Consider the following 72,089-nt stretch of genomic DNA (forward strand, 5'->3'; position numbering starts at 1 on the left):
AATCATCTCCATCTTCTTCCCATACAATACAAAAACTTGTAGAACACTAATTTCATGAGTCCAATTTCATCTTAAATTTTATTGTTATTTATGTTTCTATACTTATACTCTTCTTTAAAAAAATCATCATTGGGGACACCTGGGTGGCTCAGCAGTTGAGCGTCCACCTTTGGTTCAAGTCATAATCCCAGGGTCCAGGGATCAAGTCCCACATTGGGCTCCCTGCTTGGAGCCTGCTTCTCCCTCTGCCTGTGTCTCTGCCCCCGCCCTCCTCTCTCTGTGTATGTCTCTAATAAATAAATAAAAATCTTTATATATATATATATATATATATATATATATATATATATACACACACATATATTTGGGGGAACCTGGCTGGCTCAGTCAGTAGAACATGAAGCTCTTGATCCCAAGGTTTTTTAAGTTTGAGCCCCACACTGTGTCTAGAGATTACTTAAAATCTTTAAAAGAATTTTTTGCTATGTCTTCCTTTATCTTCCGTTCCTATATCTAAGTCCTTTTGGGTTTTCTTTTTTTCCTTAAGTACCTCTTTTAGAAGATCCTGTTACAATAGTCCATTAATATTCTACTCTCAGTTTTGACTTGTCTGAAAATAGCCTATTTTGCCTTTTCAGCAAAATTTTGACAATAATTTTCAGTAAGCATTTTGAAGCTATTATTTCACTATTGCTGTTGAGAGGTGAGCCATCAGTATCACTCTTTCCTTTATAGATCATTTTTTCTTTTGTCTGTGACTGCTTTCAAAATATTTAGTTTGGTTTAAGTGTTCCCCACTTTAACAACAATGAATGTAGATGTGGATTTTTAAAAAAATTCATCCTTCTTGATATTTGTTGAGATTCCTGAGTGTTTTTTTTTTTAAGGATTTTGTTTATTCATTCATGAGAGACAGAGAGAGAGAGAGAGAGAGAGGCAGAGACACAGGCAGAGGGAAAAGTATGCTCCCTGCAGGGAGCCCGACATGGGACTTGATCCTGGTTCTCCAGGACCATGCCCTGGGCTAAAGGCAGCGCTAAACCACTGAGCCACCCAGGCTGCCCAGATTCCTGAGTTTTTGGATTGATGTTTCCCTTGAGCTTTAAAAACTTAGCCATTTATCTCTAATATTGGCTCCCATTATTTTATTATTATTTATTATTTATTATTAAATTCTATTATTTAATCTTACCATTAAATTTTTACTTTCATTTCTGTAAGTTGTTTTTCTAGCCTACTTTTATATATTGTCTTTTAGCTTTATTCTTATTTCTTTTTTTTTAAAGATTTATTTGAGAGAGAGAGAGAGAGAGAGAGAGAGAAAGAGAGAGAACATAGTGGAGGGGCAGAGGGACAGAGGGAGAGAATCTTCAAGCCGACTCACTGCTGAGCATGGAGCCCGACTCAGGGTTTGATCTCATGACCCATGAGATCATGACCTGAGCTGAAACCAAGAATTGGATGCTTAACCAACTGAGGTCCCCCTCTTATTTCTTTACACATTTAAAGATAGTCACTTTATGTTTCTTCCACAATATTTCCAGAATTTGAAATCCAATAGGGTTAAATTCTGCTTGTTTCTGATAACTTTAGGAGTTTGTTTTGTTACATATAATTTGGGTCATGTGCTTCTAGCTTGGTGATGATCGTAAGCTGCAGAGGCATTCTTCTGGAGGAGTTTTGCATTTGTTTTTTGCAGGGATTCTGGAGCATTTAGAATCAGTTTAAATTAATTTCCATTATGGGTTTCCTGGACTGCACAGGTAGTCCAAATTTAAAACTCCAAACTCACATAATGGCTGACCTAGGAGAAATTTTCTTTTTTCCTCTGTAAAGACAAATTAATTTTTGTCTCTCTTTTCAAAATGGTATAAATTTGTGTTGTCTACTCTGCAGCATCCTTGATAACAATCCTCACCTTGCACAAGCCTCTGTACATTTCTGTCTAACATGTAGCTATTAAATCCATGACCCTATGTTTCCGGTGCTGGCAAACTCTTTAGCACTAGGAGAGATCTTCAGTTTGATTTTCATTTTTAGTCCCTGGAAATTAAGATATAATCTTATTTTATTGATATGAGATTAATATTTGTGCTGATAGAAGTAAGTATATTCCTCATTTGACTATTGTTGAAGTTCCTTTCCTATTTCATTTTGACTTGCTTTTCATATTTATGATCCATTTTCACTTTTTTTGTAATACTATTCATCTTTGAATGGAGCCAGAGTTTTGCTGAAAAATAATGTCAAGAAGGGTGTTTCTGGAGTTGGGAATACAAATGCATCTGCACCCTGGAAAGTAAATGAAAATTGAGATGTTTCTCCTCTTTACTGCTATATCAACAATAGACAGTAGTGGTTCTGGTACAAAATAAGGACTCAATAAATACTTTTAAAAAGTCTTTTTTTAATTCTAGTTAGTTAATACACATTGTTATATTAGTTTCAGGTGTACAATATGGTGATTCAACACTTCCATACATCACCCTGCGCTCATCACAAGTGCACTCCTTAATGCTCATTATCTATTTAGCCCATCCCTCCACTCACTTCCCCTTTGGTAACCTTTGTTCTCTATAATTAACAGTCTGTTTCTTTGTTTGAATTTCTTTCTCTTTTTTTCCTTTTACTCCTTTTTCTTTTTTAAAGTTCACATATGACTGAAATCATATGGTATTTGTGTCTCTCTGAATGACTTATTTCACTTAGCATCATACGCTCTAACTCCATTCACATCACTGCACATGGCAAGATTTCATTCTTTTTTATGGCTAAGTAACATTCATGTGTGTATGTATATATACATGTGTATACACACATGAATATTATACACACTACATACAATATTACACACACTACATCATCTATATCCATTCATCAATTGATGGATGCTTGGGCTGCTTCTGTAATTTGGCTATTGTAAATAATGCTGCTATAAACATAGGGGTGCATGTTTCTTTTTAAGTTATTAATTCAATTATTAATTTCTATTCTGTTCTATTGATCTATGCATCCATTTTTGTGCCAGTACCATAAAGCTTTTATTATTACTGCTTTGTAATGTAACTTAAAGTCTAGAACTGTGATGCTCCAGCTTTGCTTTTCTTTTTCAAGGTTGCTTTGGCTATCCAGGGTTTTTTGTGGTTCCATATAATTTAGAATTGTTTGTTCTAGCTCTGTGAGAAATGGTGTTGATATTTTGATAGGGATTGCATTAAATGTGTGCATTGTTCTGGGTAGAATAGACTTTTTAACAATATTTGTTCTTCTAATCCATGACGAAATCTTTCAATTTCTTCATGTTGTCTTGAATTTTTTTCACCAGTGTTTTACAGTTTTCAGAGTACAGGTCTTTCACCTCTTTGGTGAGATTTATTACTAGTTATTTATTATTTCTGGTTCAACTGTAAATGGGATTATTTTCTTTTGCTGCCTTATTACGGGTATGTAGACATGCAACAAATTTCTGTACATTGATTTTGTATCCTGTGACTTCACTGAATTTGTTTACCAGTTCTAGCAGTTTTTTGGTAGTTTCTTTGGGGTTTTCTCTATATAATATCATGTCATATGCAAATAGTTAAAGTTTCGCTTCTTCCTTACTGATATGGATGTCTTTCCTTTCCTTTTGTTGTCTGATTGCTGTGGGTATAAGTACTTTTTGAATGACTAGTTAGATAACTGTACCATTCAAGTTTATCTTAGACATTTAATCATTGTGTCTTTTTTTTTCTTTTTATCTGAGTATATTTTTTTTTCCTTCAAGTTTGGCATTCAAGCATCAAGCCTTCTGCACAGTAAAATCCTGGTATTGTTTCTTCTTTGCCCTATCATTTACATAGGCTAAATGACTAGAGCAGAGATAATTAATGTTATGGACATTCTAAGTCATTTGTACTAGCTGTCTAGAAGGGGCAGCCCTATTTCTTCTAGGTTTGTCCACAATCCAGAGCTCTTATCTCTTTATTTAAGGGATCATCAGTTGGGCCTTTCAGGACTATAACACTGATTTTTAAAGAAATTTTTATCCTGTTTGATAACTAAAGAAGCTTGCTTGGGCATTCAGCTCCTTCTTGTTTTCATTGGTATAAATTTCTCAGTATCTGGAAGGTTTGCTTTATAATTTGGGTTTGAGGTTGTGACTATTTTCTCATTTTATTAAACATGGAGTGCTTTCCCTTCAATTTTTCACTAATTATTCAATCTGCCTATGTATGTCCTTCTCTTTTTGGCATTGTTAGCAACATATTCTCACTTCTAGAAAATATTGCACCGTTTTCAGCATCTAGCTCAGACTTTTTTCCACAACCACATCTCATTCTGCTATCTCTCTGGGTTATTAACTTTAATATGGGGACAAGAAAGTCATCTGTTGCTTTTCTCTCCATAATTTGTGGATCACCATATAATATTTTGGTGATTGGGCTCTGGGACCAGTTATACAAAAATGAATCCATGATTATAGTAATGTCAAATGGGCAGCCTAACTGCCTAGAAATCTAAGTTGAATTCCTTTCTGTTATTGATTTATAAGCAATAGGGTTTCCAAGTTGTAACAGATTTAAACAATACGTAATTTCCTTTGTGACCAATGAATGTATTGTAACATAGAAGATCTGGTTGGATAAGCCGTGTGTATCAACAGAAGCTAGTTAATTAAGCCAATGGTATCAAATATGATCTTTGTTTTATTAGAACATTCTTTCTACCTAAGTGAACCAGTCAAAATGGGCTCAAGTTCCTATGCCATAATACTGTGCTCTAATACTCAATCTAGTTCTGTTTCCATCTATTTCAATAAGTATATTTCCAAACACAAAATATATATGATAAGCTTTAATTTCTTTTTAAAAAGCAGTGTAAGTGTGATTGTTTTCCACCATGTATATTTTTTCTTCCATATACTTGTTAGACTATAGATAAGATAATCAACAAAATAGAAAAAAAAATATAAGCATAAATATTTTGCTCCCAGTCTCTTTTCTAAAATTGTGACAAGCTTTCATTTTAGCCTCTTTTGGATAAAATTTTAATACTATCTTCAAGACAAAAACCTAGAAGATTTTATTTATTTTTAATCAATATTTTAATCAAATCTATAGTGGTGAAACAAGAGGAACAAATCTTGCCAAAATTTAACATGACTACAAGTGTAGAAAGTAGCTGGTGTAGTGTTGCAATGATCCAGAGTTTCTGAAATCTTTGATGGCATTATCTATTGTGGGAAGTGGAATTTTCTTCCCTTTCCAGTAGTTATCTGGACATTATGTCACTTTTGTATACTGAATGTATAATCAGTTCTGCTATAGCATTTATTTTGCAAAATGAAAATTTGTCTCAAAGCAATGGATATATTAGGAAATGATTTGAGCATAACACAGATTTTATATTTCTTTATGTGTAGGAAACAGTAGGTAACCACAAAGAGCTTCACCTAAGCTCAACAACCAGATGAGTAGAATATACAAAACATACACATGCACAGATATCAGTTTTTAAACTCTCCCAGCTTCTTCAGTTCACTGCATGTGTTAGGAGCCACACCAATACATCTGGTATTACAACTTTTCATCCCATCTCAACTCACCTTCCTTCCACCACTTCACAGTAACTCACAAGCTGTAGCCTTTGTAATGCCCATTTCCAGAAACCAACTTCGGGTCTTTGTCAGAGGAAAGTGTCATAGTTAGCTTGGTATTCATGCACTTCTTAACCGTTTAGCACGTGTAAACTGTGCTACCAGTTTTATAAAATTTTATTTCTTAATATGTCATTGAGAAAAATTTTGAGTGCTGTGACCCTCATCCATTTTTCACTTAATCCCTATAGGTATTTTATACATTAAAGTTCCTTGTTTTGAGGTAGTTGTAGGTTCACATTCAGTTGTAAGAAATAATATTGAATAGCCCAAGTATCCTTTGGTCAGATATTTCTCCCAGTAACACCTTGCAAAACTATAGTACAATAGCACAAGCAAGATATTATTATTGAGATAGTCAAGATATAGAATTATTCCATCACCACAGGGATCCTCTCTATTGCCATTTGTTTTTTAGCTATTCCCATTTCCTTTCTGGTCCCTCTTTCCTATCTTTAACACCTGGCAACTACTAATCTGTTCTTCACTTCCATAGTTTTGACACTTCGAGGATGTTATATAAATGGAATCAATAGTGTGTGACCTTCTAGGGATTGGCATTTTTCATGCAGATAATTTCCTGGAGAGCCATCAGAGTTACTGCATGTATCAATAGTTTGCTGTCTGTCTGTTTGTTTGTTTTATTGCTGAGAAGAATTCTATGGTATGGCTATACCATGGTTCGACTATTAAGGGTTGAAGAGCACCTGGGTGGTTCCCAGTTTGGGACTATTACAAATAAAACTGCCAAGACATTCATGTAAAAATTTTTGTGTGAACATAAGTCTTGATTTCTCTGGGATAAATGCCCAGGAGTGCAAATTCTGGACTTTTTGGAAGTTGTATGCTTAGTTTAAGAAATTGTCAAACTGTTTTGCAGAGCAGCTGTACTATTTTACGTTACCAACAGCACCATGCTTATTTGCCATCTTTTCATGTGCTCGTTTACCATCTGTATACCCACTTCAGTAAAATGTCTCTTCATGCTTTTTGCTTATTTTCTAACTGGATTGGCTTGTTTTTTCACTCTGCACATTTTAGAGAGTTCTTTGTATATTCTAGATACTAGTCCTTTGTCAGCTATATGGACAGCAAATTTCTCCCACCCAGGCTATAGATTGTTTTTCCATGTTCTAAACAGGATCAAAGTTTTTTGTTGTTTTTACTTTGGTGAGGACTAATTCATCACTTCTGCCTTTATGACTCATGCTTTTGTGTCAAGGCCCTATAGTTTCTGCTAAACAGTTCTGCATAATGCATGGTTTTTAGGCATGCACATGTCACATTATAGTAGAACTGACTGTATTTGGGAGAAACAGGATAAAAACTAGAAGGGTAGCAAACTTACCATCTTAAAATAAACTGTTGTTGGCTCAATGAAATTCTAAAACCCCAATTAAGCTGGGATTCCATCTAAAACAATTTGGAAAAGCTAACTTTAAGTCTGGTCGTGCATCACACTAAGTTCACTTGGAGAAGTGGCAATTATCTGCTTAGTTTGACAATATTGATTAACTCAGGGGAATAGATCTCCACAAGTTTAAATGTGGAGATTCCTTTTGTTCTCAGCAGCACACACTGTTCAACCACTAGTCCCAATAATTAGTAGGAAAATATCTGTCAGTGAATTTAGTATTCTTGCTAAAGGATCTTTTTATCTCACGGATTTTCAATTAAGCAAAACCTCTCTTACAACAAAAAGCTGAATGTTTTCCAGCCAGCCCCTCAGGAAAGATACCATTTTGGTTCTGAAAGCTATTATGAAAATTTGACCTTTTTACCTTTTCCTGACCAGGGCTTTTCCAGATGCAAATTTAATGGTTTAAACGCTGAATGCTATCAGCCTCATAAAGCATGAAACCTCCTCTCATCAAAGCAGCCATCATAATTTAACTGGCGAGGCTGCCACTGTGCAGTGGGCTCCAGCCGTGTGCCTGCCAGAGAAACCATCAAATCAGTCCTGCTCTTTCTTCAGCTTTCAGGGGTACTGAGAATTGACCTCGAGTTAGGTCTCTTCCATGTAGAGGAAGGGGAGGGAGGAAAATAAATTATTACATAAAACAAAGACTATATTATTTGGTACATATGTTATGGTTTACCCCATTTCATCCTCTGAACAAGGGATTGTCTGCCTTCAACTTTTCCAGGGCTCTTAAAATCCCTCTTTATAGTCTGTGCAGTCAACTTAATGAGGACCATTTGAGGAGCATAAGCGGAATGATGTCATTTGGTCTCTCTCTCTCTCCTCCTTTTTCCTCTCTAACTATGGGATTTGATCCACCCTGAGTGGGACATAATATGCACACAGTCTCAGAATTATTAAGATGAAAGCTCTGACTAGCTTCAGAGAATTAAACTGATTCCTGCCTCTTCTACCATTCAAGACATCCTTCTGGATTCACCCAGGACTTATTGAGCACCAGTGTGCCAGGCATTATGCTAGACATTTTCATTTCATATGCACTCATTCTACCCTCACAACAATCTGCCATGCTAACTCACACAGCTCTGGAAGATTAGTTTTAGACTTCCCTCATTATATTACACCCAGTGGAGTGCTGGAGCCAGAGTGGACTGGCTTGTAAGAGCTGATTGTTAAGTTTTCAGGAATTTTGTGAGCACTTATTCAATACAGCCATTATTAAAAGTTATATTAAATAAACTTACAAATAAATACATTACATTTAAAGCAAAGATAAGTACTCAAAACTCATCACTTCCTAATTATTTTACTATGTTTTACTAGTACCTATGCCCTTGAAGTCAGTTATAGCTATTATGTCTGTATGGTGAAAATACTATATAATAGTGTGCTGCTGAGCAACACTTCCCAATTCCACTTACAGTGATGTTATGATGGTAGCTTAAAATCAGCATGGGTGGGAGTATTTACATTGTGGAAACCAACAAATGCTACAAATCAGAGGTTTTTGCCTTCCAGAGAGCTGGCTGCTGATAATTTACCAGCACACCAGTGGCTACACTTTTCCATGGCTCATACGTTGGACTATGAATAATACTTTATTGACTGCAAGCTTTGTGGATAACTGCAAACCAAAATAAATTAACTACATGACAAAAAGCCTCTGTGTGTCTTGAACTCTGGTAGAAATTAGAAACATATTTAAGTTAAATGCATTTTTTGTTGTTGTTGTTACTGTTGAAGAAAAATGTCCTCAATTTAGGGACTGGATTCATGTGCATCATACAAATCCACACCTGTCTGAGCACAGTGGGTAGGACCTCAAAGACATTGTTTGTATGAGAACATGAAGAACCCCACATGAACTAACATATCCTAAGGAGAGAAAAACGTGATTCATGCAAGTATGGACCAAGGGCAATTGTGTGAGCACAGCTGGGATGTACATTTGCCTCTAGCTCTTTCCTCCACCTGAGGTTTGTGCCAGCGGTCTGTGCAATGATGTCTCTGAGAGACAGAAAGCAACATCAGGAGCAAATATGCCATTTCACTAAGATCACACTATATGACACTGGTAACATGAGGCAGACCAGCTTTGTGACCACGTAATAGTGTAGCACTAGCTAGGTTAGAGAATTCTCCTTGACTTCAGCAAGATGCTAAATCAGAATTTAGGAAACCCAACACAAGATGCAAAGCAGGAGAGGTCACATGGCCTGTCTGTCTAGTCGACATATGGAATTGATTAGAAATCCCAGAGGACTCAGTGCATTATGGAGACTCAGATGGGATCCAAGCAGTTCAACATCACTATAATAGACAGATGGGAAGAGACAAAAAGTGAGAAACGAAGTGTACTTATGAGGTACCAGAACAGCATACCCAAGTGTGTGCTGGAGAAAATGGAAGCTTCCGCCTAGTGGCCAGGAGTACTGTTTACATGACCACATAGGGAAACCAGCACAAGGGACTTCCTGAAATAATTGGGAGAAACTTAAGAGGGCTAAAGCCCCACTTTCTATTCTATAGGAACTGAGTTAGGAAATACTACCCTGTTGCTTCCATTCAGATCTAGTTTTCCTCAGGTAGGATTGGCTGCACTGGGACCAAACTGGTTTCTCATCAGTAGGTCCAATGGCTTGTCCATGTTCTAAGATGGGAGAGCATAAAACCAGAATTAAATTCTAAGTGGCTCTTCTGTTTTATTCAATGAAGCCTAGGTTGAAGTAATGTCAGTATATATTTAGATAGTTTTTCTAGTGAGAAGAAACTGGTTCATTCTCTTTGGTCATTTTTATCATAAAGCATCTCTCTTGATGAGTTAATAAAACAAAGTGTCCAAAGTAAAGGTCCTCTGGTTTTGAGGAACTGTTATCAAAACATTTGGTCCCTGCTCCGCCCCTCTTTCACTAAGTGACCCTCTTCAAGTCATAAAACCTCTATGTCCTTCTCCTCACCATTAACAATTGGAGGGTTCTAATATCCTAGGATTCTAAGTGGGCCAATCCAAAGGAAACCATGCCCACAAAGAAATGTGTTTCTAATTATTCAAGTGGCCAAATAGTCAATCACCAGATAATCTTCTTTGGAAGAAATCTTCATAGCAATGTTTGAAAAACATCTGGCCTAGAGGACAGTGTTAATGACTCTTTTATGGTTTAATGTACCAGGACTCCTTTTCCATTCGCTTCACTGGCACACTGCGGGGAAGAGTACTGCCACAAAAACCTCTCCAGTGACTCTCTGTGGAATTTCCATACAGACATTTCACACTGTTCAGACTGTGTATTCCATGTGTGTATGGGAGATTTACATCTATCTCACAGCTCAGGTCTGAACTCTTTAAGTGCACTTTCCCAACTTCATGATTTAGAATAAATCAGGAATAGACTGGAGCATTATTTGCATCTTTTCAAGATCCTATCTCCACTAAGCATGTTTAAAAATAAGTAGTTTTGAGGTATGCTTAATTACTTATTATTTTTAATATGAAAGAGAGAACTTATCATAGAAGTAATTTTTGGATTAGTTAACATTCAGCTGCTGACCCAGGATAAGAAAAGCTCCCAGGAAACTACTGCTGGTATAAAGGCATTTTTCACACATGAATACAAAGTAAAACAAATAGGGGGCCTGGTGTTTTTCAAACAGAGAAAAGCAACTTGCAACAAAAGTAAAAACCACAGGTAAGTCTCTGGATGGTTCTTCTCCCAACACCAGGACACTGGGTGTGGCTAATGGGTTGAGCAGCCACTAGTCTTACCCAAAAGAATGCCATTATTGTATATAGAGAATTTTTACTGATAAGTAAATGAGAAAGAGGGTGTAGTACAGTGTGGGGGAAAAAAAAGTGTATTTATCTTGAGAAAAGCATCAATTAGTGGTCCTTTCTTTGCTTCGAGATTGGCTACACACCTAACTCAGCTATACCAAAAGACATGCTGCTTTGGGTATAGTTGCTTAATACTGTGCTGCCCATGGTCTTTCTATTTAGCCCGCATGACATTCACATTCAATCATGAATGCTGAGAGAAAGTCAAGCTGTATGGCCCTTGATGGAAATTAGAGAGGTAAGGGAAACACTGTTCCCTGGGTCTCAGAGTTCTGGTTTTCAATCATCAAAATTCATGTTGAATGGGAGACAGAATAAACACTGGTCCAGGAGTCCAGGAACCTAAGTTCTAGACATGTGTCTGCTACTATTGGGGTGTGGCTCCTTTAGCAAGCCACCCAACCACTCAGAGTTGGATTAAATAAAGCATGATCCCTTCAAGTTCTACATTTTAAAATTCTCACGAGAAACCATGGATATCTTTTGTAGAGAAGTCATTTTTAAGTTTCTCATTGAATGAGTGTCAATACTTAGACATTTTAGAATGCATATGCTTTGCGGGCAACTGAAATCAGGGTGATTACCCCGGACTCTATATTAAGAATTCTGAATTGTTAAAATAAATGACTGATGGGCAATGAATCCAGGGCCCATTCTGTTAGAGAGAAGGAAAAAAAAAGTATAGCTCCACAGTTCTCTCAGAACAATCCTGATTCCTTAATCTCCTCACTTAGTCTTGATCTGAAAAGATAACCAGAATGCAGAACACAGAGTATCAATATTTTGTGGAAAGGGGAGAAAATAGAAGAATGAATATTTATGTTGGGTCAACTTGCAGTGCACTACGAATGATTTAGACCTATTCTGTCTAATAATGTGGGCACTCGCCATGTGACCATTGAGCATTTGAAATGCGGCCAGTACAAACTGAAATGAGCTTTAAGTGTGAAATGTACACTGATGTTTGAACTGACACTATTAAAAAAAAAAAAGATCAATGTAAAATAGCTAAATGATTCTTTTTTCACTAATTGCATGTTGAAATGATTATATTTTGGATAAAAATATATTAATTCTACTTCTTTCTTTTTCCTTTTTAAATGTGCCTATTAGAAAATTTAAGATTGCATATGTGGTTCACATTGTATTTCTTCTGGACATTGGTAGTTCAGACATTTTGCTGACCTTTCATGAACCCTGAAGATGTATGTTTCTCACTGCATAGCCAAGAACCCAAGACTAAGATTGTAGGGTAGAGCTGAAAGTAGAGGAAACAAGGATGTAGAATGGAAGGAAAAAAAATTAAGCATTGTGCCCAGAGCTATAAGTTTGTCATTTTTTGTTGTTTCCCAAACATCTCCTCTCTCATACTAGATTTACTTTTTTAAAAATGAAAGGTACTTTGATTTATAGACATGAGTATGTCTTCATCTCTTCCTCTTCTAGATTTCCAGAGCAGGGAAAGTAGGAAATCATGGAAGACATGACCACTAGCACAAAGTGAGCTTCAGAAACTGACTTGCCCTGATGACCGTGGCAGACACCGGGAGTTACCTAACAATTTCCATACTCCCTTTCAACAGTACCTGGTTTTGGTCAGGTATTTAACCTACCAGATTATTTAATTTTTATTATTCATTTGTCTAAGATATCTATTCTCAGAAGAGAAAACCTGAATGATTAATAAGCATATGACAAGATGCTTAATACCAGAAATAGTAAGAGATAGTCGAATTAAGCAAAAAATGAGATGCATTTCAAATTCATCGCATTAAAATTATTTAAAAGTCTGTTAACAGTAAATGTGAACAAAGATGTAGAACGACAGATGATGTCAGAAACTGCTGGTGGGAACATACATTGGTACAACATAGTAGGATAATTCAACAGTATATAGTGTAGTGGACAGTGATTACACTTCAATCTAGCAATTTCTCTTCTGATTATTTACTCTGGAGATATGGAGAAGAATGTTCATACAGCAGTATTTGCAATAGTCTAATCAATATAAAAAGTGCTATATTACACAATGCAGCATGATATAGCAATTAAAACAATGAACTGGAGTCTCATGTAATAATATTTATATATCAAATACAGTAGTGATTGAAGAGCACAGGTGGAGACTGACACATACAACACCATTTATGTAAAGTCTGAAATATACAAAACAATGTATTGATTACTGATATGGGTCTAGTGTGTGTCTGATAATAAATGATAAAACAAATTCAGAATAATTCTTACCTCCAGAGAGAGAGGGGTCAGGGAAAAACACAGGGCCCCTCAATTTATATGTAGTTCTATTTCCTTTAAGGTGAGGGACAAATGTGACAAAATGGGCTAAAAAGAGACAAGCTATTTCTTACCTCTAGCAAAATCACAAGTATTCACCAATTTCTCAGTCATGCATTCATTCATGCATTTATTCATGTAACAAATAAATCATGTTGGAGTACCCACCCTGTGCTAAGTGGTTGAGATATAAAGAATAGCACTGGTGAGGGATTTAGGGCAGCAGCAGGGGCATGGAGCACAAGCACTTGGTCCTGCGTGGTGCAGTGGGTGGGGAGGAGCTCAGAGAAGCCTTCCTAAAGGATCAGTCCTCATAGCTGAACTCCCATAATGAGAAAGAGTTAGGGAAGAAAGGAAATAGAAGCAGTGAGCCTAGGCATTTAGGGAAAACAGACAAGGAGCAGAAATCCCAGCATGCACAGAGACCCAGACATAACAGCAGCACTGTTCCTGCGCAGAGACTACACCCAGTTTGGTATTGCTGTGACAGGAGAGATTAGACTGGAAATGGAAGAAGGGAGAGGCAGGTGAGCAATGAGGCTGATGGGCCACGTAGGGATTCTGTTCTTTATTCAGTAGGCAGTGGGATGTCAGTGACATGGCACATCAGGGAGGGTGCATGATCAGACTTAGGTTTCATTATGATAGGACAGAGAATGGACTGGAAAAGGAGGGCAAGCCAAGGCAGCCAAGCAAGCTTAGAAGTAGTCAGCTTTGGTTGACTACTTCTGAACTCGAGCACTGGCAATGTAGGGCATGGGCTCAAGGAAAATTTTAGATGAATCAGAATTTGGAAATGAATGGATGTTAGCGGATGATGACAAAGTGAGAGGTGTTAGGGTGACTCCTACATTTCTCAAAATAAATCTCCATCTTTGCTGAGATAGCACTTAAGAAAGCCAAATGTAACCATGTACCAAACCAACCTGGCCTCAGAATCAAGTGATGCAGCCTCTTTACCACACCCCTGCCCTTACACAAAGATGATGCATTACGAAGGGCCATCAAAATCCCTGGAACCCTTACTTCTGCCTCAATTCCTTTTTAAAACATGAAAGTAAGTGTAAAACCATATGTGCATGCTAAGCCTTCCTTACTACAGACCAGCGATGGGCTTTATGGAATATTCTGAATATATCTGATGTCGTGTACAGGGAAAGAAACCCAAGATGTGGGGGTGATTGAAGACCATTAAATGTAAATGGCAGAGAAGTTTAGTGGAGAGGCGTCCTTAGGAAACTCTACTTGAGAGTCTTCCCTGGTTCTCTTTGGGAAAACTAAAGAGTGACAATGAATTTTAGAAGGGACATAATACAATTTCAGTTGTAAGATATTACATAAATAAGATCTATGCATTTCCCACATGCATGTTTGTTTGTTTGATTGATTCCTTACAAAAAGAGAAAGGGGGAAATATTAAACTCGGAAAATATTTAAATGCAATATCCAAATCAAATGTGAACACTTGGCGGCTGCTCCCCTTTGGAGATTTTTCAGTTTATTTATCTAAGGTTTGAATGTAAGGTTTCATCAGTCTCTGAGTTGTGACTTGTTAAAGGTTTTTACCTTTAGAATCTGTGCTCCATAAAACCCTCCAACCACTCTCTACCAGAGACATAATATTATACAGAGCAGCCTTGTGTTGATTTTTTTCCAACCATCATACACTTTGGGCCAAGAACCACACACTAGGAAAAGCAAACCTCCCCAGTGCATCACCAGACTATTATTTTTTAATGTTCCACATTATATGAAAGAGAAAAATGTCTTCATTGTGACTGGATGCATATAGGAACAAAATACGAAGCCTTCTGAACAAACATCAAGTGAATTGTAGCAGGATTAGGAGGAGTCAAAGAAGAGACTGAAGCCAGTCCCCCCTTCCACCCGGCCCAACTCTACTCAGCCTGTGATTTCTCCTTCCCATTCCTTCACAGTAAGAGCAATGACTATGTCCTCTTCTGGCTTGAGAATTGAAATTGGAACTGTTTTGTCTACAATGGAGGGACCTGTGGGAACATGACTCCATCTGTTAGAGAGAAGGTGCTCTTTAAAATGTGAGCATTTTGTAAGCCAAGATGATAAAGGAGACCCCAATCAAAATCAACTGATGAATCTCCGAGAGTCAAAAGAGCAAGAAATGCTTAAGTAGTGGGTATCTACAGTTGTCCCCCCATAAACTATCAGTTTGCATAACTGGGATAAAACTTGAACCAAACTATGCACAGTACGTGTCGACAGCATTCAAACCACCCAAGGCACTTTTCTCCGTCCAGCACATTTTGCCACCCAATAAAATTAGGCACTTGGAAGTTACATATTTGCTTTGCCACCTCTCAGTTTACCTACCCCTAATTTGTGATAACCCACTAAAATAACAGGGATAATGATGAAGCATTTGGAGAGCTGAGGTTTTCTCTGCTGTCTTTGGGCAGACTATTTTCCATGAGCCTCTGTTAGTATCTTTGTGTTTCTTAAATCCATTACAATTAGGCTTCATCTCACCACAGCACTTGTGCCAACACTAGCGCTGGGGTTGGTGCTCCCCTCTTCTGTCTGGGAGCTGGGACCAATGGAGGAGGACGATTTGTTCACCAGAGACCTGGGGGAGTTCTAAACTGACATGCTGCTTCTCGGCTTACTGCAAATGCCATTGTCAAAGGGCCTGGAAAGAGGCCCCCCAGACACAAGTTCAGAAATCTCTGTGCACAGAAAGTAGTGGTGAGAGAACTGAGACTGGCCTAGAGCCTCATATATCTTATCAAACAAACACACAAGAAATAGGACCTTACAGATTGCTCTGATCCTCCTTATCTGTTGCTACCTCATCTGCAGAGACATGCTTTAGTTCCATCCTTAAAAGCCTAGACGTAGGTGTGAGAAAGGATAGAAGCAAGATGAGTGTTATATTTATAAGGAAAATAGGTCTTGCTTTGTCCTGCAACTAGGAGACTCTGAGCAACCATCTCAGGCTTAGACAATACAGTGAATAGCTCAGGGGTCACCACACATGGTCATGGCACAATGTGTCACCTACTTGTCAAGTGCCCTTGACTTTCCCTGGGCATCTCTCTGACCCTCAGGGCTCCCTGTCAGCATGTTGAAGGGTCAGAATTCATATTGAGACACTGCATAACTGGACCAGGCCAGAAATGAATGTTCTGTACCTGACTTCCTTGTTGATGTCTCTCTGGCAAATGTCACTCATTTTCTCATCTCTTAGGTGCCTGCTGCCTAACCAAGTGGACAAGCTGAACATCCCCTTTGTTCATAGCTGATAATAGCCTCAAATGTTAGTCTTGTTCAGGGACACTTGTGCTGGGTAACCTGTATTCATTACCCTTCTCAAAGAAAGTGACCCTTGGTGGGAGGTTGGGGGTGTATGGCGAGTGGGGACAGAACATCAGTAGAAGACTGGTTCTGACAGGCTTATCTAGAGTGTCCTAAACTAGTAGAATCAAGAGAGATCAGAGTTCACTCTAAACAAGAGCTAGGATGGGGCAATAGATCATTAACCTGTCACCTTCGTAGAGTGACCTCTCTTCCTTACAGTTTGTGTCATCCAGCTAGTCCATCCATCTTGTGGCTGTCATCTGCACAGCTCCCAGGCTCACAACCCCAGCCATGGAATAGACTGTCCCCAGGTCACAGCTCTCTTCACCACTCCAAGTCCTACTGTCATCTGGGACAATCCACAGATGATCCACAATCACGGTTGGGTAGGGAGCACCTCCATCAACCCACCCACAGAGCTTCTCACTTCCTCTAACCAACAATCTTCACCTCTATTCCACTCCAGCTTCCCACAATCATGAACACTTCCCAGGCTCCCTCATCACTCAGGATTCCTCCATCTGGAGATGCATGAGCACGCCTGAGGCCCTAGCAGTCTCACCCTCCTGATTCCTATGTAATTGCTCTTCCCACTGAGGCCCTCAAAGCCTCCTCCTCTCCCTTTTCCTTGACCACAACTGTCCTCACAGCTTTGTCTCCTTCTCTACTCTCGGAGACCTCATAACATCACTTCACCCAGAAGTGGTCCTTCTGACGCTCCTACTTTCTGCTTTGTTTCAATGTCATTATTGACCTTTTCATTTCTACACACAGAATGCTAAGTATTATTGAGTAAATACACATACACACAAACACACACGTTTGGATGGAGTCTACGAGACATGTGTCGTCTGAATTACCTTGAGTGCAGCAGCCTGCAGTCCAGCCCCTGGCTGTCATCTCTCTGCATCTGTGTTCTTTGTTCATCTCTTTGCAGCTTTCTCAAAACCGGGGCTTGGCCCTCTACTGTAATTTCATCCTTTCCCTCTTCACCGTTCTCTTCCCATAAGCAGACTCCCCACTGCATTACAGATTTTTCAAACACTCTCCCTACTCCGTGTCAGCTTCTAGTTATTTGCCTCATCTTTCTCCTACCTCTTATGGGCAAGCTTCTCAAAAGAATAGTCTAAAGACCAACTTACTCACTGGCCAGTCACTCCTTAAGGTGTTGCCACCTGTCCATACGACGCCACTGAAAAAGCTCTGAAAAAAAGAAATAAAACTTTCAAATTCCACCTGGCAGCATTTGCTAATGTCAACTTTTCCTTCTTCTTAGACTCTCCTATCCATTAATGTCTCTGGCCTCCTTCTCCTGGTGTTCTTTACCAGTTCCTCTTTTGCTGTCCAATTCTTAAATAACACTGTTTCTAAAGAAATAGCAATCACTTCTTAGCTGTGTGACCTTGAAAGGGTTTCCTAAACCATTCCAAGCTATGATTTGCTCGGCTGTAAAATGACAATAATGATAGCACCTACCTCCAAGGGTTATCGTGAATGTTAAGTGAATTCACACATGGAATGTGTTTACAATGGTTTCTGGCAAATAGGAAACACTCAGTAGGTATTAGATGTGGTTGTTGTTGTTGTCATTATTGTGATGATGTGCTTGGCATCCTTCCCGCTGCATAGCTCAAATAGGAAGGTCTCACTCCCATTGCTCCTACAAAATATTTGCATCTGATGATTCCTCTCAAGCTCATCATGTTAAACACTAATCTTGTCTAATTTCCTCCTAAAAATTTATTCCTCTTCTACTAGTGGGCGTCTCAATGAATCACACCATTATCATATATTCATTCTTTTAACAAATATGTATTGGGTATCTGCTTCCTACCAGAACCTACTGTTCTCTTTCCTGGGGATAGAGAGATGAAGGCAAAGTCCCTGCCCTCAAGGTAACAAGCAAACACACAAATGTTCTCTCAGAGAGTAAGGAGGTCTAGGAAGAAAGTACAGCGAGAGAAGGAACAGAAAGTGATTTGGCAAAGGTGGAAGATATTTGTTTTTAGAAAGGATGGCTAAGGGTATCCTCCTAGAAGAAAAGATGTTTGATCAGAGAGGAGCCCAAGCCAGGACACCAATGGCTAAGTAAATTCTGACATTCTTGTCTTGTTAACTCTCAGGTCAGCTCTCCATTTTCTTTCCCTCTTCTGTTTCATGCCCCCATTTCCCTCATGTCATTATTTTCAGAATTCCAAGCTTCTAGAATGTTAGGCTTTGTGCAATGAAACCATGGTTCTTTCCTTAGATGATATATGTTAGCATGTTCAAAGTGCATTTCATGGAAAACTCCCCTGAGATCTGTAGTCAGACAACTTTGAGAAACATTGGGCAAAAGTTATACAGGTTTCTTTACAGCAGTACTCATCAGAGCATTTCATAAGCTAAGACATACTATGAATTTCTAAGGTGGGATAATGGGGGCATAATGGAAGTTTCCATTTCCCAAATATATCAGACCACAGAACCCTTTTTTTAGAAAAAGATTTTCTTTATTTATTCATCAGAGACACACAGAGAGAGAGGCAGAGACACAGGCAGAGGGAGTAGCAGGCTCCCAGCAGGGAGTCTGATGCGGAGCTCCATCCTAGGACCCCAGGATCACAACTTGAGCCAAAGGCGGACGTTCAACCACTGAGCCACCCAGGTACCCCAGAACCTTTTTAAGGTGCATCTCATAGCATTAGTGATCCATAGGAAAACTTTGGAAAATGCTTATATAAATGTGTATTAAGCATCTACTTTACTAGCATAGACCAGCCTTTAAGAAAAATCCAATATCATTCTTCTATTAAATTCTTATTACTTTATCAATATTTTTGCTGAAAATGCACAACCTATTTAGTTTGATTTCTTCCCAAAGACTATAAATCCATACCACAGAGTGCTGACAAGAGCAGCCTCCTCATATCTGTCTCTCATCAAATATGGCCCGTAAAGGTGCTAACACTTTTTAATCCAGCTCTCTCCGGAAATATCACATAATTAAAGAGTTAACAGCACTGTCTATTCTTACTAGACACACTTCTCAGGCACAATTTGTGAACAATTTCAGTCATATCTCCAGAATTTAAATAGATATTGATAATAACTAACATTTATTGGACATTTTGCTTATTACTTTATGAAATGATCACAGCCACCCTATGATAGATAATATCATTGCTTCCAGGTCAGCAAATGGAGAGAGGCTAAGTAACACACCAGTAGGAAGTGCCTGAGCTGGGGTGCAAATCCTGAGACTGTGCCCTTGCCCACCACACTCTACTGTGGTGTGAAGGAAAAAGTTAATGGGATTTGTGGGAATCCATCTAAATGCAGACAGCTACTGGCACAGTCTCTGTTTCCTGAATCTCTACCACGTAGGCATTGACTGGAGCCAATGAACAGTCTCTGATATCCTGGTACTAAGGTTTTCTCATCCCTCAGGAAGTTGCTGAGCAAAGCTTATTATCATAATGTTGGGAGGCCTCGTTCAACTGCATGTTCTCATCCAACACTCTCAACTGCCTTGTCCCATGTTTAGAGTTTGGCCGGACTCAGAGCACACTGAGCCAAGCTTTCTTCTCTTTAATTGCTAAACCCATGTTTATTTGAAAGTAGACTTAATCCATGTATTTCTGATTACCCATCAGAGCTCATCAAAATGAAGTCCTGAAAAAAGCCTGTTTGATGTTCAAAAAATAATCTGAAGGCATTGCTCTTGTGAACAGGAAGCTGAATTTTGCCAAAAGTGAACTGCCCTGAATTCTGAAAGACCAATTTGGTCTGATATTTTATGAGATATTTAAACCTCTTCACTGTAGACTTGGCCCAAACTTCATCCATCTCTCTTTTTTCTTACCCACAATCCATGCTTTTAGTTATTTAGCGTGTGATGGTGATTTCTGTCATCAGGGATGAGAACACTGCTAAAAATATACTGTGTAACCAGTAGCAATAAAAACATGTTATTTCCTTCATATGCCAATCCATGGTTTCCACTTTCATGGCAAATAATTGTTCTTTGAAGTCCCTTTTACTTCTCTGGCTTAATATTATTTTTTCATCCTCATTAAAACTATCAACTAGTTAATAGCAAATATGAATATATTAAAGTATTAGACTTGTAGGATATTTTTAAAAGTAAAGAAAAATCCACTAACTTCACTGAGCTTTCAGTTCACATACACATACACATTATATATGTATATTTCTGGACCTCAATATTTTTTCCATATTAAAAAAATTAACCACATGATCTCATTCTTTGAGATCCAACTTTAAAATTCTGTGATTCAGTCAAAAATTTTATAAGATATTATTATAAAGTAATGAGACATAAGCCACATCTGAAAATTACTCTCACATAAAACATTTAAAAAATCTTCTCTAGATAAAATGTACAGAATGGATTCAGCATACCTACATGGTAGGTCTGGAAATAAGTAGTTTTGTGTAAATCTCTTATGGGGGTTACAGCATCCATATATATGATGTAAATTTCTATTTATTCTTTCTCCATTAAGAAATTTACATCAGGGGCAGGAGGTGGCTCAGTGGTTGAGTGTCTGTCTTTGGCTCAGGTCATGATCTCGGGGTCTTGGGATCGAATCCCACATTGGATTCCTTGCATGGAGGCTGCTTCTCCCTCTGACTATGTCTCTGCCTCTCTCTGTGTGTCTCTCAAGAATAAATAAATAAAATCTTTTTTTAAAAAGAGAAATTTACATCAAATATTCTTGGTATGAAATTGCATTTGTTCCTTTAGCCAGTAGGACCTGTTTGGTGGTTTAATTTAATTTAAGGAACATGAGAATAGAGAAAAGATAGTGCAGGTGTATTCATTTTGTTCCTTCACAGAATAAATGTTTCTTTTTGTTCAGTCATCTGTTCCATGGCGTGGGAAGGAACTTAATTCTCTCTCACATCTGGATATCTTTATCCTGATGAAAACTGCAATTAACTTCCTAACCCAAGCTCCCACTTTCACAGAGACCTCGTGGGCCTGTGTGCTTCCTGGTGGTGGCCATCGCTTTGCAGTCCCTGGCAATGGAGGAGTCTCAAGCTCAGAGGGGGAAGAAAGGAACCCACCCAGGGGATGTCCTCATTCAGTGACACGCTACGCGCCCTGGTGCTTCACATGTCCCTGAGTCATGAGGACACGGGTCTGGTGGGGCAAGGATAATAAGAATTAGGCAGGGCTTTTCTTGTCCAGACCTCCTTACTCATCAGGGAAACACGGCTCCCAAGTCATCCAGAACACTATGGGAACATGAAGTGAAGTCGAGGAGGTGAGCAGTGCTCACAAGTGTCCAGGCAGAAGCAACTGGGGAATGGGAATGGAAAGGACAAGCAGTGCCAACCCAGACGTCTGCAATCAAACCAAAAATCCCCTCCAGATTGAGCTATAGTCCCCATTGATAGCTAAGCAGGGCTCTGACTGAGACAAACAACAAGGCACGTGCAACCTTCTCCAGGCCATTTTTGTCAAAGAGTAGGCAAGAAGCTACCCAACGAGGTCATTAATTTCCTTTTTTTTAACATAGCTTTTTTTCTCAGTTATGGAAGTAGCACGCTTGTTATAGAAAAGCCTGTACATACAGAAAGATGTATAGAACAAATTAAAAATAACTCCTAATCCCACCAAAAGGCAGACATAAACCCTGTAATGCTTCAGAGTATTTTTTCTCCACCATTTCTTCTCTGTGCATTTCTTTCACCAAATTGGGATTATGCTTCGTACAGAGTTTGGGAACCTGCTTTTTCACTTAACCGTAACATGAGCATTTTCCCCAGATCATTAAATGGTCTTCAGAACACGATTTGGGATGGCGGCAGAGTCATTTTCTTTAATGGACCAATGTTGAAATGTTTTTGGCTAGACAAGATCATAGGCCTTTTCTAATAAGCACAAATAGTCCTTAGATTTTGTTTTATGTATTACACTTTCCATTTTCCATTAGGATTTTTCATGAGGTGGGGTGTTAGCACAAGCACTGATTCAGCTGGTTCCTGAAGGACTCCGAGAAGCAGATGTGTAGGCTTTTGGAGATTATAGATCTGGGCTCCCCGAATGTAGAATCCACACACAAGCCATTGTCTCTGAAGGTAAGAAGTAGTAAATGCCGTACCTTGCCATTTCTCCTTTCCTGACATGTTCCTGGGTTTCTGTTTTCTTTTCAGGTTGTTAGGGAATAATGGCATGTAATGACGTAGTGGAGCAATAAATAAAAGAGCAATCAGAGAATTCACAAGAATTGAATGTACGTTGCTACATTTACATGACGACAGACGTCAATGACATGGATGAATAAATATGCACCATGAGAAGATTAACAGAATTTCTGAACCAGAAATGTGAAAGAGAGGAGAGGAAGAAAGTATGATAAGACACTGTAGGGGAGATGACAAGAAGAGGAAAAGATAATAAGGATCATATTGGCCAAGTTAAACTCAATGTATGTATCCACAGATGGGAAAACTATATATTTATTATTATTATTATTATTATTATTATTATTATTATTTACTTATGAGAGACAGAGACAGAGATACAGGCAGAGGGAGAAGCAGGCTCCCTAGAGCCTGATTTGGGACTCCATCCCAGGACTCCAGGATCACACCCTGGGCGGAAGGCAGGCGCTAAACCGCTGAGCCACCCAGGGATCCCTGGGAAACTATGTATGAAAAAATAAATGCAGGGTATCATTAACACAACATTGATACAGAAGTTAGCTTTTGGGAGGTAGGAGCTTGTAATAAAGGAGAGTCCCTCCAAAAGCTTTTAAGTGCTGGCAATGTTTGATTTCTTGACCCAAGAGGCTTCACTGGTATGGTAATTAATCTGTAAAGGAGCTTATGTTTACACACCTTTCTGTATGATAAATTCATGAGACAAAAATATAGCCAATTTCCAGAAATACTTGGAAGAGTATGGAATTTGTGTTTGGGCTGGAGAAAAATAACTGTTCAACAGGGGAGTATACAGGAGAAAAATAGTCTTTTGTTTAAAGGGGAAAAACTGGACAAAGAATTGACATGTGGGAATTGAGGCTGGGACAGACAGCAAAATGCTTCGAATTTGCAAACAGTCACTTAGGTAACAAAGTTGTACAAAATTCTTCAGGGTAAGTAAATTAAACTCCTGGCCAAGGTCTTTAAGAATAAAACAGGATTTATGTACAGCATGATGGCTATAATTAATAATATTGCATTATATGCCTGAAATTTCCTAAGAGAGTATCAATCTTAAGTGTTCTCACCACACGCAGACACACACACACACACACACACACGGCTAACTCTGATGTGAAGGATGTGTCAATTAACCTGATTGTGGTAGATATTTCACAATGCATACATATACCAGGTCACCATGTTGTACACCCTAAATGCACAAACATTAGGCAATCCTATCTCAATAAGGCCAGGTAAAGAAAGAGGCATACACAAAATGAGAAAGGGGCAGGACAATGAGGCAAGAACTACTGATTATGTGTGGTGTGCATGTGTGTGTGCGTGTGTGCATTACGTGTGTATCTGTGCGCATGTGTATAAATATATTTAAAGTCAGCAGTTGTTACTATTGCTCAATCAAATCATTAATCATAATCATTAATCATTAGCAGAAGCCTGGGAAGGAGAAAATTTGGGTTGCAGTTCTATCAAATTGCCATGTAACATTTTGCCAGTAATTTGATTTTAAAAATAAAAAGGCAGTATGATACAGTTGTTAAGCTTTTGCTGTTGTAGACGTATTTCTGAGATCAAATTCTACTTTTGCACTCATGGATTTGTGTGACTCAGGGCAGGATTCTTAACCTGCCTGTCCTCAATCTTCTCACAATGAAGTGGGAATTATAGTCCCTACCTCAAAGGATTGTCATTAAGTTAAACAATTCACATTATTTGTTCAGCACAGTGCCTGTAAAATGTTCACTGTTATTATTATACTTATTACTCCCAAGTTTTATGAGTCTTAGCTCTAAAGGAGAGACAATGGATTCAACAATGACTAGAGCCCCCACTATTAAAAAATGGCAGGATTCCATCCCCATGGGTATGGCTTTGACGCGTTAAACTTGAAATGTCAGGGAGCCAAGAGTGATCAGTAAAGTTGTGCCCAAGTGCAAGGAGTTCAGGAAATAGGAGGTGAAAATCACGCTCATTATTCTGAGTCCATGATTACATACCCACCAAGAAGAACAGAGGTGGTAAAAGTTGACATCCTTCCCCTGCTGACACCTACAACAACTCCAACAAACTGACTCAACTAATCTTTCAAAATATCCCGAGATATTGGAATGCTTGATGTTCCCTTCCTGCAGTATCTGCCAAGTAATTCTTTACCAATCATTCAAGAAAAAGAAAGCATGTATATTTTAACCTGTTTTAGTTTAATGAAAAGTACTCTTTTGAACACTGACTTTGCTTACATTTGCTGATGACTCACCTTAATCCCATTGTACTGAGATGTCCCAGGCCCTTTCAGCTACTGACTTCCCACAATAAGCTGAAGTCATTGCCACGATACTCTTTGGCCTAAAATTCAGGTGGGTCAAAAACTAAATTGGAGATATTCTTCGGTTCCCTACTCTCTGAAAATACTGTTGAATATTTTTTCAACAGTTATGAGTATTTTATGTCTTAAAATATCTAAAGCTAAACTATATTCAGACAACTTGCCATCTACCTTTTAGGGAAGAACAGGAAGGGATGGGTTTATATCTTTTACTTAGTCACCCTGCAGTCACCCACCTCCAAAGCATCCCCTCTAGCCCACAACACTGAGAAAGCCTCCTTCTACATCCTTATGTCTGCAGTTCTTTACAGCCCAAATTAGATCTGTAAGGAGCATTAATGGGGCTTATGCCCAATTATCACATATGTCTATTTTTTTGAAGGTCAAAAAAGTGAATGCATCAAATTTTGTGAATACTCTATATTATTTTGTTACCATCATAACAAGTGAGATAGAAAAGAAATAGTGATGAAGATATTCCACAAAATATAATAAAGTGCATTTTCATGAGTATTTATATGTCTTCTTATTTTTCTAAAGTATTTTACAAAATTTTCTTCAATAAGACAGAATTTTTTAAATGGTAAAAAATAATTTTTAAAATGAAGATCACTCTACTAAATTACTAAATTACTATTCTTCCGGTAACTTTAAATTGAAACTTGATCATTATCCAAAACCAAAACATACTGTAATTCCATAAATAGAAATGCTCATGAAATACAATATATTCTATGAAAACAATTGCTTTGGTGAAAACATTTGTAGAGGCTAATCCAAGGAGACACAACTGATGTTTTATAGGTGCTGGATAGAGATCTTTGAAGATTGTTGAGTGAATCCTCGTAAAAATTCAAAAGATTCACAGTGAAACCTAACAGGGTAAAATAGAATAATCTTGACAAAGGACAAGTGCTTGGAAAGGGCAATGAGAGTCCTGAAATAAAATCCTCATAAGAAAAGGCCAACCACGCACTCAGCAGGAAGGTCAAGGTGGGATGGAAATCCCATATTTGTGAAGTACTGGCCCCTAGAACATGTTCCAACACCCAGGAGGAAGCCAGCTGGTACCTTGAGAATGTGGTTGTGTACCCTGAGATAGAACACCTTCACCGTCATAGGCCATTATCATCTCAAACCACTGGCACTGAGAAAAGAAGTTAAACAGCCTCAATGGCCACCGCTGGAACAGAAAGCTCCACCGTGGGATCGGTACTTAGGGCTTAACAGGAGGCACTGTTTTTTTTCAGTGTTAAAAGTGGTCTTAAAGTACATTTTATGGTGACAGATAGTAGCTGTACTAATAGTGAACACAGCATAATGCACAGACTTCTCGAATCACTATGTTGTACACCTGAAACTAATGTACCTTTGTATTTCAATTAAAAAACAAAGTGATCTTAGTGATGAACATGGACAATTCCATGACTATTGAGATTTCTGGGTCTGACCTGAGATCTTCTGCTTTAGTAGCTCTTTAAAAAAAAAAAAAGATTTTATTTATGATAGTCACACAGAGAAAGAGAGAGGCAGAGACACAGGCAGAGGGAGAAGCAGGCTCCACGCACCGGGAGCCCGACGTGGGATTCGATCCCGGGTCTCCAGGATGGCGCCCTGGGCCAAAGGCAGGCGCTAAACCACTGCACCACCCAGGAATCCCAGTAGCTCTTTCTGAAACAACTATCTTTAAAGAAAACGGTGAAGTTCACCAACCATATAGATTCACTGACTTAACTGAAGTTGGAACCAGCACCAAGTTAAGGATGAGTCTTTATATAAGACATGAGTTAGTATTTTTGGAGATTCCAGGGCAAGGTTTAACAGGAGAGTTCTACAAGGTCTGTTCAGATCCCAGACTGTGAAAAAGGACCACAACATTACATAACACTAAAAGAATACTTAAAGGGGAGCCTGGGCTGCTCAGTTGGTTAAGTGTCTGCTCAGGCCATGATCCTGGGGTCCTGGGACTGAGCTCCATCCTGGGGGGGGGGGGGGGTCCTGGGATTGAGCCCACTGCTCAGTGGGGAGTCTGTTTCTCCTTCTCCCTCTGCCCCTTCCCCTATTCTCAAATAAATGCAATCTTTAAGAAAATAAAAGAATACTTAAAGTAAAAATATTTGTGAATTTATAATAATTTTGGCATCACACTAGGAGTCATATTCATTGAGACAGTTTTGCTGAATCTAGTTTTTATTTTAACTTCCTGCTCTCAAGTCAACATAAACAGTATTCAGATTCTTGATCCAAATATAAATACCTGTTTTTATTGGAAGTGAAAATTTAATCATAAACGCCTTCTGATTAAAACACTGATCAACCAATAAGATTACATAACATTTTACATTTATTTTTATACTGCAGGATAAATATGTTTGAAGTACAAAAAATTTTTGGCCTAAAATTCAGTTTATTAAATCTGTATTAAATATAGTTTTTCTATAACACTGCACCAAAAAATATAATAATGTGAAAGGGAACTAACCGAACTTTAATCAATCACTGTTACAATCCATTACTACTTTCTGCTGGCACTAAAATCCCTCTATGCCACTGTATCCCATTTTGTATTTGACTTGTTATGAAAATAAATATGGCTAGATACTAGAATTTCATCTTACTCCATACTTCATTTGAGTCTTTGAGTGGGCTTTCTAATTTCAAAATTCCAGTTATGTTTTCTCCAAAATGAATATTATCTTCCTCTTTAACTCATGAGTTCATTTCCCTTAAGGTTAACCTTGTTTTGGGGTTTAAAATAAAATACCTCTCCTTCACGTATTTTTAAAAAGCCAGAGACTGTCCTTCTATTACTGTCCAACATGCATACATTTACATCAAATCCCAGGTAACGATGATTCATGAGTTGATAAAGTTCTGTAGAATGGCAGCTAGACAGGATGAGTTGTGTAGTGCATTTAAAGATGCAAAACAGGGAAGAAGGGCTTACTCAGTTCCAGACCATCAAGTTCATAATAAGCAATTAAATATCTGTAATTAAATCTCCATTTACTCAGCAGACCAGAACAGCACGTTCAAATCCAGTCTTCAGGGTAAGTAATAAGCTTTATAAAACTACATTCATTAATTCTGATCATAAAGAATGTAACAAAAACAATAAAAACTAAATGTGTGTTTAAGAGATCTGGTGGCATTTAAGGTCTAGACAGGCTTAACTGGACTTCAAAATTAATACGCACCTGCAGAAATAAAATAAACAACACTAAAAATTAATATGCATTTATTTCAGGACATTTATTTCAGGACTGGTAAGGGTAGCAATTAATATGGGCAAGAAAGGAGTTTAAGAATGAAACACCTGTGGGTATTAAAAATAGTAACATGCCCCTTTAAAATGATTTCTGCTGCTATGAACAATATTTAAGACATGTGGAAGAGGGAGATTTATAATATCATAAAAGTGTGATTGCTGGACTCTAATAACATTCTTGGGTCTCAATAATACCCTTCTTCCATATAAGACAAATAGGATTATACAGTTTTCCATTAAAAATAATAAATATGAAATAAAAGCAGCTTCTAATTTGAGGAAAAATATTGTGGATAAACGACTATAAGAGTTACTGAATTAGGGCTCATCATGCACTCTATGTTTTCAGAGATCTGAATTAGCAACACAGGGTCCAGAAAAACTGAAAACATGACTCCTCCTCTTCAGAAGCTTATGTTTGAAAACCCAAAACAGACTCATAAAAAAAGAGAGCAATCACAAAGATGTGCACACACATTCATTTGCAAGATACTTTCCTCACATTATTTCACCAGCCCCACAATAATCTTATGATTCAAGAAAAGAGAAGTGCCATTATTTTTACCTGTGAGCTTTTGAGTTTAAAAAGCTCCAGTTCTGTCATAAGATAATAATATAACTAAAGAATTAAACACTTTATGGGTTCAAGTACTGATATAAGCAGCTGCCAGCCATATTTTAATTATACCTCATAATGATCCTATGAGTATAATTATATGCCCAATTTAGAAATTGGGAAAATAAAGGTTATAACTTTCCTGAGGACCCATAGCCAACAAATGATGGAGCCAGGATAGAGGATCTGAACCTCCACCTGATTGACTCAGAACTCATGGTCTTAACCATTACATTAGCCCACCCTCCTCTACCATCTTTGAACTTGACTGGTTACTGGACGTCTCTGAGCCTCAGTTTCCCCATGCATAGCATACAGCTGATAACATCATTCTCTGGGACTACTGTGTGCATTAAATGGCATGACTTTTGATAAATTTTTGCCCCCAGTAAGTGCTCCATTGAAGGTGGGATTATCTCATCTTTCCGGTAGGGTATTTGCCCAAGGTCACACAATTAGTGAATGGCTGATCTAGGACCCAGACGTAGGTCCTCTGTCTCCCTGCTCTCAGACCACTGTAAATCTCCTTCCAAAATGGCCAGCACTGTGCTACATCCACAGCAGGCGTTTTCTTCTATTCGTGTTACTGCAGTTTCATTACTTATATGTCCGCAGTCCATGTTACATAATAGATAAGAGCAAGCAGCTGGTGTTCCTCAGTGTTCCCTCGGCTCTCATCTGAAAGGCTGGTTTCTCTCTAAGCTTCGGAACAATCAATGGCCATTCCATGGTTTTCATTGTTTTGGGGGGGAAGAGGTGAGATGTGCTAACTAAAATAAAACAAAGTGTTCTACAAACAAAGGAAGTCATGGAGATTAGTTACATGTACACAGATTTAAAAACCATACTACACATAAATCATTAAAACCATAAGGCAACCAGCTGACGAAGTATTATCTCTAAAGGAGGAATAAACTTCAACTGACTTGACTTATTCATTGTGGTTCCCTCTTCTTTGGGTATTAGTTTCTCTGTTTTAGCATTTTTTTATTATGTGAAACAAATTGTTTTAGAAAGTATAATTTAACTGGTAAGCTTGTACAAGATACAAAGAGAGTCAAAGACAGCTCCATCCGGTAGTCAGTTATGACCTGTCTCACAGGCCAACAGACACTAAGATGCAGTGAGTTATGTTTTGAAATGCACAAGTTGTGTCTTGATGTCTAAAGACCAGATTCAGAGTCTTAATAATTACTTGTAGGAATAATCACTTGTAATCACAGTAATCACTTGCAATAATGTTAATAACAATAATATTGCAGGGTGACAATACTTTCAGCTCCAACAGTAATAGAAAGCCATCCTCCTTTGCTGAGGAACAATAGAAATCAGAGGTGAGAACTCACTGTGGATCTTTGAATTATTTATGAGCTCAAGCATGTCACTTGCATCTGTATATTAAAAAAAAAAACCCACGAAAGTATAATAGCTCATTAGTGATGCAAATTACAAAAAGACGGACTTTATTCTGGTTTAGTGATGATTTTCGTAATTCAGCATTCTTACCAACAGTGAAGTATCCACTTTCTATTCTTTACTATTACCAGGATTCATATTGCTTGGCCGGGTCAACATTTTGGGCATCTTTATTTCACTCATCTCTGATTTATCCATTTTTATCAGCTCCTAATGCACACCAGCAACACTGATTAAATCGCTGTCATAATTTCTCTGAGATACAAGTAGAGTGAAGATACATCATTTGTACACTTAAAATATGTAGATTTAATAATGCATGCATGAATGAGGGAGAAGAATGTTTTTAAAACCTACTGCAAAAATACATGAGAGAGAAAAGAATGATGCAAAAGTGTTTAAAATGTTAACAGTGGGGAATTCTTTGCACTATTCTTGCAACTTTTCATTGAAGTCTGAAATTATGCCAAAATTAAAAATCAAAAGAAAAAAATTACATTGCAAGTCAATTTGCTATTCCACTTAGTGAGCTTAAGTCAGGGAATGAGAGAAAGTGGTACATGAGACTCGGAGCTAGCCTCAGTTGACATGACCCTCAAAGTATAAGCATCATACCATGCTGTGTGTGGTTCTAGTGTTTTGATATATGTATTTCTTGTGTAAACGATATTTCTAAAATTTTGCATTTGTGTTTTTATTATATGCTATCTATTGTACATTCATGCACACGAATTGTTTTTAAACAGGGTTGTAAAACTATGTTTTAAGGATGATTTAAGATTTTCCAGGGTGATTTTGGCTGTGTGTGATTTTAGCCTTATGTGCTAACTTTGGGTCTTGTCCTTAAGTCAGCTGTGACTCTGCTGAACTCTCACAAGTACACAAAGAAGTTACATCAATTAATAAGTTAATCTTGTCTTAATGGCTGCTCTATAATCATAAAATCAAGAGAATGAAAATTTGGTTCAGCAATCCTTTCCCCTTTCTGTGCTCTTTGCCCCCTTTTAGTATCTCTGCTATCACTGGGATGCTAAACCCTTAGAGTGCCCTGCTGGCCCTGGTCACAAAATGAAAGCATTGGATAAACAAAATGTGCTATGTGTCCCAGGAATGTTTTATTTGGGGAAGGAAATGCTGTCTGGGAAAAATAACAAACAGAAGGGAATCTGACAAATCTGAGCCCTTTAGTGGGGAAGAAGTCTTTAGGCAGGGGCAGTTCCCATACCTCCGTGATTATTAATTATGCTAACACATTTATTCCATTTATTTCTTGACTATTTTAATCTCTAGCACCACTGAGTTCAAGTTAATGTACTCTAATGTGCCAAGCTTGTTACAGGAACTCAACACACATTATAACACAGGACAAATGTAGCCAAGGAGATTTTCTTTGTGTGTCAGAGGATGCATCTTTTGGAGATTTGGTGGTGGGTGTAGCTATTGTTTTGACTTTGAAATAAATGTGAAATGAAGTCAAAAGAGCCCGAGGACTAAGAGTTAGAAGACCGGATACAAATAGTATGTTTTCAAGGTACAAAATCTCTCTATGCCTCATTTTAACAATCTGTAAAAGGAATGAAGATCATTGAGAGTTTTTTTATTTTTTAAAGATTTAACTTATTTATTCATGAGAGACACACAGAGAGAGAGAGAGAGAGAGAGAGAGAGGCAGAGACGTAGGCAGAGGGAGAAGCAGGCTCCCTGTGGAGAGCCCCATGCGCAACTTGATCCCAGGACCCTGGGATCATGTCCTGAGCTGAAGGCAGATGCTCAACCACTGAGCCACCAGGTGTCCTTAGAGTCTTCATTACTTATAATCATGGTAACCACCTGTGATAAGTAGCCATGTGTTTATGACAGTATGCCCTACCTAGCTCTCAGGTTTGTGGTAAGGAACAAACGAAAGAATGTTGATGAAAGCACTTTATGTCTCTAAAGCATGAAATAAACACGACAGAAGAGACTAGCTGTGATTGTTAATTTTATGCATTAACTTAATTGGGCAAAAAGTGCCCCAGGTATTTGGCTAGATATTAATCTGTGTGTGTCTGTTGCAAATTTTTCTGGGTGAGATTAACATTTGAATTAGTAGTTTGAATAAAGTAGATCACCCTTCCCAAGCTGGGTATGGCTCACATGCCTTCCATTGAAGGCTGAATGGGACAAAAAGACTGAATAAGGAGCAATTTGCTTCTTCTTGCTCTTACGGTCTTTAAGTTGGGACATTGGTCTTCTCCTGCCTTAGCGTTTAGGCTAGAACTGGAATTTTTACCATTGGTTCTCCTGTCTCTCCAGCCTTCAGATTCAAACTAGAACTCAACTCTTCTAGGTCTCCAGCTTGCCGACTGAAGATCTTGGGACTTTTCAGCCTCCATAATCAGCTGAGTCAATTCTCCTTATAATAAATCATAGGTACACATGACATAACATATGATATCATCTCCTATTGATTCTATTTTCTCTGGAGAACCCCAGTACACTAGCTATGAAAAATACTCAGGCCTTACACCTATTAATTGGGTGAATTAATGGAATGACCGGTGAATAGCTGTCTCAATCAACCAGTTTCATTGTAATATCTATGCCCAATGATCAGTCCGAAAACTCTGTTCCCATCTCCACCACATCCTAAAATTACTAAAAGGGCTGAAGATTCTGAAGTGATGGAGAATCATTCCAGCCAGAACAGTGCTGAGTTTATTTCTGGGACAATCTACTTCCACACAGCTTGTCTTCTTGGTCTTTAGACTGTTTCACACTCACATAAAGGAAAAGAAATGAGCTTTGGTAGTTTAAGAAATGAGAAATTACTAAGCACCATTTAGACATAAATTGGTGTTATGAATTCAATATATCTCACTGTGCTTATGTCTCATGCATTTTCTGTTCCTTTGGGGAAGGGTCTCATATGTACTTGCTCATTACCACCTTCTCATAGTGATGCAGGCTCTCCCCGAACAGAGCTTGCAATAATCATATGTCATCCACTATTTTCACAAGCTCTTGGTTGTTTTTATTGTCCTCAAATCTTATCTAGATTAAACATTTAAGACATTAAATGCCCTTAATCTAAAGTTAAATAAGAGAATTCCATCTGAGGAACAATCTCCGTGAATGATAATGAAACACTGCCACAATTTTAATCACTTGTAGGACCCCATCTGTATAATGCATTGTGTCAAACACAAAGGACGAAACTCTCACTGGAAGGGGAAAAAAAAGGTCTAGGTTAGTCTGCCCTCTAGCGTAGCTTACTGGTTCCTAAAATAAACTAGAGAAACGTGTCCTGGAAGCCGATTGTGCAATTCTCTCAGGATGGCAACTTGCCATCATCACCAGCACTGGATTTTCACAGCTCTCCTCCTTGGGAGCTACAGACTTTTCTAGCATTAGGTCACATTTCTAACCTAGTTTTCAAGAGAAATACATACGGAGCCCCACCCTCCTGGACCTCGGCCTGCTTCAAGTCCACCTTAGAGGGATAGCCTTGACCACGGTTTGTGCCATTTGCTACCACTTTGGGAGAACAGGGATACGAATGAATAGAAAGACATATTTCTGAGTTCAGAAATGAGTGCATTAGGAGAGGCTTCTGAAAGGGAGATATTTGGTTCTAAGAACTGTTAGTAGTGTGAATCTCTTCGGGACAACCAGAGCTATTTACATAATAAAGCACCTTGTCCTTGGCTGGCCCTTCTGAAAGTTAGTTAGGTACCCACCTTCTGCTAAACTCCAAGGCCTCTATTTGCAGTAAAGAAACATCTTTAAGTTCCCTGTGTCTTAACTTCCCTCTGCTTTAGATTTAGAAAGTAAAGTGCTTTAGGGGATAGTTTTTTTTTTAAGTCTGCCATTCATACTCATCTACATAAATGTTCCTTTGTCTTTTTATTTTTTTTTTTTATTTTTTATTTTTTTTTAATTTTTATTTATTTATGATAGTCACACAGAGAGAGAGAGAGATGCAGAGACATAGGCAGAAGGAGAAGCAGGCTCCATGCACCGGGAGCCCGATGTGGGACTCTATCCCGGGTCTCCAGGATCGCGCCCTGGGCCAAAGTCAGGCGCCAAACCGCTGCGCCACCCAGGGATCCCTCCTTTGTCTTTTTAAAAGAAAGTCTAATTCTTGTAATTGATGGACTTGTTTAGGCCTGAAAGCTTTCCTACTACATATCAACTCCAAAATGATTTCAAACAAATATATACAATGTTGAATTACTTCTTTAAAAAAATTCAAGGCCCCATGTACCTATTTACCTGGAAAACTCAGATTTCCTGATTAATCAAAATTTGGCCTGTACTTCCTTACTCTTTCCACGCCCCTTTAGTTCATGTCCCAAAGATATTTAGCTAAGTAGTGATAGTTTGTTTCTGGGCACCCCAATCACTACCAACTTCAGGAAATACAAGTCCTGACCTTCACAAATAAAAAAAAATAAATTAAATAAGGCAAATAGCCTTTTTAAGTATAAATTACATGTACACACAAACATTCTAAATCTGCAAAACACAAAAATAGCCTCCTATTTATATTTCTGTCATCACAGTTAGCAGTTCAGGTGGGCTGAACCCCCTAAGTACACTACCACAGACTACCTGATTCATTGTTGGCACAACGGCTTCCTTAAGCCATCACTTTGGGCTTCTCTGCAATAGCACTATAAATACAACTGTGATCTTCGATCTATTTTCAAATTGTTCATCCCCGACAGTAAGATAACCACAGGCTCTAACACATGTTGAGGGTGAAGACATGTTTTAAGTCGAATGGAGAGGAATTAAAAAGGAGAGGCATGTGAAGTAGTAGACAGAGCACTAGGAAACCAGAGACCTGATTCTAATTGTGATCTTGTCACCAGCTACCCTGTTAACTTAAACAAGTCACCTTATAATTCCAGAGCCTTCTTTTGCTCATCTGTAATAGGTGTGGGCTAGACTTAGACGACATTGGAGGTATCTAATCTTTCATCACCAGACTGCCTGTTCTAATTGCATCTATGCCTTCATATCCACATCTGTGTTTCCATGTGTTTTAGACTAAAAATATTACAAATCTAACTTTGCCAATCCAGAGACAGTGTTACCCAAATACCATGTTCGCACTGACGCTGGTTCTCAATCCAATCCACACCCAAGGCATGTTTGTCATTTGCTGTCCTGATTTTCCTGCTAGTTTTCTTTGCCTAAGTCTCTAAAAGATATTAGGAGTTTGATCACTGTCATAAAGAGAAGATGAAAGATTGAAGGCTCTCTGATTAGCACTTTGCATATTTTTTTTTCTGAGAATTTCAAGAGCACATAAAAGTCACTTGTTCTCTATCAGAATTTCCCTTTACCCCTTTAGTTTGCTGACATGTGATTTTCAAGTCATTTTTAGAAATCTGAAACCTGTTAGAGATCACAGATGCCAAGATCTGCATGACTGCCACAGTTTGGGGAGAATCTGCTTTTTTAAGACAACAAAGGCAATAAATAGAAATCTGCTTTCCCCTGATTCTATTCTTTCCCAAAAGAAAAAATGTCTTTGTGGATGCATGTCATTTAATAAGGTTTTGAGACTGTCTTGGTTGAGACTGTTTTTGTTCTTAGCCTCGACTCAAAATAGCATTTGGGCTTTTCATCTTGAGAATTGCAAGCTTATTCCTGTTATCAGCTTCCATTAAGAGCACAGCTTCATAGTCCTTTTAATGTCTGAGATTCTCTTTAATAAAAGTAATCATCTAAGCGCCAATGGTTGGCAGCAGTAAAAATATGTTTTTGCCAATACAAATAAGTATTTGACTAATTTGAACTCTAACCCCCCACCGAGCTTTTTAGTCTTCATACCAGTGAAGTCAGCCTCCCAAGGGTGGGGTGGGGGTAGAAGAGTGACAAAAGAGGCAAAGTAAAGCCTTACATCCTTATAAATAAGCATAGGAAATGAAGAGAAGATACAACGTCTGTCTTAAGGCACGGGGAGAGGGAAGCATGTGAGGATGTCAGGATGGGGTACAATTTTGAGGGGAGAAACGAGAGAGACAGATATGGGGAAGGAATATTAAACGCAAATGTGAGATGAGAAAGGGACAGCCATGCTGAAGAATAGCCGCAAGCTCAGGTTCATCATAGACATAACGGGTGGTAACGCGACAAGCCGAGAGATGGGATTGGAAAGGTCATCTGCAGTTAGACTGGAGAGGATGCGAGAGGGCCCTGGTCTGTCCTGCATCAGCAAACAGTGGAGATAGTGCCCCAAAGGGAGAAACGGGCTACACCAGACCCATCCCAGGGATGAGACCACTTCCAAAATGCTACCACTAGAAACTCCAGGCCAGCCAACTCCAGGAGTCAGAGGCAGGCTTAGAAAAAATTGTGGAAGTCACTGAAAGGCATGAAGTCCCTGTGATGTGAGACCCACAGCCCTGGGCTAAGAGCAGAAACTTTGAGGGATGTTGCAAGAAATGAGCAATGGGTTCTGAAGAGTCCACACCGAGTAGAGAGAGGCATTGATGATGGCATCAGAGCACTGAGCCTGGGAACTGAACCCTACTACCTGGAATGTCCTTTGTCAGGAGCTGCACTTTCTTTCATAACAATATTTCAGGCCATTTCCACCTCCGAGAATTTTCAACATGTGACAGTGACAAATTACTTAACCTTTCTGTGCCTCAAGTTTATATCTGCAAAGTGGGAATAATAAGCCTTTACATATTTATTAAAGGCATTGAGTTAATATTTGGAAACCAAAAAAAAAAAAAAAAATTGGAAACCACTTAGAACAGTACCTGGCACAAAGTAAGTGCTATTTAAGTGGCTTAAATTATACATATATAATTCCTTGCTTCCTCAGAACCCTCCCTCCCACATAAACAACATAAACAGCTGGAAGCTGAAGAACCTCACAGGTCATCAAAATATCAGAATCTCAGTGCACAACCCAACTACTTTATTCTCCTAGAAACTCCTTCTCCTCTCCCTTGGGAAGGAGGATGCAGGGAGATGAAATTTTATCCTGCCGTAAGTACCAGTCTTTGTGTAAATTTTTATCACCTCTAACTAATGTTGTAGCTCATAGCCAAGCTCAAGTGCATACTATCTCTTACTTTCTGCTGTGACGACTCAAATCTAGAGATCTGGTGTGTCATTTGTGCCTGTAGTGGAACACTCCAGAGCAGCGATTCCACTTTACTGTAAAGAGCACACCCACATGTATGTCTGCCCACCCTCATTCGATGGTGACGGAGCCTGGGGCTATGTCATTCCCCCCTTTGTATTCCTCAGCAGTGTTCAGCACTGTGTTTACACAGAGTACATGTGCACTAGTTCTTTACAGAACAAAACTGATTCAGGAAAAACACACAAATGACATGTGTGTACAAACACTTTCAAGCCCATGAACAACTAGTTTTCTTGTAAAAACCAGAAACCGCCTGTGTGAGAGTATCTGGCCAAAACCTTCACGATGACAACATCTGAATCACCTGTTTTGTCTGAAGACTAAACTTTTAACCTCAACCCCACATCACAGCCCACTGTAACGATGTAAATGAAGCCATGTGGTCCAGCGGGCCTAACGAACAGCAGTCCCATTTCTTCGGTTGCTTTAAACTCTTGAAGTTTCACATGACTGCAGACTGTTAGAATTATGTGAAATATGTTTCCAAAGTCTTGCCTCTGCCCTCTTTGGAAATAAGTCATAACCAGCTGCGGTGCCTGCCACGTCGCAGTATAGATGAAACACATTTAACCTTGTTTTCTATAAACAGAAAAATCTAGCTCCGAATCCTGAGCAAGCATCTATAGTATCAGAGGGAATTAAAGCAGAAAAGACTTCAGAAATCAGCTCGTACAGTTCCTTACTTTTCCTGCTGAAGATCTATTAAACAGAAGGGCAGGGTTGCTGAGCTATTTATCCATGTGGCTCAGTAAATTACATGGCAAGGACTATGCAGATGACAGAGAAAATGAATTTTCAGCTCAGATATATATAGGATTTTTCATCTGGGGATGAAAGTGTTAATATTAAGCTTTGTGGGTTTGTTGTTCAAAGCCCCCCCCCCTTTTTTTTTCAAAGCCCATTTTTATTGGTTTCTGCCATCTTGTTTTCTTCCAACTTTTGGCCCCTTTTTCTAAGTTTGTATCCTTTTCTTCCAGGTGTCCTATAACTCTTGATGATCCTCTCTCTTGGTGAGCTGGCCATGCCCATGGCTTCAACAACAAACAAAACAACAAATGTCTGTTTCCAACCCAACACTGCCCTCCTGAGCCCTCTCCTCTACTATGTTAACACTTCCACTTGAATACCTTCCCAAATGCCACCTTCAGGACACAACGAAAAGGTGTTTAACACGGCACTGAAAATGTTCATAAATTGAATGGTGGCCACTCTCTGTGCTCCTATCTCACCTCCCGTTCACTCACCCCCACCTGACCATTCATAACAAACCAACTTGCATTTCCTTGAACACAGGATGTCCTTATGTGCCCTTATTTCTTTGTATCTGGTACATCCTCTGCCTGGAAGCCTCTGCACCTGGCTAATTTCCACTCTACGTTCCAAGCACAGCTCAAAGGTCATCTTGTCCCAGCCTCCCAAATCTGTATATATTAAGCTTTGCTTCTGTAGAGCCCACTGAGCTTAGAACCATTCCTGGCACACAGCAGATTTTCAACTGATGGCTGTAAAATTATTAAGAGAATGAAAGATGAGTCTACAAAGTAACACACACCCTTTCAAATCAGGTTATTGTTTTTGTTTTTTTTTTAAATTTGATTTTGATATAATTTAGAACCTATAGGAAAGGTATAAGACTATTACAAAGAACTCCCATGTGTGCCTTATCCAGACTCACTAAATTATTATTATGGCTTTGTGATTCTGTATATGAGTGTGTGTGTGTGTATAAATAAAGCATATTTCATATATATATATATATATATATATATATATATATATGCCGTTTCTAAATCATTTGGTAGTAAGTTGAAACTAGCATGCCCTTTTACTTCTAAATACTTTAGTGCATATTTTCTAGAAGCAAAGCTATTCTCTTATATAACCACAGTGAAGTTATTAAAATTAGGAAACTTAACATTGATATAATGCTATTATGTTAGTCACAGTCTATATTCGTTTTAAAAATATTTTTTTGAGAGACACGGTTTTGAGCAGAGAGAGGGGGAGAGCAAATCCTAAGCAGGCTCCATGCTCAGAGGGGAGTTCAACATGGGGCTCAATCTCTCAACCCTGAGATCATGGCCTGAGCCTAAGTCAAGAGTCAGATTCTCAACTGACTGTGCCACCCAGGCGCCCCAGTCATAGTTTATATTCAAACTGCCTAAACTGTCATTTGTTTATATGTATTTAATAGCTACTGTTGCCAATAATGTCTTTTATAGCTATTTTTTTCCTGACCCAAAATCCAACCCAAGATCAAAATGTGTATTTTACTGTCATTTCTTCTGTGTCTCCTTTAACCCAGATTTTCAGTCCCTCAGACTTTCTTTTTCACTTTTGACTTTGAGATTTTTAAAGAATGCATCTCAGGTTTTTAAGACTATTCCTTAATTTGGTTTCCTAATAGTTCCTGATTATTAGATTTGGGTCACGCATTTTTTCGAGGAGGACCAGTGCAGTGATGCTTCACCCTTCTCAGAAGATGGTATCAGTAGACACATGATGTCTGTTTGTCCCAGTATTGGGGATGCTAGCTTTGATCACTTGTTTAAGGTATATCTGCCAGGTTTCTCCACCATAAAGTTATTGATTTTCTGTTTATAATGAAGAATCATTAAAATGGGTGAAACACTTTGAGAGAGTGTAAGCATCCTGTCTGTGGGAAGATTTTAACCTATTAATTGTACTATTCACTGAGGATTTTCTAATGCCATCATTGCGTCTGTACTTGGACGTCAGTTGCTATAAAGGAGAGCTTTCTTTGCTCCTATTGGTTTATTTTTTCATTAACTTATTTATAAGAGTGTGGATTTTCACTTTATCCAGTGAATTATAACTCATTTTATCATTGTTTACTTTGATTCTCATTGACCCTGATCTGCTCAGGGGTGGCCTCTTCAAACTGATCCCTTTATCCTTTTGACATTTTCCCATTATTCACCTTACACTTCTGGCACAAAAAAGAGGTTCTAGGTTGATTTTATCATTTCCCTTGCATAGCCCTAGAATTAGCCAGTTTCCTAGGTTCTTCTTTTTAAATCAGTTTTATGAAGGAATATTTTACATACACTAAAGCCAACATTTTTAACTGTGTCCGGTGTGTGTATGCAGTTTTGTAACCAATAACATAATCAAGTAATTTTCATCACCTCAAAGATTTCCCTGTACCTCTTTGCTGTTAATTCTCTCCTTTCCTCCTCAGCCCCTGGCAACAATTGATCTGTTTTCTATCACTACAGTTTTGCCATTCATAGAATTTTAGGTGATTGGTACCATGCAGTTCCCACTCTCTCTCTCTGGCTTCTTTCACTCAGCAAAATGCTTTTGAGATTTATCCATGTTGGATATTCATACCGACAGTACAGACTTTTTCTTGCTGAACTGTATCCCATTGTATGGATATAGCACAATTCGTTGAAGATTATGATGAATAAAAATGCTATGGACATTCAAGTCTACATACAAGTCTTTATGTAGACATAGGTTTTTATTCCTCTTGGGAAAATACATATGGTAAGTGTTTCTTAAGAAGTTAAGCAAAGAAGTTAAGTGTTTGCTTAACTTCTTAAGAAACACCTAACTATATCCATTTTGCACTCTCATCATTTTGCATTCCCACTAGTGATGTAGGAAGAGTTCCAGTTCCTCCCTATTCTAGATAAAAAATGGGTGCTATCAATCTTTTTTAACATTTGCTACTGTAGTGCATGAGACAGGGTATTTCCTTGTAGTTTTAATTTGCAAGTTCTTAATGATTAATGATCTTGAATATCTTTTGATATGCTTATTTTCCATTTGCGTATCTTCTCTGGGGAAGTGTCTGTCCAAATCTTTTGCCGGTTCTTTAAATGAGTTGTTTCTATTCTTGTTACTGAGAGAGAAATATTCTTTGCATATTCTAAGTACAAATCCTTTATCAGACATATGTCTTGACAATATTGTCTCCCAGTCTGTGGCTTACTTGCCCACTTACAAAACCATAATTTTTGAAGAGCAAAGTATTTATTCTGAAGTTCAATCTATTCATTTTATTTTGCAGCTCACGATGTTGTGACTGCAAGACATTTTCGGCTTACTTAATTTCTCTTACTTTTTTTTCTAGATGTGTTATATTTGTAGGTCTTCTGTTTAGGGTAATAATAAATTTCAAGTTAATATTTGTACAGGGTGTCATTTTTTTCATTTTTTTCCATTTGTATATCCAGTTGTTCCAACACCATTAGTTAAAAAGATCATCCTTTCTCCATTAAATTACCTTAGCAACTATGTCAAAAAGTCAATTAATTATATATGTATGTGTCTGTATCTGGACTCTATTTTTTTCCATCAATCTATATATCTGTCATGAAACTAACCAATGCTGCACTATCTCGATTACTGTAGCTTTCTAGTAATCTTGGAAATGAGTAATATAAATCTTCAGCTTTGCTCTTTTAAAAAACTTGTGGGGGGTATACTACATCATTTACATTTTCATGTACATTTTAGAAACAGCTTGTAAGTTTCACACGCAAAGAAAGATGGTGAAGTTTTCATTGGCATGCCTTGAGTTTACACATCAATTTGAGGAGAATTGATAACTAAAATTTATTTAATCTTCTGATTCATGAATATGGCAAGCCCATTCATTTAGTTATGCCTTTGTAAAATGTTTCTTCCTCACTGAGTTTTATTTTTCAGTGTTACAAGTTTGTACACAATTTTGTTAAGTTTGAGGTCATTTACATGGTATTTTAAAATTTCAATTACCAATAGTTTGTGACTTATATATAAAAATTAAATGATATTTTTTTTAAATTAAAAATTAATTAATTAATTAATTAATTAATTAAGGTAGGCTCCATGCCCGAGAAGTTGCATCTTCTACCAACCAAACAAGCCCCTTGTCCGAAAACTAAATTGAATTTTACACACTGGCTTTGTATACTTTGACCTTGCTAAACTCAGGTATGATTACTTCAAGTAGCTTTTTAGAAAAAGATAAATTCTTTACTTTTGTCTGTGAACAAAGACTTTTATTTATTTTTCAACTGTACACACATATAGATTATCTATTTTTCAACTAATTTCACAAGAACCTGATGCAAAGTAATGACATTAGATATTCTAGCTTTGTTTCTGATTTTAGTGAAAAAGTATTCAGTCTTTCACAATTGAATATTATGTAGCTGAAGTTTTTTGTTGATGCTTTTGTTAGGTTAAGAAAACTTCTATCTAATCCTAATTTGCTAAGAATGTTTTTTTTATTACAAATGAATGTTGAAATCTGTCAAATCCTTTTCTGTACATCTTGAGATTACACACACACACATTTATATATAATAAATTAAATAGATTACTTTATGAATGTAAATATCAACCTCACATTCCTAGTTTAAAAATCTCTTAGAGGAAAATATATCCAATGGAAAAAAGACAGTCTCCTCAACAGATGGTGTTGGAAAAATTGAACAGCAGCACGTAGAAGAATGAAACTGGACCACTATCTTATACCATACACAAAAATAAAATAAAAATGTAATAAAGAGTAAATGTGTGAGAGGAAACCATCAAAATCCTAGAGAACAACACAGGCAGAAACCTCTTTGACCTCAGCAGTAGCAATGTCTTATTAGACATGTCCCTGGACACAAGGAAAACAAAAGCAAAAAGGAACTATTGGGACGTCATCAAGATAAAAAGCTTCTGTACAGTGAAGGAAACAATCAATAAAACTAAAAGGCAGCCTACAGAAAGGGAGAAGACTTTTGTAAATGACATATCTAATAAAGGATTAGTGTCCAAAATCTATAAAAAATTTATCAAACACAACACCCAAAAAGCAAATAATTCAGTTAAGAAATGGGCAGAAGACATGAATGGACACTTTTTCAAAATGGCTTACACATTTAAAGATGCTCAACATCACTCATCATCAGGGAAATACAAATCGAAACCACAATAAGATATCATCTCACACCTGTCAGAATAGCTAAAATTAACAACACAGAAAACAACAGGTGTTGGTGAGGATGCAGAGAAAGGGGAACCCTCTTGCACTATTGGTGGGAATGCAAATTGGTACAGACACTCTGGAAAACAGTATGGAGATTCCTCAAAAAGTTAAAAAGAGAAGTATCCTATGATCCAGCAATTTTATTTCCAGATATTTACCCAAATGATACAAAAATAGATTCGAAGGGATACATGAACTCTGATATTTATAGCAGCATAATCAACAATATGCATATATATGTTCATATATATATGAACATTACTCAGCCATCAAAAAGTGAAATCTTGCCATTTGCAATGACATGGGTGGTACAAACTGAGTGTTGATGGAGGGAAGTGGATGGAGGATGGCCTAGATGGGCGATGGGTATTAGGAGGGCCCTTGTTTTGATGAACACTGAGTGTTATATATAAGTGATGAATCACTGAATTATACTCCAGAAACCAAAAGTGCAACATTTAAGTAAAGTTTAAATTAAAAAAAAAAAAAACTCTTAGTCATGATTTATCCATTTTATTTATTTTGAGATTCCATTTGCTAAAATGCTATTAAGGGTTTGTTGTTGCTATATATTTTTTTATAAATTTATTTTTTATTGGTGTTCAATTTGCCAACATACAGAATAACACCCAGTGCTCATCGCCTCAAGTGCCCCCATCAGTGCCCACCAACCAGTCACCCCCACCCCCCACTCTCCTCCCCTTCCACCACCCCTAGTTCGTTTCTCAGAGTTAGGAGGCTTCCATGTTCTGTCTCCCTTTCTGATATTTCCTACCCATTTCTTCTCCCTTCCCCTCCATTCCCTTTCACTATTATTTATATTCCCCAAATGAAGGAGACCATATAATGTTTGTCCTTCTCCAATTGACTTACTTCACTCAGCATAATACCCTCCAGTTCCATCCATGTCGAAGCAAATGGCGGGTATTTGTCGTTTCTAATGGCTGAGGAATATTCCATTGTATACATAAACCACATCTTCTTTATCCATTCATCTTTCGATGGACACCGAGGCTCCTTCTACAGTTTGGCTATTGTGGACATCACTGCTATAAACATTGGGGTGCAGGTGTCCCGGCGTTTCACTGCATCTGTATCTTTGGGGTAAATCCTCAGCAGTGCAATCGCTGGGTCGTAGGGCAGGTCTATTTTTAACTCTTTGAGGAACCTCCACACAGTTATCCAGAGTGGCTGCACCAGGTCACATTCCCACCAACAGTGCAGGAGGGTTCCCCTTTCTCCACACCCTCTCCAACATTCGTGGTTTCCTGCCTTGTTGATTTTCCCCATTCTCACTGGTGTGAGGTGGTATCTCATTGTGGTTTTGATTTGTGTTTCCCTGATGGCAAGTGATGCAGAGCATTTTCTCACGTGCATGTTGGCCATGTCTATGTCTTCCTCTGTGAGATTTCTGTTCATGTCTTTTGCCCATTTCATGATTGGATTGTTTGTTTCTTTGCTGTTGAGTTTAATAAGTTCTTTATAGATCTTGGAAACTAGCCCTTTATCTGATATGTCATTTGCAAATATCTTCTCCCATTCTGTAGGTTGTCTTTTAGTTTTGTTGACGGTATCTTTTGCTTTGCAAAAGCTTCTTATCTTGAAAGTTCATTTTTGCTTTTGTTTCTCTTGCCTTCATGGATGAATCTTGCAAGAAGTTACTGTGGCCAAGTTCAAAAAGGGTGTTGCCTGTGTTCTCCTCTAGGATTTTGATGGAATCTTGTCTCACATTTAGATCTTTCATCCATTTTGAGTTTATCTTTGTGTATCTAGTGGTATCTTTGTGACCACTAGAGTGGTCTAGTTTCATTCTTCTGCACGTGGATGTCCAATTTTCCCAGCACCATTTATTGAAGAGACTGTCTTTCTTCCAATGGATAGTCTTTCCTCCTTTATCGAATATTAGTTGACCATAAAGTTCAGGGTCCACTTCTGTATTCTCTATTCTGTTCCACTGATCTATGTGTCTGTTTTTGTGCCAGTACCACACTGTCTTGATGACCACAGCTTTGTAGTACAACCTGAAATCTGGCATTGTGATGCCCCCAGCTATGGTTTTCTTTTTTAAAATTCCCCTGGATATTTGGGGTCTTTTCTGATTCCACACAAATCTTAAAATAATTTGTTCTAACTCTCTGAAGAAAGCCCATGGTATTTTGATAGGGATTGCATTAAACGTGTAAATTGCCCTGGGTAACATTGACGTTTTCACTATATTAATTTTTCCAATCCATGAGTATGGAATATTTTTCCATCTCTTTGTGTCTTCCTCAATTTCTTTCAGAAGTGTTCTATAGTTTTGAGGGTATAGATCCTTTACATCTTTGGTTAGGTTTATTCCTAGGTATCTTATGCTTTTGGGTGCAATTGTAAATGGGATTGACTCCTTAATTTCTCTTTCTTCAGTCTCATTGTTAGTGTATAGAAATGCCACTGACTTCTGGGCATTGGTTTTGTATCCTGCCACACTGCCAAATTGCTGTATGAGTTCTAGCAATCTTGGGGTGGAGACTTTTGGGTTTTCTATGTAGAGTATCATGTCATCGGCGAAGAGGGAGAGTTTGACTTCTTCTTTGCCAATTTGAATGCCTTTTATTTATTTTTGTGCTATATTGTTTTTAAACATTCAAATGGGGGGGATCCCTGGGTGGCTCAGCGGTTTGGCGCCTGCCTTTGGCCCAGGGCGCGATCCTGGAGTCCCGGGATCGAGTTCTGCGTCGGCCCGGCATGGAGCCTGCTTCTGCCTCTCTCTCTCTCTCTCTCTCTCTCTCTGTCTATCATGAATCAATAAACAAATAAATCTTAAAAAAAAATAAACATTCAAATGGATACTGGTTTATAGCTTTCTTTACCTATATTGCTTTTGGTCTGGTTTTAGATTTATTAGAGTAATTCTAGCCTCAAGAAATGAGTTAGAAAGTACTCTTTCCTCCTATTTTCTGGAAGATTTTGTAAAAACAGTAAAAATAATATCATCTCTTCATTAATTGTCTCTTAAAATTTAATAGTGAAGTCATTTGAGCTTGAAGATTTTTGATGGGAAGGTTTTTTACTAAGAAATCAATTTATTTATATATTATAGGATGATTTAGGTTATCTACTGCTTTTAAGTAAACTCTAATAGTATATTTCAAGAAATTGGTTCATTTCCTCTAAGTTGTGACATTTATTGGTGTAAGTTTTTTTTCAAGTATTCTTTTTAATTAAATTCAACAAGATCTGTGATCAGGTCCTCTTTCATTCCTAATATTAGTAACTTGTGTCTTCTGCTTTATTTTTTTTTTCCTTCATCAAAATGAGTATCAGCTTATCTATTTTATAGATTTTATTGACCTTTCAAAGAATCAGCTTTTTATGGTTTCTACTTTATTTATTCATTCTTTATTATTTCTATCCTCCTGCTTAATTTACATTTAATTTGCTCTTCAGTTTCTGGAATTGAAATCTAGAGTCATTGATTTAAAAAATTTTTTCTACTAAGATTATATAATCTTGTAAATTTCTTTCTTTCTTTCTTTCTTTCTTTCTTCTTTCTTTCTTTCTTTCTTTCTTTCTTTCTTTCTTTCTTTCTTTCTTTCTTCTTTCTTTCTTTCTTTCTTTCTTTCTTTCTTTCTTTCTTTCTTTCTTTCTTCTTTTTCTTTCTTTCTTTTTTCAGAGGGGGTAGGCAGAGGGAGAGGGAGAGAATCTTAAGCAGGCTCCATGCTCCAGCTGGGAGCCCGAGGTGGGGCTTAATCTTACAACCATGAAATCATGACCTGAGCTGAAATCAAGCTTAACCAATTGAGCCATCCAGGTGCCTCTCCCATAACTTTCTGTCTAAGTGCACAAATTTGATATATTAGATTTTTATTATTGTCAGTTATAAGTTTTCTCTGATTTTTGACCCAATGTTTATTTATAAATGTGTTGTTTAATTTACAAATATTTGGAGATTTTTTTCATAGATCTTTCTGCCAGGAATTTCTATTTAATTCCACTGTACTCAGAGAACATACTCTGCACAACTTAATCCTCTTAAATTTGTTGATTTGATTTATAAATTAGTATATGTTCTATTTTGATGAATGTTCTATGTGTTTTGGAAAAGAAAATGTGTTTTTCTTTTCTTGGGTGGAGTATGCATAAATGTCAGGTAGGTCAAATTCATCGATTGTTTTGTTCATGCCTTCTTTTGCTCAATTATTCTTTTTGTTCTATCAAATTATTAAGAAAGAAATGCTATAATTTCTAACTAGAGTTTGATTTTCCTATTTCTGTTTTCCGTATTATTGGGTTTTAGTTCATGAAATTTGACATTTTTTTCAATTGGTGCACCTAAATTTAAGATTGTTATTCCTTCTTGATGCATTGATCTGTTTATTATTATGAAATGTCCCTATTCATCCTTGGTAATATTTCTTGTTCTGAAATCCATTTTGTCTAATACTAGTATAGCCATGCTGAGCTGTTAGTTTGTTTGCATAATCTTTTTTATCCTTAAAATGTGTCTTTATTTATAAAGTAGAATTCTTTTAAACAGCGTATCATTGGATCTTGCTTTTTTATATTCCAAAATGATAGTCTCTGCCATGTAGTAGGGGGATGTGGGCCATTTTCATTTAATACAGCTACCAATATGGTTAAGTTTTAATCTACAATCTTTGTTTTTGGTATTTATTTATCCCATAACCTCATTGTTCCTTTCCCCCCTTTTTCTCTCTTCCTTTGTATTGAGTATTTTATGATATTACTTCCTTTCTTTTGTTGACTGTCTTAGCTATAGTTTTTTGTTTTGTTTTGTTTTTTAGCTATAGTTTTTTACTGTTTTATTGTAGCAGTTTTTTTAAGCTCTATAGTAAGTATCTCTAACATGTCATAGTCTACCTTCCAATAATATTGTATCCATGGGCAGCCCGGGTGGCTCAGTGGTTTAGCGCCGCCTTAAGCCCATGGCCTGATCCTGGACACCCAGGATCGAATCCCACGTTGGGCTCCCTGCATGAAGCCTGCTTCTCCCTCTGCCTGTGTCTCTGCCTCTCTCTCTCTCTGTGTCTCTCATGAATAAATAAATAAAATCTCCAATAATATTGTATCCGTTTCTGTATACTGTGAGAAACTCATTACGGTATACTTCTATTCCCCTTCTCTTTTATGCTACTGCTGACCTATATTTCAATTCTATGTTATAAACCTTGCAAAACACTGTTCATTATTTTTGCTTCATATAGTCAATTACCTTTTAACAAGATTAAAAATAAGTAAAATATCTTAAAATATACATATATAGTTACTATTTCTATTGCTCTTTACTTCTTTGTGAAGATCCAAATTTTCATCTGGCATCATTTTTTTTTTTACCTAAAAACAATTCCTTTTAACACATTTTTTTTAGAGTAGGTCTGCTTGCTATGAATTTTCTCAGATTTGGTTGGACTGAAAAGTTTATTTTGCCTTCATTTTTATTTTTTTTGCTTTCATTTTTAAAGGATACTTTTAGTGCGTATAGAATTCTAGGTCCAAATATTTTACATTAGTACTTTACAAATGCTGTTTTCTCATAGTTGTCTTGCCTATAAGTTTTGTGAAAAGGAGTTCTGTAACAGTACAACTCAGCTCTGGGTTTATCAGACTTGGTCATCATTGGTAGAATGGTGATGAAGAATAGTTCAGAGGTGGATTATGAATCTTCTGTTAGTAAGTCTAAGAGTGATCAGAAATTAGTTTATAAGGCCAGGGGAAATAAAGGGGTTGAAACGTACAATAATTTCTTTCATCTGCAGCCTCAAGTCTTAAAAATTATTTTCCTAAGGATAGGTCCTCTCATCTAGTAATTGAGTATAATCACCAATGTATATGATAAGAATTAACTATACATGGTATCAAGAAAAAGAGCCCATGTTGATACTTCTAATAGGCACTGAAAACTTAGTCAAGAAAGGAGAAAGGCTTGAAATGTGGCTATAGAAAAGTAAAATAAATGATATCAACTTATGAAGATTATTTCATCCTATACATCAGATTAATATTTTTGAAAATTCAATTGTTTGTAATCATCAACTCTTTTCATGACTGCTTGTTATATCACTGTTTACATTCTAATATATCTAAAATGAATATTAAAACAATATGGGAACAAAACTTTCCTGCCTTCAAATGAAAATATCGTGAATATCTACTGGGTATTTATCCAATGAAAATGAAAACGCTAATTCAAAAGGATATATGCACCCCTGTGTTTATTGCAGCATCATTCACAACATCCAAGAAGATATGGAAGCAACTTACCCAAGAGATGAAGTAAGGAAGGTGAGATAGATAGATAGATAGATAGATAGATAGATAGATAGATAGATAATGTAATATTACTCAGCCACAAACATCAATGAGATTTTGCCATTTGCAATAATATGAATGGACCTAGAGGGTACTATGCTAAGTGATAGAAGGCAGTCAGAGAAAGAAAAATACCACATGATTTCACTTATATGTGAAACTGAAAAACAAAACAAAAGAATAAACAAATGAAAACAGAAATAGACTTATAAATAAAATATAAAAACAGAGAACAAACTGATAGTTGCCAGAGCGGGGCTGGGAGGTGGGGGGAAGTGAGAAGATGGGCAAAGTAGGTGAAGGGAATTTAGAAGCACAAAATTTCAATTATAAAATAAACCAGAGAAGAAAAGTAAAGCATAGATAATATAGTCAATAATATTGTAAAACCATTGTGTGGTGACAGATTGTAACTATAACTATCCTGACATGTATTGGGTAATGTACAGAATTGTTGAATCATTATGTTATATGCACCTGAAACTAATATAACAGTGTATATCTACTATATTTATATAATAAAATTTTTAAAAATAGGTAAGGAATGATTTTAAAATAAAGTTCTGCTTAAAATGCCCTAAAACACACACACAAAGAAAATATGGTAAATATGTAATGACCCTTCTTTGGTGATTTAAGAATAGTATTTTTTCTCAATGTTTATAATGCCAGTAGCTGCTGTTCTCACTAAAGCAGTTCAAATCTAGGTGGTTGGGGCACCTGGGTGGCTCAGTGGTTGAGTGTCTGCCTTTGGCTCAGGTCATGATCCCGGGGTCCTGGGATTGAGTCTTGCATCAGGCTCCCCTCAGGGAGCCTGCTTCTTCCTCTGCTTATGTCTCTGTCTTTCTCTGTGTGTCTCTCATAACTAAATAAATAAAATCTTAAACAAAAATCTAGATGGTTAAGGTAATGTTTCTCAAACTTCAGTGCTCATAAAATTACCAGAAAAATTTGTTTAACATGCAGGTTTCCTGCCCCTCCCCAAACATTCTGATTCAGCAAGACAGAGTGAAGCCCAAGAGTGAGTGTCAACAGGAATCCTTCCAAAAATTTTTGTGCAGCTGATCTGAAGAGCACAGGTGGAGAAACACTTGCTGGGTTTGAACTGACCAAATGATACATGCAGAGATTCAAGGGACACAAAAAAGTATTTCTCTAAAACGAAGTCAAAAGCAGGATTTGGGAAAATATTTAAGTAAAGCTTAGTTTATCATATTTTATCCAGAGAAGTATTTTAAACGACTGGATATATTTGTGATTAGATAAACTATCAGACTCTCCAAATCTTTGAGTTAGAAATCATTACCTCATTTTATGGCAAAATATGGCTGAGAGATGTGAAGTAACTTGTCTAAGGATAGGCAGCTAATAAATATGAGAGTTGGAATTTGGCTCCAGAGCTTCATGATCCAAAGCCCATACCTTTCTGCAGCCTTGGCCTACCCTTCCTCATGTTCCCTCAGTGCTGTTTTTGTAGTCAGTGATCAGAAATTTTGAGTTACTGCCTTAGGAGTAACTCCCTATCTAGAAAGTCCCATATACTTATCTTGGAAAACAAAATAAATAAAACCAAGAAAAATATGGCTGTTATTCTTTGAAGCTTTTAGGAAAGAAAACTTTACAGAACTGTCTAGAATATGCTGATTAATACTTCTTTCCCAGTAGTTATCACTCTGTGTTGTCATTTACTGTGTAACATATCTTTCTTTCCCACTAGAAATTGAGTTTCTCTAGTTCAAGGTATATGTCTTATTTATCTCTGTAACTAGTCACCACTACCAGAATCACACTGACAAGCTGCCCTGTGGTGGATGCCAAGAGCTTACAAGAAACGCGTCCACAAATTTCACTATTTATATTTACTAAGAGTTGTGATTGAGGACATTATTACTCAGTATTCTCCATATGATACTCTATCAAATTTTTTCCAAATTGAAGTGTTAGGATGTGTTTTGCTTTGCCTCAGAAATTAGTACACCTTCTCCTTATAAACAATATGTGTCCTATATCTTTAAAACTTACTTTTATTATTGCTTTGGTTTCCAGGAAGTCAAGAGCCAAATTTGTGGCTCAACTTTATAATTATGTATAGCCTGAATATTTCTACTCTAAATTGCCATTGATCTTGGCTTATAGTCTAACTTATGTTTTCCCATTTTTATTCCTTTTTTGCTGTTTAAATTTATGTAATCTTGTAGGTTACCTCAAATATTTTGTGAAACAAATATTACAAACAAGATCCTAGTGCCTAGCTGCATTACTTAAGATCACACCAGCTTCTCTACTAGATAACCCCCCAAATCTTAACCCAATAGAGCTGTATTTCTCACTCACATTAATTTTCTTGGCTAGTAACCTTTCAATGGTTATTCGGGATGAGGCTCTTTTCACTTTGTGGACCTTCAGAATCCTCCAGAATCTTGTAGACATTCTTATTCAACCTGTATAGGGGGATGAGACTGGAGGAAAGTACCTTCACATCCACTCATGTTTCATGGTCAAGAACTAGAGAATAGTCTCTACCTATGCCAGGTTTGGCAGGAAATCAAGATCCTAAGTGGGCAGCGGCTTTCCAGAACTCAGCTCTTTCCAAGGAGAAGGAATACATATTTTTGTCGATCACTTAACTAGATCCATTTCCTACTTAAAAAATGTTACAATATATCCATCGGATGATTTAAAGGGATGCTTATCAGCTGGAACCTCCTTACTTGATAATACATACATACATACATACATCTTTATTTGTATTTACTTGTCTATGACCTTGTGTAAGTATTATTCAATTGACGCATATATAGTGCTTATCTGATAGTACCTATGAGTTGAATTTCTTACAAAAGTCAAGTGTCTTGTATGACCTCAAACTGCCAGTCGAAGTTTCTTGGTCATGGTCACATAAGCCAACAGAAGGTATTTGTTAATGACCAGCTTCCAGTTGCTTAATGCAGAACTATGGCCAGTAGGCTGAGCAGATGGTTGAGGAGGTTTGGGCTACATGGATCATGAACACGGTTGTCAGCTTGGGGGTAGGAGCTCTGCAGAAGTCACCCTGATACCTTTGTATCCTGAAAAAAAAAAAAGCAAAAAACAAACAAACAAACAAAAAAACAACGGGGTGGAGAGCCTGAGGCTGATCAGTACAATTAGGGCAAAAAAACATCAAATTACAATATGAGAAGGACTAAGAGTCCTTGAATTGTAATCTCCAGCAAAATTAATTCTCCAAAACATCAGACTTTTATGTTTCAGGTCAGATTCTAAATATACAAAGACACGGCCTTGTCTAGCTGTGTCATCAGGATCCTCAATAGTCCCTAATATTTCCCCAAACACAATCCTCATCTTATCTTAGGGTCTACTTCTCATCAAAACTTATATTGGTTTAAAGGAAAAGATTATCAAAAACAGCCCATCCTAATTTAGTTCCTTCAATATTCCCTTAGAAACCCCAATTTTATCTGGGCTTATATTCACAATTGTTGCTTTAAAATCTCTGCTCTAGTCCCAGAAGACATAAAGAGATGTTTCTCTGAGAGTTTTCTCCAGCTACAGCTGATGGAATATATTATCATGATTTCCGTGCATTGTATATGGTTTCATAGTTCATAGTTCACAAAGCACTTGTACATATATTATTTCATTATATTCTTGCAATTATCCTATAATATAGAGAACTTGCTTTTCCCCTCTTATATTATATTATTGCTGTTCTCTCTTATAGGTGAGGAGCTAGAACCTTAAGGAGATGGATTAGTTTACCCAAATGCACAGTAAGTGGTAGAATGACCATATATCCCGGTTTTCCAAGGACAGTCTTGGTTTATGCCTTTTCTCCCGGTAAAAACTATTAATAGCAACCCCTTGTCCTCAGAGTGTCCCAGCTTGAGCAATAAATTATTGTCAGTGGTGAACCCTGGGTTAGAACAAAGTTTCTCACATTCAAACATCAGTATAAAAGGTGTGGGGGGCACAGCATATCCTCCCTCCTTCTGGGTTACTAGAAATTTATAAAGCAAAATGTGTAGTCACATCAGAATGGAGAATTGGAATAAAGTAAGCAAATTGGGATGAAGAAAGGAAGGCTGTCCTCTCTCTAACCTCAAGGTAAGAGCCGACATTTATCTTCAGTTTGGAAATCATGTCAATTCAATTTGCAACTAAACTGAAAGAAAGTCCAGAGATTTCCCCCAGGCTCGTGAATCCATTGCTATTATTCAACCCAGGCCTTTTTCCACAGAACCATGTAAGTACTAGCCTCACACCACTTCTATCATCTATTGAGAAGATCCATTAGCGACACAATTTCCTCATTGTTCCCTATAACATTGTATAAGGCCAGAGCATGGCATATATTTCTTTCCCCAAATAGTTAGAGTGGACAATTTAATGTCAATTAATAACCGAGTCATTTGCTGCCATATGTGAAAAAGAATGTACTAACCACGTGAGATGAGAACCAGACTGTAGTGATCTGGAAGCTGAACCCAGGCAGGGACGAGGCAAATAGAAGGAATGTGCTCTAGCTTACCATACATTTTCCTTTCATTTCTTTAGGCTTGTCACTGGCTAAATGTCCTAGAGTTCAATTCCTCTCTCCATCTGTGCACCTTCAAGAAGTGGCTCCCCATGAAGTGGTAGATGGTGAAGTGGGCGGGGGGGAGGGGGTAGGGGAGGGGGTGAGGGGAGACCATCTTAAACAACTGGAAGAAAAAGCCACTTCCCGTAGCCAGAATAGATTTCTGTCTGAAGGAAATGGCAGTGTTTGGGCTTTTTTATGAAAAGTACCTTTGTTCCAATAGTTTTTCAAGACCAAAAATGTATCTTCACACTTTTGTCATTATATTTATGAACTGTAAATCCTCATTTTATGGAAACACTGCAGGATTTCAAACTCCTAAATCAACCTGGTAAATCTCCAACCTCAGGAGTTCAATTCAAGGAGAACCCCTTCAAAGATACTGACATTTTATAGGGAACTTCAGGAAAAACAAACAATGAGAGTTTTCAATGTACATTTTTTTGTAACCCTAAAGGCTTGTCATGGGAGACAGCGAACATGTAAAGAGAATAAAGCCTGCTGCTGAGATTGCATTTTCTGAGCCCCAGGTCAATACGACTTAAACAATAACAGTAAGATGGTCTCTTGGGAAATTTGGTCTGGGGCCCCTAACAAACCCCCATTGTTTCCTTAAAGGAACATTTTACTTTTATATCAGGGTATCATGATGTTGGATATACAAGTAAACTTTTGAAAAGGAGAAAAATGACTGTTTAGAAAACCCATTTGCAATTGCAAAGCACTTTATAAATATTGTGGGCTTGAGGCTTCACCTTCCCTCTTACAATATTTCCCATTATTTGCCAGACACAGTCCTGTTATAGTGCTGTATCTCGGTGGACTGTATGCCAACTTCTACTCATGACGCCACTTCAATACACCCAGCTTTACCAATGTTTAGCCAGCTGGTAGTCCACGTCAGCCAATCCAAATATTTCATTGTTGGATGAAATAGTTTCACAGGCAACCACAGTTCTTAGGCATGTGAATTTTATTAAGGCTTATTCCGTAGACTAGGACAAAACAGAACACAGAGCGAAACTCTGAATTGCTGAGTGAGACTCATTGCAAACAATTTCCACCCATTCGCTGAACAATGTCCAAAAAATTACGGTCTTCACGGAATTGTGAGTTGTGGAAGTATGTGAAAGTGCTTAGGGTCCTGAGAGCCAATAGAAACCATGTCTCTTTTTGCTAATGAGGACGCCTGAGTTCAGGCAGTGCGTAACAGAGGTGGAGGCAAATGTCTCTTAATCCCCTAAATAGAAAGGACCCATAGAAACTATATGATGGAATATGTCATCTTTTTCTCCCCATTGTAGACTGATGCCTGTGCCAAGCAGTGATGCTCTATTTCTGAAAGTTTCTACCAAGGTTTTTTTAATGGCATCATCAGCAGGGTATCCTAGACTCTTGCCTACATGTGACATTTTTTGTACCCTTGAATGAAAGACTTCCATTTCATATGTCACGATGGAAACACAGCATTCCCCACAGTCTTTGCCTCTCCAGGTTGTCATAACTGTTTCAGGGAATGTCTTTATCAGCCACTAGAGAATCAGGGCTGGAAAAAAAAAAATTCTAGGGCTGTCCTTAGGCTTACTTACCGAGAGGGTTTTAATGTGCTCAGTGGGTCACTAACACATAAAAGGGGTCAAACGCTTTTACCAATTCTTCTGGAGAGGAAGTAAAGGATGCTGCAGGGAAGCTGGGCTCAAACTCAGCCGATCCAAATTCAGAAAGTGCATAGACTACACTGAAACGAAATGCTAGTGTCAGCTAGGAGGGCCACAGTCACAGCAAGGATGATGCAAACCATAACACTGGTTTTGAGGAATCAGCGAGACATTGGCTACAGAGAGAAACTCGGGCCAAGAGTCAACTGTGGAAGAGTCTATTTCCCTTTACCACTACTGACCTGTGAGGTGTCTGGACACACCCAGCAGGATTAGCCATTCCTCACACCCATCCGGAGTGAGGTCTCAGGTGTGAAAACTTATAACAATGCAGACATATACCCTATATTCTACTGTTCTCTGATTTTTATTATGTGTTCATGAATCTTGTCCCTCCACCCAAATCATAATCACTTTAAAGTCACAAACTACATAAAGTATGCCCTTGGGATCCCACATGCAACTTTTCAGAGTACTGAGCATAGATAGAATCAGTACTCAATAAATGAAAATGTGAATATAATGAAGCTACAGGAAAGAAAAGGGCATGAAATCCATGCACACTGTGAGCTCCATGAGGGAGCTTTTCTGCTCACTGTTCTTTCCCCAGTGCAAGGCACAGGTAGGCTTAGTGTACTTTTTGTTGAGTATGCAAGAATGTTGAATGAATTTGTGATTATCAATAAACATTTCACAATATTTATCTATTTTAGTTCTTTCTTAACATACTAATACATACATTTTCCTAATTAGTCAGGATTCTTTTATAGCCGACCTTGTGATAAACTTCTTACATGAATGGAACATGATCTATTTAATTGGCATGATAGACATTCATGTGCTTTTTTTTTCTTTTCATCTCCCTCATCTAGCTTTCTCTGTCCTTTCTTCTGATAACCAGACTCAAAAAATTCACATAGGGGAGCCTGGAGCCTTTTGACTAGGAAAAAAGCCAAACAGCTTCTGAGGACAGTTGTGGGAGTCCTTCTTGTTGTTTTTTTAAAATATTTTATTTTTATTTTTTCATGAGAGATACAGAGAGAGACATGGGCAGAGGGAGAAGCAGGTTCCCTGCAGGGAGCCAATGCGAGACTCCTGGGATCACGACCTGAGCCAAAGGCAGACACTCAACCACTGAGCCACCAGGTCCTCCTCTTGTTGTTGTTGTTGTTGTTTTAAAAAACAAATTGTAAAGTTTTAGTGGTCTTTTTTTGTTGTTGTTTTACATTATTTAATTAAGCCTTTTTATTTTAACATAATAATAGATTCGCCTGCACAGAGAGATCCTCTGTACCATTTCTCCAGCATCCCCTCCTATGATAACATCTTACAAAACCATAGCACAGTATCACAACCAGGATACTGACATTGATATAGTCAAAAACAGGACATTTCCTTCAGTCCTTCCTGTTGTACTTTGATAGCTCCTCCTCTTGCCTCATGCCTCGTTGCCTCCTTAAGCCCTGGCAACCACTAACTGGTTCTCCATTTCGGGGTTTTGTCCTTTCATGGATGTTACATAAACAGTATGATACAATACGTAAACTTTGGGGGTAGGTTTTTCATTCAGCATAATTCTCTTGATAGTCACCCAGGTTAGTGCTTACAACAACATTTTGTTCTCAGTACTCTCACGGAGTGATATTCCATGTTACAGATCTACCATGGTACATTTAACTCTTCACCCTTTGTAAAGCATCTGAGTTGTTTCCAATTCGAGGCTGTTAGGAATAAAGCTGCTGTAATCATTGTGTACAGGTTGCTGTGTAAATCTAAGTCTTATTTCCTCGGTATAGACAGCAAGAGAGCAAAACGCAGCTGCTGGACTGCATGGTAATTGCATATTTGGTTTATTAAGAAACTGCCAAATTGTTTTGCCATCATTTTACATTCCCAACAGCAATGTATAAGTGATGCAGTTTTTTCACATTCTATTTTTTTTTCAGTTTTTTTCATATCCTTTACAGCACGCAGTGTCATTGTTTTTTATTTTAGCCATTCTGACAGGTGTGTAGTGATATTTGCCTGTGGGGCCTTTTGAACTAGTAAACTTTATTTTTTAGAGCAGTTTTTGGTTCACAGCAAAACTAAATGGAAAGAACAGCTCCCATATACCCCTTATCCCTACCTATGCACAACCTCCCCCAACTGTAAACACTCGACACCATAGTGGTACATCTGTTACAATTGATGAACCCATTATAGGCACATCCTTGTCACCCAAAGTCCGTAGACCGCACTATAGTTCACTCTTGGTGTTACACATTCTATGGCTTTAGTAAACATATAATAACATGTACCACCACGGTAGTATCATATAGAATAGTTTCAAAGCCCTAAGTTCCTCTTGTGCTCTGACTATTCCTTCCTTCTTTTCCCTAACCCTTGGAGACCACTAATCTTTTTACTGTCACTATAGTCTTGACTGTTCCACAATGTCATATAGTTGGAATCGTACAGTATTGTAGACTTTTCAGTTTGGCTTCTTTGACTTAGAAATACTCATTTTAAATTACCTCCATGTCTTTTCATAGTGTGAAAAGTTTATAGTTTATTTATCCATTCACCTCCAGAAGGACATCTTGATTACTTCCAAATTTTGGCAACTATAAATAAAGCTTCAAAAAACACCCATGTACAGGTTTTTTGTGTAGACATAACTTTTCAATTCATTTTGGTAAATATCCAGGAGTAAGACTGCTGGATCATATGGCAAGAAACCACCAAACCGTATCCCAAAGTGGCTATGCCATTTTGCATTCCCGTCAACGACAAATGAGAGTTTCTGTTGCTTCACATCCTCACTGGCATTTGTTTGTCAGTGCTTTGGATTTTGGCCACTCTAACAGGTGTGTGGGGGTATGTCATTGTTGTTTGAACTCTCCTTTTCCTGATGACATATGATGGGGGGGGCGTCTTTTCATATGCTTATTTACCATCTGTATATATTTGGTGAGGTGTCTGTTAAGGGATTTTTTTTTTTTTTAGCCTCTTTTTAAATTGAGTTTTTTTGTTTTCTTATTGTTGAGTTTTAAGAGTTCTTTGTATATTTTGGATAAAAATCCTTTATTAGATGTGTCTTTTGCAAATATTTCTCTCCCAGTCTGTGACTTATTTGATCATTTCCTTGACACTGTCTTTCACAGAGCAAACATTTTTAATTTATTGAAGCCTAGCTTATCAATTATTTTCTCCATGGCTCAAGTTTTTGATACTGTATCTAAAGAGTCACTGCATAACCTAAGTCATCTAGGTTTCCTACAATATTATCCTGTAGGAGTTCTATAGACTCTGATAAACTCTCAGCAGATTAGACTCTGAAAACAGTTTCTCCTGAGGACAAGCCTTGTTAAGAACAGAATGCTCTGGCTATGCACATGCAAAATGGTTAGTTTTTCCCTTCTCCTGCCAGAAGCATGAGGAGATTTTTCTCAGATATCTGAGAAACTGGAAGTAAAACTCCTTGAAGAATCAGGGCGCCCCTCCAGTGGGTTGTGTCAATAGTTTTTAACTCTCAAACTTGCCCACAGTGAGCCTCCAGCAGCTGGTCAATCAGATCAGGTTTTCTACTCGGCACTTGTCTGGTTAGGTTTGTGATTGTGGGTCTCTGCTACAATACATCGTAATTATCTGTACCTGCTTGTCTGACTCTCCAGTCCTGGAGAGCAGCAGTTTTTCCTGTGATCTCACTTCTCTGACAGATCTAACAGAAGCTGTTGATTTTTTAGTGTGTTCAGGTTATAATTTGCATCTCCCTAATAGCTAACAATGTTGAACATCTTTTAATGTGCTAAGAACAACATAAACCCCATTAACTTTTAGTGATAGTCACCTTTTTTAACTGTGGTCTAAAGCCAGTGTGGCAAATGCTGCATCTAATCACATCCAGGGAGTTCAATTTTCCTGCTGCTAATAATAATCTACTTCCCATTTTACCTGGACTTCCCAAAGGCACATCTTAACAGTCAATTTCCAAGTATGTGATGTTGTTCTCTGCCACTTGGAAATTATTTAAATATTTTTGTTGTTATTTTGAATTAGTTTGGACTTTTTCAGGGATGTATACTCATTGGCTTGAATTTAACAACTTTTGAATTTAACAACTTGAGAGAGATCCAATCCCTCTATATAGCTCAGGAATTGGAGCCTGCTTTACCAGACACGCAAAAGCCAGGCTAACCCAAAACATATGCAAACAGGGTGAAATCAGAAGAAGCAGAAGGGATAATAGATACAAGCAATTGCAGCCATCCCCTCCAACCCTAAGGAGATTTCTGAGGTCTCTGGTAGAGCAATCTGTTGTGTATCCATATTAATCACTCATTTCCCACTGCACCCATAATATCTAATACAGTGGTCCTGACAACTTATGTTTCATTTGTGACTAAACAACATGTTTAGTCCTTCTTTTCCACCAAAGTTCCATTTTTGTTTTTGAAAGTTTTGTGGATCACATAAGCTTATAAACATAGACAGCAGATTTTAGTAAGAATACAAAATATATAAGAATAATGTAAAATATGGAAGTTATTTTGAGTAATTGCTTTGGTAGAATTATAATATCTATGGAGAGTGTCAATAGAAAAATTAACATAAAAAAGGAAAAATTAACATCAGAAACACTAGTTTCCAAATACCTATTCTTCATTTCTTTTCTTTTACAAATAGTTTATTTTCCTGTTTCCCTTACAGATAAGGAGGCAAATGAGATATAAGCAGAAAATATTGAGTGGCCTTTTGGATAAAAAGCATTTTTTGTCAGGAAATGAAAATTATTACAGGATATCCAGCATACATCTTGGACTTAATGATGAGAAAACAAAGAGAATCTTAGAAATCGGGGTTAAGACATCCTAGAAGTGCTGAACCAAGTCAGCAAATGCTTTCCTGGACACTTGAACCCACTTTTGTTTGAATATTTTCTTGTTGGTAAAGGGACCTAATCCTTGCTTAGACTGTTGATGATACAAAGGGCTCGAACTCCATTGGCTGAAACTGGGGAGAAAGTTTAGCTCTTACATCAAGGCAACTGATAATTCCATATTTACCTTCAATGGAGAAGAGTATTTCTCATTAATATGTAAAGATATACTAGAGATGTTATATGTCGACATATACAAATTTAGAAATAGGAATAAGGGTGAGGTTAGAACTGAAAAAAACATAGGAGACTCATGAGAGATCTTGGGAATGAATGATGGCCTGACTTGGTGATCTGACCAACTGTAAGAGGCTAGTCTGGTTAGAGACTCTGTTCCAGGAGCCCAAAACTACAATTGCTCATAATGAAATCAATATAAACTAAAATGAAATTAAAATACTATGTTACTGATAGTGTTTATGAAATTGTCTTATTGATCATTATGACTAACAATTGAGGGCCTTATCAATATTTTTAAAAAGGGGGGCTCAAAGGTGATTCTTTAAATTTCCATGGTAACCGATCACTATTGGGAAATTATCTCTGAAATGGTTTTAGTTTATGTTAGTTATGTCTTGGGTTGGTTTTATCTCATCTGTAAGAAGTGAAAAAACAAAATCATATGTTGAACATTTACAAAAAAAAAGTTAAAATTTGGGATCCCTGGGTGGCGCAGCTGTTTGGCGCCTGCCTTTGGCCCAGGGCGCGATCCTGGAGACCCGGGATCGAGTCCCACGTCGGGCTCCCGGTGCATGGAGCCTGCTTCTCCCTCTGCCTGTGTCTCTGCCTCTTTCTCTCTCTCTGGGACTATCTAAAAATAAAAATTAAAAAAAAGAAAAAAGTTAAAATTTATTCAATTACTGGGTACAGTAGGAAGAGAGAAAGAATATAGTCTGAATTACACAAATATGCACTTCAACCTTCCAGGCTAATATTTTCCTTTTTGGATAATTTTCTTGTTAGCCTTTAAAGCTTTCAATACAAGATGAAAATTAATTAAACCAAAGAAATTGTTTCAGGAAAAACAAAATGAAACAAAGCAAGAAAGAAAAAAAATTCCATAGCCACAGGAGGTAAAGGTAATTTCCTCTGGATAACAATTTCAATGAACTCTTTGTTTTTTGATATAATAAAAAAAAAGATGTTGAATCTAAATAGGCAACTCTGGCCTTTAACTACTATTATAACTTGTGTAGAAGTATAAAATTCAGGTTAAATCATCAGCAATTAATTCTGTGAGCTAGATACTATGTCTGTACTGAAATATAGTTTCTTTTTTTTAATAAATTTATTTTTTATTGGTGTTCAATTTACTAACATACAGAATAACACCCAGTGCTCATCCCGTCAAGTGTTCCCCTCAGTGCCCATCACCCATTCACCCCCACCCACCGCCCTCCTCCCCTTCCACCACCGCTATGAAATATAGTTTCTACAGCAAGGATTTCACTTTCTTTTCTTATTAATTAGGAAATTAAGAAGTGAGGGGAGGGAAGACTGCAGTTATAAAATCATTATTCTCACTAATAATAACTATCTTGTATTGTACATGAATTTTTCTCCAGGCACTGTAATAAGGACTATACTTTTAAAAATCTAAATTAAAGGGACGCCTGGGTGGCTCAGCAGTTGAGTATCTGACTTAGGCTCAGGTCATGATCCTGAGGTCCTGGGATTGAGTCCCACATCAGGCTCCCTGCAGGGGAGCCTGCTTCTCATTCTGCCTATGTCTCTGCCTCTCTTTCTCTGTGTCTCTCATGAATAAATAAATAAAATCTTTTTTAAAAATCTAAATTAAAAAAATCGAATATCAACATCCTTAAAAAGTAGGTACTATTATGATCATCCCCACTTGACTATAGAGGCAGGCACCCGAGGCTCAGACAGTCTTGGTATTTTCCCAAAGTCACATGGCTAGTAGAAATGTCAGAGGGGGTGCCTAAGTCCAGGCTGTCTGACTCCAAAACCATGAACTTGATACAGCTTAGACTTTAAGGGAGTATATGTTATAATGGAAAATAGGTTTAAAATTTCCACAAATGGACAGGAAACCTTAAATAAATGAAAAAGAAAACTTATGGCTGGGTGTCGATACGTCAAACTAAAGAATGATTGAAAAATTAGTTTGTATTTTGAGGCCATATTGAATGAGCCAGGGCTTCCTGGTTTCATGAAGAAACTCAGCATGCTCCATCATGGATGAGTGCTGATGTATACTTGGCAGAGGAGATAATATGATATGCAAGACGTAGACATTTTTTTATTTCTTAGGAAGTTCAGTCTTAAATAAACTAGCACCTTCCTTCCCTCCCTATGGTCCTCCCTCTTGTCTTCTCTGCCTCTCTTCCTTAACAGAAGCCATCTTAAAACACAGTAAGAATATATAATTGAGGTTTTATCTCCTATCCTATGATAATTCTGGCATCCAATGATTTATTTAAATAAACACCAATTCTTAATTGCTTTTCTCTTGATCAGTATAAATTATTTTTATCATTAACTTTGATACATTATTTTGTCCACCCATAGCCCATGATCACAGTAAGGTCTTATTGAACAGTGTAGTGAGTACAAGGAGATCTGTACAGACTTAGAGTTTAAGTTTTAGCCCTACTTCCATGCTAAGTAGTTATTTAGCCTTACAAAAGTAACTTCATTTCTACAAACTATAAAGTGAACTTTATAGATAAGTTGGACTAAGTGAATTCTATTTCCTCCAACAGTAAGATTTTATATTCTTTCTGAGGTATCATTTAAATTTTCAAATGTCATTTAAAATTTCAAGAGCCTGTGTGGCTCAGTTGGCTGGGTGTCTGCCTTCGGCTCAGATGGTGATCCCAGAGTCTTGGGATTGAGCTCCAAGTCTGGCTCCCTGCTCAGTGGGGAGCCTGCTTCTCCCTCTCTCCCTGCTCATGCTCTCTCTCTCATTTTCTCTGTCTCTTACTCAAATAAATAAATAAAATCTTTAAAAAATAAAATAAAATAAAATTTCAACTATCAATGTGGGATAGAAAAAAAATTCATCACACACAATTTTTACCTTGGATAGTATGTCACCATCCCTCCTAATACTATCCTCCTAACACAAGCCCTATTTCATCCAACAGTGCCCTTCTCAACCCTTTGAGTTGACCACTGCCCAACTACCTTGCATATAAGATCGGTTCCTAGCAAGACTGACAGATGGTTTGGTGACCTGGACAGAGCTATGACTAGAACTCATAGGAACTGCAGAGGAATATTTACAATTCACAGCACATTTTCTTCCACAATTGACACCGTTTTGCAGACGTGTGAGAAAGTGGGGGCTAAGGATGCAAAATCAGATGTCTTCATGATTCAATAGTAAATTTACCTCTCAGGGCTCAGAAAAGAACTGTATCACTGAATTCCCATGGGGAAATAAAATCCAACTCACATGATAAAATAGACTTTAATAAAAGACCATTAGAAGCCCAAAATGATGTTGGAATCCTCCAGGAACTAGCAGCACAGGAAGTCATCCATTACCATGCACGGACCTGAATGGACAGGAGAGACATCAACATTGAGAAGCCCAATGAGAGAATGAGCCTGGGAGGGAGGTCCTTCAATAAGACCTCTGGTCATAGAGGAGCACACTCAATGCCAGAAAATAAATAAATAAATAAATAATTAAATAAATAAATAAATAAACAAACAAACAAACAAAAAGCCCAGTGCAGGGGCCGGGGCGGTGGGAGGGGGCGAGTGGGAATTGCCCTTCTCTTTTTCATGCTGCCCTTTTATCCCTTGTTGGTGCCTGTCATTGGCCAAGGCCATTTATCAAGGAGACCAGCATAGTTAGGGGTGTTTTGCAGCCTAAAGTAGAGCATAGAACAGCAGAAAATGGATCTGTCTCAGTGAGGGGGCTGGTATGAAAAAAATAACCAGCATAGGAACTCAGATTTTCCAAGACAAGTTTTAGTATAATTGAACTATTTTTCATTCCTTATAGAGAACTAAATGTAAAGAAATGACAATATGATGTAGCAGATAGTCCATATTTTCCTAGTAATCTTTATAGGCAGACAATTTCCTTTTGATTCATTTTCATTTTGATTTTTCATTTTTTTTGGCACTTAGCTGTTAATGAGGAATTGCTTCATTTCCCTCTAATTCTTGCTTTGTTTTGATTGATACATCTCCACATTAGGATCCTGTTAACCACTCTGTAGCACTGGTAGTCACTGGCCGAATCAGACACTTCTCTTTACCCTGTTACAGCTTAGCATGTGAAATTGCAGACTGCCTTCTATCCTCACATTTTGAGCTCAAAAAGTTAGCAATTCTGATTTTTAAGTTGAAGTAACAGTGAATGTAGCCTAAGAGAATGACTATATAACATTTAGGGTGGACACTATTTCTGAATTTCTATTTGCTATCTCTGAAGCTCTGGAGAACAATAATTAAAACATGGACATACTCATGTCATTTGGGAGATGTTATTTCCCAGCGAACCACTATATAGACCGTATTGTTCTTATTAAGCATGTTATTTTGTCATGTTATTCTAAAACATGACACTGAAGTGTTAACAGACTAAGAATAAAACTGAACCCAGTGTATGCCAAGTCTGGGCAGTTTATAAACCCAGTGGAGCTTGCTGTTAACATGTAGCTTGGCAAACTCACTCATAGTCTGAGCTGCAAGTTGGGCTGTTTTCTACCTCACTGTAGCCCTTAAGATTCTGGGATCAGACCAGAGCTGTCAGCTTGGTTTAGTGAAACAGAATCCAGTTCTCTCTTCCATGCCTTCAGTTTCTTACAAGAAAATTAACTATAATTTAAACTATATATATATTGACATATACATATCCAGAATTGTTAAATGAAAAGTATTTTCAGACTACAGTAAGACTTTAAAATCACCTTTGGATCTTAAAGTAGACCTATTTGGTTTTATATTTTACCATTTTTCCCTTCTTTATTCTCTTTTCATGTAAACTTATTTCTAGAAGAGCATTTCAAATTCCAGATAACACATCCAGCAACAAAGACTATTTAAAATTATAGAAAAATATTTTACTCTTTTTAATTTATAGTTTTGTCGCTTAGTCTTATTTGTATCACTACAGCTAAATGAGTCTGAACATAGTAGCACAGAAAAATATACAAACATACAAACATACGAAAATTTGTGTTCTCCAATTGTAGAGGGAACATTCAGAATAAATATGAATTCTTGTGTTTACCACCCAAAAGAAGATAGAAGAGTTAAAATACCATGGGATAAGGGGTATAAAAAACACATTTCTGGAATGCCTGGGTGGTGCAGTCAGTTAAGCATCTGACTCTTGGTTTCAGCATAGGTTATGATCTCAGGGTCCTGAGACCAAAGCCCAAAATGGGCTCTGTGCTCAGAGGGGAGTCTGCTTGAGATTCTTTCTCTCTGTCCCTTCTCCACTTGTGTTCTCAATCTTTCTGTCTTTCAAATAAATAAATAAATCCTTAAAACACACACACACACACACACAAACACATTTCTAAGGAGTTCTGAGGATGAAGGCTGGGATCAGAAGTGGCTTCACAGTAATCTCTTTTGGGATGGGCTTTAAAGGATAAATAGGAGTTCATTTAGTAAACAGGAGAGAAAAGGCATTCTAGAAACAAGGAATAGAATCTTCAAGAAATAGTTCCGCTACCTAGAATGTGGCCTTTGCAGAGATGTTATTATGAGAGATAAGATCAGGGTTTGCAGGAGCCAGATCAACAAGTGTGTTTTGTGTCTGAATGAAGAAATTGTTTATCTTCTAAACATTGCTTAGGCAACTGTGATATTTTTCAATTAGAGCTTCATTCTGATTACATGAGTAATTTAGAACCTACAAAAATGTCATAACTTTCAGAAGTTAAAGGAAAAGGTGAAAATTCACTCATTATAACCCCATTGTTTACACACTAATATATTTATTCAGTTTTTCAATGCTAATTTTAATTTCAATAAGATCAGTTTCTATATATTATTTTGTAATGTACTTCCTATATCAATGTATCTTAGAGATCCTTCCATGTGAGTACATATAAATCAAACATATTCAATTTAATACTCACATAATTCCATCCAAAAAATTTGCTTAGGAAGGATGTATGGGCATACCCACACTTGCTTTGGAAAGGTAAAACTGCTCACAGTGTGGGAGGCAGGGATTCAAGCAAATGCAGATTGTTCAAACAACTGGCTTTTTCAATGGTTTTTAAACTCTCTATATTCTATATCCCTAATAACTGATACTCTTTCTGGAGAGCCAAATGCCAGCATGGGACTCCTGTTGCTAGAATCATACCTGGAGATGATCTGGATTAGCATCCTTGTTTCCCCATGAGCACTGTTTCTATAACTGAGGGGCAACTGGGTGAATCACAAACAATCTCTGGCTAAGAATGGATCACATATTTGGCCATAAAACCAGCCTCAATAAAATTAAGAAGATTGAAATCATACCATGCCTCTTGTCTGATCACAATGGTATGAAACCAGAAATAAGTCACAAGGAAAAACTGGAAAAAACACAAACACATGAAGATTAAACATGATATTAAGCAACCAATGAGCCAATGAGCAATCAAAGAAGAATTTTTTAAAAATACATGAAGACAAATGAAAATGAAAACACAATAATATAAAATCTCTGGGACACAGTAAAAGCAGTTCTAAGAGGCAATTATATAGCAATACAGGCTTACCTCAAAATATAACAAAAAGATCAAATAAACAACTTAAACTTACACCTAAAGGAACTAGAAAAAGAAAACAAACAAACAAAAAACAAGACAAAACAAAAAAATTAAGTCCAAGATAAGTAGAAGAAAAGGAAATAGTCAAGCTCAGAGCAAAAATAAATGAAATAGAGATTAAAAATAGAAATAGAAAAATAAATCAATGAAACCAAGAGTTGTTCTTTGAAAAGATAAATAAAAATGACAAACCTTAAGCCAGATTCATCAAGAAAAAGAAAGGACCCAAATAAACAAAATCAGAAATGAGAGATAAGAAATAAAAACAGACACTACAGAATATAAAAGATTATAAGAGAGTATTATGAAAAATTATATACCAACAATATGGGCAACCTAGACGAAACACATAAATCCTAGAAACACATAATCCTCCAAAACTGAACCAGGATGAAGTAGAAAATCTGAACAGACCAATTACAATTAATGAATTTGAGTCAGTAATCAAAAATACCAAAAAATAAAAATCCAGGACCAGATGGATTCCAAGGCAACTTAGACCAAACTTTTAAAGAAGTGTTAATACCCATTCTCTTCAAACTATTCCAAAAGACAGAATAGGAAAGAAAATGTCCAAATATATTCTATGGGGTCAGCATTACCCTGATACCCAAACTAAACAACAGCACCACACAAAAAAACAAAACTATAGGCCAATATCTCTGATGAACATAGATGTAAAACTCCTCAACAATATAGTAGCAAACTGCATGCAACAACAAATTAGAAAGATCATCCACCCTGATCAGATAGAATTTATTCTGGGGATACAAGGATGGTTTAATATTTGCAAATCAACCAATGTGACACACCACATCAGGAAAAACAAAGGGTAAAAACCATATGATCGTCTCAACAGATGTAAGAAAAAGCATTTGATAAGTTTCAACATCCATTCATGATAAAAACTCTCAACAAAATGTAGTTAGAACATACCTCAATGTAATAAAGGTATATATGACAAGCCCACATAGATCAACATCATACTCAATGGCAAAAACTGACAGCTTTCCCTCTAAGGTGAGAAACAAGACAAGGATGTCCATTCTTGTCACTTTTATTCAAAGTAGTACTGGAAATCCTAGCCACAGTAATAAGACAAGAAAAAGAAATAAGAGGCCTTCATATTTGTGAAGAGGTTTAAACTGTCTCTCTTTGCAGATGATATAATACTATATACATAGACAATCCTAAAGACTCCATCAGAAAACTACTAGAAGTAATAAATTCAATAAGGTGGCAGGATACAAAATTAATACCTAGAAATTGGTAGTGGTTTTGTATACTAACAGCAGAAAGAGAAATTAAAAACAACAACAACAACAACAACACCATTTACGATTGCACCAAAAAATTAGAATACCTAGGAATAAATTTAACCAAAGAAGTGAAAGACCTATACTTTGAAAACTGTAAAACACTAATGAAAAAATTAAAGAAGACACAAACAAATGGAAAGATATTCCAAGTTCATGGACTGAAAGAATTAATATTTTTAAATGTCTAAATTGCCCAAAGCAATCTATAGCATCAATGCAATACCTATCAAAATACGAAGAGCATTTCCACAAAACTAGAACAAGTAATACTAAAGTTTGTGTTTTATAAACTACCCTGAATAACCAAAGCAATTCTGAACAAAAAAGAAGGGCAAAACTGAAAGTGTCATAATCCCAGATTTCAAGATATACTGCAAAGCTATAGAAATCAAAACAATATAGTAGTGGCACAAAACTAAACACATAGATCAACAGAAAAAAACAGAGAATCCAGAATAAACCCATAATTATACAGTCAGTTAATCTACGACAAAGGAAGCAAGAATATACAATGGGAAAAAGACACTCTTTTCAATAAATGGTGCTGTGGAAACTATACCTACACATAAAAGAATGAAACTGGACTACTATCTTATACCATATACAAAAATAAACTCGAAATAGATTAAAGATCTAATTGTGAGACCTGAAACCATAAAAATTCTAGAAGGGAACACAGGCAGTAATTTCTCTGATACTGGCCATGCAACATTTTTCTAGATATGTCTCGAAGGCAAGGGAAACAGAAGCAAAAGTAAATTATTGGGGCTACATCAAAATAAAAAGCTTCTGTTCAGCAAAGGAAATCATCATCAGCAACAGAAGCAAAAGTAAATTATTGGGGCTACATCAAAATAGAAAGCTTCTGTTCAGCTTCTGTCAACAAACAAAAAGACAGTCTACTAAATGGGAGAAGATATTTGCAAATGATATTTCCAATAAAGGGGTTAATATTCAAAATATATAAAGAATGTATGCAACTCAATACTGAAAAACCAAACAACCGAATTAAAAAATGGGCCAAGTACCTCAATAGACATTTTTTTAAGGAAGACATACAGATGGTCAACAGACACATGAAAGATGCTCACCACTAATCAGGGAAATGCAAATCAAAACTACAAAGAGATATCATTTTAATCCAGTTAGAGTGGCTAAAATCAAAATGACAAGAAATAACAAGTGTTAGCAAGGATGTGGAGGAACAGGAACCTTCATACACTGTTGGTGGGAATGTAAATTGCTGCAGCCACTGTGGAAAAGAGTATGGAGGCTCCTCAAAAAATTAAAAATAGGAGTGCCATATGACCCAATAATTCAACTATTGGGTTTTTATCCAAAGAAAATGAAAATACTAATTCAAAAAGATAGATATATGTACATTTATGTTTACTGCATTATTTACAATAGCCAAATATGGAAGCAACTTAAATGTCCATCAATAGATGAATAGATAAAGAAAATGTGGTATATAATGTGCATAATAAGATATTATGCAGCCATGAAAATGACGAGATCCTGCCATTTGAGAGATGGATGAACCTAAGGGTTGTTATGCTAAACACAATAAATCAGACAGAGAAAACAAATACCATATGATTCCACTCATAAGTGGAATTCAAAAAAAAAAAAAAAAAAGAATAAACATACAAAAAGCAGAATCAGGCCTATAAATACCAGAGAACAAAATGATGGCTCTAGAGGGGAGCATGATGGAGGGTTGGGAAAAATAGGTGAAGGAAAGAGGAAGACACAGGCTTCCAAATATGGGATGAATAAATCATGGGAATAAAAGCCTCATAATAAGGAATACAGTCAATGATATTGTAATAGTAATGTAATGAGACAGATGGCAGCTACACTTTTGGTGAGCACAGCATAATGTACAAACTTGCACCCCTGAAACTAATGTAACATTGTGTTGTCAATTAAATTTAAATAAATTTTAAAAGGCAGTCTCTGGCTAGACTTATTATAAACTTTGAAGCATAAATAAGTATTAGAAGGAAGTGTAGAGAAAAAAAACCATTATATTTCCAATATAGGAGGCAATATTTACTATTTTTAGAGAGTAAGATTAGATCTCATTTCTCCTCAGCATGACTTACAATAGAAATGTCTCTGAGATTATCTTTAGCCACAACTGAACTGAAAAATTAAGGAATTGAGGAAGTGGAGATGAAGTGAGGAACTCTGTTCCTGTAAGCATGTGCCTTCTGATGCCTCCCTATATCATAAACTAGAGACTAGCAGCACCCTGGGAGGAAGTGACTTCTACCCAGTGAATTAGCTTAGAAGCAGATCTTTCTCAAGTTGAGCTTTTGGGTGACTATATCTGAGATCTTGATTGCAGCCTGTGAGAAAAGCAGAGGAGTAGCTAAACCCTGCCTGGTTCCTGGTCTACAGACAAGACAATAATAAATGCTATTGTTTCAAGCCATTTAGTTTTGGAGTAACTTGTTAAATAACAGTGTATAATTTTAATACACACTTCTACTTCCTGCCTACCATTCTCACACTGAAGTCTTGATTCCGGCTACTGCTGTGGCAACCAACTTTTCACAGGTGTGAGCTGACAGTAGCTTACCTTAGCTGCACTATTTGTTCTCATTTTGTGCCCTAAACATTCTGACACTACAAGTATAAGACTCCTGTGAGAAGTCGCTCAGCAACTTATCTTACATGAGCAAACCTGAGTCGGGGAGGAGTAATTTTCCTCTACCTTTCTAGGTTCTGTGGCTAGGATCCCCTTATAATAAAAGACAGGTTAACAGGAGAAAAACATAATTTTCATTCCAATCTTAGTATATGTGCTGTCGAAGTGAGCATGGAAAAAATCATGTTAACTATGTTTGCCCCACAAAAATATGAGGTTCCAAAGGCAGCCAGATGATTGAGGCTTATATACCATCTTAAGCTAAGGAAAGGGATAAAGTCTGGAGCTTCAGAAGGGGGAAATGAAAAGAGGACATGTTTGCCCAGCCAAACCAAGCAGATGAGTCTTTGAGGTGAAAAAGTTATCTCTGGTCACAGCTCTCTTCCAGTGATATGCCCCCTTTCTAATGTAGATTTC

At 37.3% G+C, this 72,089-nt stretch overlaps 1 long non-coding RNA gene across 1 annotated transcript; it reads left to right on the plus strand.

Moving 5' to 3' along the window:
• Positions 1-18,759: 18,759 nt before the first annotated feature.
• Positions 18,760-23,454, plus strand: LOC125754840 (uncharacterized). The gene is made up of 3 exons (XR_007409747.1): positions 18,760-18,930; positions 19,029-19,168; positions 22,687-23,454. It is a non-coding gene; the product is annotated as an uncharacterized LOC125754840 (long non-coding RNA).
• Positions 23,455-72,089: the final 48,635 nt, after the last annotated feature.

Source organism: Canis lupus, chromosome 3 (assembly GCF_003254725.2).
Source record: "Canis lupus dingo isolate Sandy chromosome 3, ASM325472v2, whole genome shotgun sequence".
NCBI classification, from domain to species: Eukaryota; Metazoa; Chordata; class Mammalia; order Carnivora; family Canidae; genus Canis; species Canis lupus.